Source organism: Parasteatoda tepidariorum, chromosome 4 (assembly GCF_982258835.1).
Source record: "Parasteatoda tepidariorum strain Cologne lab strain chromosome 4, Ptep-v5.0, whole genome shotgun sequence".
Lineage (NCBI taxonomy): Eukaryota > Metazoa > Arthropoda > Arachnida > Araneae > Theridiidae > Parasteatoda > Parasteatoda tepidariorum.
In genome coordinates this window covers 4,611,010-4,683,098 of record NC_141758.1, presented here as the reverse complement: position 1 = coordinate 4,683,098, position 72,089 = coordinate 4,611,010, and the positions used below count along the sequence as shown (strand labels likewise).

At 32.8% G+C, this 72,089-nt stretch overlaps 1 protein-coding gene across 3 annotated transcripts; it reads right to left on the bottom strand.

Annotated features, from left to right (window-relative positions):
- Positions 1-19,479: 19,479 nt before the first annotated feature.
- On the bottom strand, positions 19,480-50,173 carry LOC107440517 (sialin). 3 transcript variants are annotated; one of them, XM_071181926.2, is made up of 11 exons: positions 49,911-50,173; positions 41,771-41,834; positions 40,704-40,912; positions 38,629-38,862; positions 33,711-33,894; positions 32,829-32,959; positions 30,850-30,999; positions 29,260-29,392; positions 28,158-28,313; positions 26,252-26,337; positions 19,480-19,691 (listed from the first exon to the last, which is right to left on the bottom strand). In XM_071181926.2, the coding sequence occupies exons 2-11, from the start codon at positions 41,793-41,795 to the stop codon at positions 19,500-19,502; spliced, it is 1,500 nt and encodes a 499-aa protein (XP_071038027.2). In that variant the 5' UTR covers positions 41,796-41,834; positions 49,911-50,173; the 3' UTR covers positions 19,480-19,499. The 3 variants fall into 3 exon arrangements, with proteins under 3 accessions (XP_071038027.2, XP_042904071.2, XP_042904072.2); XM_043048137.3 differs by lacking the exon at positions 49,911-50,173 and adding an exon at positions 49,016-49,137; XM_043048138.3 differs by lacking the exon at positions 49,911-50,173 and adding an exon at positions 45,085-45,285.
- Positions 50,174-72,089: the final 21,916 nt, after the last annotated feature.

The following is a 72,089-nucleotide window of genomic DNA, read 5'->3' as shown; positions in this document are numbered from 1 at the left end:
GAGATTAAAAATGACATCGCCTAGCCCCTTCCAGTATAGTGGTACCACGAAAGACGAATCCTCTTCCATCTGTGTGAATAAATGATGATTTTTGTTCAGCAACAAAACATGCTGGATAAGTCTTTCAATTAACTTTTTAAAACTGCGACGGACAGTACTTGGATCAGATGCCAGGACATCTAATGTCTCTTCGTCCACTTCAAAATGACACTCAGCCATTGATAAAATATTGCTCAAATATTAAATTAAAGCATATATGTGCTAATAAAAAATTTTAAAACATGAAATCTTTGCTGTAGAAAGTGTGAAGATCTCTAAGCTGTACGCTTGCACCTTTCTTTACTGTATAGTATAAGAAACATGGTGAGGTTACCTTAGGCCTAAGATTTACTCTTTACCATAGAGGAAGCGAGTTCGAATCCCACTGTAACCCAAGACTTCGTGATGTGCTTCAGAGTCTGAAGTCGTACATTATAATGATCAAAATCCTGAATATTTTATTAATTTCATTGTTGCACATACATATGCTGACTTGTGTGCACATTATAAAAAATGGCGTCCGGCAGGTGACTGAGTGTTAAGACATGGTTCCCAGTAAATTAGAAGAATTCTAATCCAGAAGTCAAACATCACTGGTTTCGGTCAGTGTGCGGGTGGGTGACCACTTGAATCAGTTTGCGTGGGGACCGAGGGTGTGTGGTATTGGTCCTCGTTAAACTGTTCTACCGTAAAGAAGTGCTTGACTTCGCACAGGTCATCCGGCCACCGAAGTAGGAGTGCCATCTCCTCTACAGAGGCCTTAACCTATATATATATATATATATATATATATATATATATATATATATATATATATATATATATATATATATATATATATATATATATATATATATATATATATATATAGGTTCAGGTTTATGACTCAATTTACTTATTTATTTTTATATATTTTTGCAACATACATTTACAGACTTGTCTGCTCAGATAAGGCTTATAAGCTTTTGTGAAGCAGAGGGACATCACAAAGAATACATGCAGGGGTACGGTGGGATTCGATCCCGTCTCCTTTAAACTTAACAGATAGCTCAGTGGGTGACACCGCTCGGCCCTGCAAAATTTGGACCACTACTTGTATGATATTACTATTTATCGCTATACATACGCAGGTTTTTATGTGGGTTATAAGTTCCTGTCAAGCTTATAACTCAAATTAGCGATGATCATAAAAAATCCAGATTTGTGGAGGGATTTGAACTTGTACCTCAAGAGCACTTTGTGGCTCAGGGATACATTCGACAAGATCATCAATTAAATTTAAAAAAAAAGCTTTTGGTAATGTCAAATCTAAGTTCTTGAGCATGCGTGAAAGTTAATTTGTAGTTCGAGCTATTTCGTTTAACTGTCTTATTTGAATCCGCAATAACTAGTTATCATTCAAGACTATAAACTATGTGATTTTGCACATGTAATTTTATAACTTGGTTCTTTTTTAATTATTAATTTCTTTATATTAGCAAAGTTATAAAAATTCGCGAATATGGCCAGTTCAGATGCACCCAAAAAGCGTTTAGAAGCCGTTGATATGTGTTTGGAATTCATGACAAAAACATTAAAAGCGGAAAAAGACAATTTAGAAACCACGGAAAAAGTCATGGAGGACAAGAAAACTGAAATAGAAGACACTAAATTATGTCTAGAATCGAATAAAAGAACGGTAGAAGCTCTGAAAGGAACTCTTGAAGCGGTAAAAAAATCTGCAGATGGTGATTTCGAAATTTTGGATGGAGTAGAAAATTCATTAGAGATATTGAAAACAACTGTAGAAGGTGGAAAAAAATCTGTCCCAAATGGCATAGAAACTGTGAAAGGCGAAACAAACTCTGAGGACGTACAAGCGAAAACCGCAGTAACCATTGGGTACGTTGACCGAACTGTATGCTTACGGGGCATTGAAATTACTACACGAGTAAAAGAAGATGTTGGACAAACTGTAGTAACTGATATTTTTAAAAAACCTCTATGTGCTGTGATTAAAAATGTTAAAACGAAAGGAGATACACTGAAAGCCAAGGAAGCTACTGATAAAAATGAACAAAACTGCATAAAGGACTGCAATGCTAGTGAAATATTGAAAACAAAAGAAAATATTTCTTGCTCTTCATCATCTTCTATTATTGTTTCATTGGCTTCAGAAAGAAATAAAGAACAATCTGATTTGGCCAAGGAAAAATCTGTGCGACCTAAAGAAAAGTCAAAAATATCTAACGAAGAATTTGAGTTTGCTAAGGAAAAATCTGTACGACCTAAAGAACATGAACTGGCAATTGGAAAAACATTAATTTCCAAAGAAAAGTCTAAAATACATTTTGGATCGAAGCGAGCTGTGGATAAGTCAGTGCCGCCCAAAGGAAAGTCTAGAAACACCAATGAAGTAGTTAATCAGGTTTGGGAAAAATATGTGCAATCCAATGAAAAGTCTGATTTAATTAACGGAAAATTAACGAAGAATCCATCTGAGAAAAATTCCGTGCAACCCAAAGAAAATTTTTTGGGTGCTAATGAAAATCGTGCTGCTCACGGTGAAACCATCCCTCGTATCAATCATCCAGGCATGGATAATCCATTCAACGCAATGCTATTTAGTGAGCAGCTCATTGAGTATGTTTTGAACCAGCTGGGTCATGTTTGGCCTTGTCAGGAAGGTGCCAGGAATCTTCCGATTGGAAGTGTTACACCGAGATTCTCAAAGGTGATTGGAGAAACCATGATTGCAATTATTGACAGCAACATTGGAAATATAGCTGAATCATACAAACAGCTGGTTGAAAAAGATGTGCGCAAAATTGATACATTCAGGAAAGAAGTTTGTATTACAGCAACATTTTTCTTTTGCAATGGTTACAGCCATCGTAACTTTTTAATTTATGCAGCTCAGCTTGCAGGTCTTTCAACTTTTTATTTTGCAAGTGGAATTAAAAAAATTGCAGATGCTTCGGCTCAAGTACTGGCTTATATTCTGAATTACTATATTCACCAGCTCTGGTTTTATCCGGGTAGCGATTGGTTTAATCTTCACTTGGCAGCTCAAGAACTGAGAAATGAAATTCAAGATCGCAAAATTAGATTTGTTTTGCCAGTTGAATCATCTAAGTCTGCGAAATCAGGTACAGAAAACCCACTTTGATGTACTAGAATATGGCTTAATCTATCATTGATAAAATCTAGTCTTATATAATCTATCATTGATAAAATCTAGTCTTTTATAATCTATCATTGATATAATCTAATTTTATATGATCTATCATTGATGTAATCTTGTCTTATATAATCTATCATTGATACAATTTAGCCAAAATCTATCATTCTTCTAATCTATCATTGATATAATTTAGTCTAATTTAAATAATCAGTGATAGTGTGTTCCTAAAAAATCTATCATTGATATAGTCAAATCATAAGCTTTCATTGATAAAGTTGGTGTTTGTATGTGTAAGTTGGTAGATTATATATTCTCTGATAATTTATCATTTTTATAAGCAAATCTCATAAAAAGCAATTCGTTTTAGAAATTATCTATTTATATGAAATTTTAACGTTTCTATGCATAACTTTTTAAACTTAAAATAAATGCTAAACATTGTTTAATAAATCTTTTAACTTTTACCATTCATGTTTTGACAAATCTTTTAAAAAGTGCTTTTTGACTAAAGTTGGTTTAATTAGAGATTTATACCTTTTATTTTCTTACTAAAGGCTTACTTTATGTAAGTTTAAACCCATTAAATTGATATACCGGTCTCAATTTAACCAACAAATTTTAAATAATTGCTCGTTTTAAATTGTTTATGATAGAAACAATGTAACAAATAATTTTCTTATTTTTTAATAAATGTAATCTTCGATTTTACCTTGCTTATAAATATTTAAGTGTTTTTATACGAAGTTCTATCAACGTTTATTATACTCTATGCTATATTTAATTTTTTTTAGATTTGTTGATCTTCGATTAACAAGTGAATTGGTGGTGTGCCAATTTTTTAATCATGTTTATTATTTTTATAGTTATATTTGTTTGTTTATTTATTCTTAAGTGTGTTTATAAAAACCTAATGTGATACGAAGACGATGCAGAAAAGTTATTAGGTAGCAATTAACATTTTAATATCGATATATGTTATGTTTTGTAATTGTTGTTAAAGCTGAACTGTACAAATTTAATGGCATAATAATTACAGGCATAAATAAAAGTTTTAATATCCATGCAAACTGTATATTTTATATTCTGAAAACCCAATTTCTGCAAATCCAATCAAAAATGTGAAAGCGAAAAAGCTTTTTTGAAAGGTAACTTATATGTTTTACAAATTGCTTAAAGATCTTTATCAAGCATGTTGACATGCAATTACGAAATCTATCAATTTCGTAAATGCATATCATGAGCGAAATCTATCAGCCTGCAGCTTTTTAGGTTTACTGTTAACTGTTTTTAATTTAGTCCACTTAGTGTTAAAGTATCGTGATTGCTTTCAAATAATTTCTCGATAAATCAGAATTGAAAATTTAGTTGAATATTGATAGTCGTAAACAAAAACAATAAAATTAAAAATGGTTCGTTAGTTAAAAGCTGGTTGTAAAATACGAAATAAAAATTAGCCTACAAAAAGGTAAATTCAGAAAAATTAAAATCCAAATAAATGACTCATTAAAAAATGAAATTTTGAAAAAGATTGTTGTGTAAAAAAAATCTAGCATTTTCATCAATATGAAGGTTTATGGAAGATATGATCATTGGCCAATGGCTGGAGCTAAACCAGTAACTTTTGAAAACAGCTATAACTGGGATTCAGGCCGGAAGCTATAATTGCTATGGAAAAGGGTGTGACACATAACAAAGATTAAACTGATTCCTAAAGACGAATTTTATCTAAAATGTATGTGACACTGTTCCCAATAGGTCATTGTGCGGGTGGATGGCTACTTTTATCAGCTTGCAAAGGGACCGAGGGTGAATGGTATGGATGGCATCGCGTGGATGCCGTCTAAATGTGGCACTCTTAACTATCCTATTAATTAAAATAATCAATGGGATCAAAAATTGTAAGTATTCATGCAGTCCCCTTGTGAACTGATCATTCAGACATGGTTTCTTATAGAACACCGAAGACGGGTATCACTGGATGCTGTTAATAAGCAGGTGGGTGACGACTTTGATTAGCTTGCATAGGGACCGAGGGTGCGTGGTATCGGTCCTCGTCAAACTGTTCTACCGTAAAGCGCTCAACTTCTGTCGCAGATAATTAGGTTACCAAAGCGGGGGAGCAAAACCTTCCGCAGAGGATCAAAATTGTGATGACATATCTTCGAATCATCCTTGGAGATGTTTTCCAGACCGTCGTGTGTCTCTAGTGCGACTTAAATAAACTACATTACAAATTAAATATCCAAGCAAATAGATAAATAGATTTACTCTTGTAAGTCAGAGTTTTTTCAAAGAAAAATCATTCAGGTAAGAAATTTGATATAAATAAATTTTGAGAAAGTTTTATATCAGATTTACTCGTATATCATTATTAAGTCGAATCGGGGAATTTCGTATTATGACCAATTTAGAATTGTTTAAGTTTAAAAAGATGCGAAATGCATGCCTTACAGATTCTTATACTATCTTTTCTGTCTTACTAAGAAGGGCTCAATGGAAAAAGTGTTTTTCGATATTACAAATTGTTTTAAGAATTGAATTGTAATATTAAAATTTAAAGGAGATTATAAATGATATTATTATTGAATGGAATTTAAAAAAAAACTTTTATTGAATTTGACCGTGAAACTTCACCAGCGCTTTTCTGAATTATAGTTTTCTCACATTTACGAAAAAATAATCAAGATAAAGTTGATTTCTCCCTTTACATTTTTTTAGTAACCATTGCTCAATCCCCGCTCCATACAAAGACAAACATTGTAAGTGAACAAAATTTAGAGATTATTGTATGAAGGAAAATAAAATTCGTGAAAATGAAAGTTATGAATAAACTTAAGAACACAAAAGAAAACAAAAATCGATTCTTTTTTGCACTGCCCTAAGAATGCATAGTTATGACTCAAGAACTATGAGTCGTAAAATCGAACAAGCTGAAGACTACATGGCAAAAGTTTAAAAAAATCTTTTAGATTCATCCAATGATAATCCATACGGAGATTCGAACCTGCTACCTCTGTGCTATGGTAAGTCTAGCGGAACGGTGACGCTGCTCAGTCATAAAACCCCCCTATAAGCATATAGCATAGGGCACGTCCTTCCTTCAACTCAATCACTCGTGTATGCTCAAAATTATGACTTTAAGCAAATCGATGGTAAACTTAAAAATTGTGAGATTAAAATCCATATAAATTTCCCAATATCAGATTATAATTAATCAGTTGGTAGGTAGATACTTTATTTACGTCACACTTGAGCTACACAGTGGGTTATTGGCGACGGTCTGGGAAACATCCCTAAAGATGCGACAACACCATCGAATACATAACACCACACGTTTGATCCTCTGCAGAGGGGATAGCTCCCCTGGATTGGTAGCCCGATGACGTTGTTGTTGTAGTTCATTTACGTCGCTCTAGAGCTGCACAATGGGCTATTGGCGACGGTCTGGGAAACATCCCTGAGGATGATCCGAAGACATGCCATCACAATTTTGATCCTCTGCAGAGGGGATGGCATCCCCGCTTCGGTAGCCCGACGACCTGCACGTGAAGTCGAGCACTTTACAGTAGAACAGTTTAACGAGGACCCATTCCGCACACCCTCGGTCCCTACGCAGACTAATCCAAGTGGTCACCCACCCGCACACTGACGGCAGCCAGTGATGCTTGACTTCGGTGATCTGATGGGAACCGTGTTTTAATGATCAGTCCACTGCGGGACGGTTGACCGATGACACCTGTTGAAGTTGAACACTTTGCAGTAGAACAGTCTTACGAGACCGATACCTTGCAATTTTGGTTCCTATGCAGGCAGTTCAAAAATGGTCACCCACCCGCTTACTATATCCGCTGCCAGTAATGCTTAACTTCGGTGCTCAACTGGAAACCGTGTCTCAACGCTCAGTCGATCGCGGATCAATACTACTTGCGACTATGAAATGGGGATTGTATTGTGAAATAATCTATTTTCATTTTGGTGTTTTAGAAACGTTTGTACGGCACTTGAAACTTCACGGTTTTCTCTATGCTCACCTGTAATCACTTTTACCTAAGATTAAAATTTTAAAATACCAATTGAGGAAAAACCTAATTTGCCATGAAAAGTTTCTTCGGTAGTAGAGCGTCCTCTTAAGTTTGATATAAAAACGCTATATAAACTCTTGTTACACTGAAGATTAGATTGAACAAAATTACGAAAAATCTAGCATGTTACGAATAAAGAGATAAAGAATACAAGTTACATCCAGATTAGAAAAATCGAACCCGCTACTTTTATAGGAATTGCATACATTTGCAGACTTGTGTGCTCTATGTAGGCTTATAAACCTTTGTCAAATAGAAGAACAGATAGCGCAATACAAAGAACGATAGCACGAAGATACTTCCAGGGTAACAGTGGAATTTGAACCCGCTACCTCCAAGCTTTGCACAGTGTTTAGCGGGCGATAACGCTCGGCTCGTTTCAGGCTTTTTAAGGAAATGACAGTACATCTCAACTCAGGGTTTTAAACGTTTTGGAATATTGATATTTACAACTTCTATCGTGACGTGTAACCGTGATATTGTGTTGAATTTGAGCAAATCAAACGTGTTAGAAGTGTGTAACATGAAATTCAAACGCATTAAGTTTACTGAATTTTATATATAGTTGAAACTGTAGCAAAGCCTGATTTTAATGTTTTATAATTTGCGATAAGCATAACTCCTTTTAAAATCGAATCTCCTCTACGTTTCAATAGTACTGATTAGTTCTGCAACAAGACTCGAAAGGCATGTCCCGAGATTACATTAAAGTAGGACTATTTGCCTATGAATTAGTGAAGTCTGTCTCCCAGTCGATTCGCAACCGTCCATGGCATGCTCCACAACTGAATCACTATAAGAGTGTGATTGGTGATTCTGGTTTTCACAAAAAGATTGGTGACGCTATATTTCAGATTATAAATCATAACTACGTACTTACAATAGAAATCTTTGAGGATCTGGATGAATCTAGCCATATACCTAAGTCAGATTTCACATCCATGGCTCTCGATGCTTTGCCTGACTATTTTCCCGAAGGTTACACCCCGAAGCATTTTTTGGGTTTTTGTTCTGTGCTGATAGGTGTAGTCTTGATTTTTCTGGAAGCTTATGGTTGCGACGGGGTTCTGAAAGCTGCTGCTGACGTGATACAGATTGTTCTCATTTATTTCATGCTGATCTCCGATTTTGATCTGGTTAGAGATTTGCCTGAGTTGATTAAAGTTTCGGAACATTGTTATCATAAATTAAGAGTCATCAAGAAAAAGTAGTGCAGTACCCTGCACAGAATTTTCGACGAGTAAAGACCTAAAGTGTCAATCTGAAAACAATGAATTGCATTACTGAACTAGATCAAAAGTGATTTTAGAACATAATGTTATTTAATGTACTATATCTTTAATATTTATACTGTTATAGCTCGTTTAATATGCAATATTGCTAGTGGTTTTTTAGCACAATTTTTATTTTCTTAGTTTGAAGTATTTTTAGTTTTATTTCGATTTGTTTATTTATTGAACAAATTAGCGTATGACTAAATTCGTATAAATTGTATATTGGCAGTGAAAGTTGGTTTGTATAATGCTCTTATATTTACAATGTTTCCTCTAGTTTGAAATTAAATAGTGCCTGTATTGTTATCAGCACAAACTTTATTGTTTTAGGGTGAAGCATGTTTGTTAATCTCTTAATTGTTTATTCTCTTAAACAATTCAGTGTATGACTTAACTTACACAAATTGGATATTGATAGTTAACGTTGCATATTTCGAGTAAGGCTTTTAATGTTTCTCATAGCTTAAAATTAAATATTACTTGTGGTTGTTAGCAAAAATTTTATTGTTTTAGTGTGAAACACGCATTTTTTTTATAGAAATTGTTAATGTAATAAACAAGTGACTTTGCCTAAATCTATATAAATAAGATATTGGCAGGTATTGTTACTTATTTTGAGTAAGGCTTTTAATGTTTACAATGTTTTTGATAGCTTAAAATTAAATACAACTAGCGGCTGTTAGTAAAAATGTTACTGTTTTAGTTTGAAACATGAATTGTTTTAAAGAAATTATTTATTTTATAAATAAGTGACTGTATTACTAAATTTATGTGAGTTACATATACGGAGTTAACGTTACTTATTTTGTATAATGCTCTTAATATTTACAAAGATTTTGCGAGTTTAAAATTTAATACTGCTTGTTTTTAATGTTAAGACAACTTTTATTGCTTTAATGTGAAATATGCTAGTTTTTTATTAAGTTTCAAATCTAATGATTGTATGACTAAATTCACACGAGTTGGACACTATGAGTTAAGAAATGTTTTTGCTTGTTTGAAACTAAATACTGCTTCCGGATATTCTTCGAATTGATTGTATTATTTTACTGTAAAAAATGCTTTTTAAAAATTAAATATTTAAATGTTTATTGAATTTTTTTGTGAAGTATCGTTTTTTAAAACTGTATTTATTGATACAAGTCTAGTATTTTACTGTGAATCTCAGCCAATAAATGTAAGGATCTATTAGAAGTTTTTAAATCGATACCTATTCAGAAATAGTTTGAATATTTTCATTAAATAAATAAAGCAATAATTCTTGATCTCTTGGAAGAATATAAAATTACAAATTAATTTTCTAAAAAATATAATTTTTTAGTTCGCATAGTTTCCGGAAATGAAACAGTTTTGCTGCTCTTCAAAAAAAAAGCGCAAAAATAATATTTTTGGTTTCTTGAAATCGCAAATGTAGGTAACACGCACCCAAAACGTTTATTAAATTCTTTATTCAATATATAATTTAGACATTAAGTTGGTATCGAGCACCAATGAATTATTATCGAAGTCGGAGTTTAAAAAGAATTTAAATAAATGGTAAAATGTAAGTTAGTTAAGATAATGAAGGCCGGGATAGCCTGGTTGGTAGGGGGTTTGGGCTCATGTCCAAGAGACCGTGAGTTCAATCTACACCTGCCAAAGACCCCCAATGAAGTAAATGGTGATTGGTGCACACTAAATTTGTCGAGTCACAAAGTCCTTCCCATAGTTCCCGTAATAAATCATACTCTGAAGGTACTGAATTAGAGATTGATCGTCCTCTGCTTCATGTCAAAAATTAGGATCTGTGAATGGATAAAATGTAGCCACCCTATAAACGGGCTGTGACGTGTGTGGTTAGTCTTATTTCTTGGCCATAGATGTCGCCACTGAAAATCAAGAAACACACCCGCTGACTTAAATTCACTTGGTTTCTCGTAGCAGGCTTACTAGTATTGGCAATTGCACTAAAAACAACGAACCCCAAAACGCTTCTTAAATACTTTCTTCAATGTATAATTTAGACATTAAATTGGTATCAAGAGCCAAATAAATTATAATCGAGGTCTGAGTTTAACAAGAATTTAAATAAATAGTAAATTAGTGAACAATATAATGAAGCGGGAGGGCGAACTTTAAAAAAAAATTAGTTTGTCAAATAAACTTTATTTCTGATCGACCTTAATTATCATTCGAAAAAAAATATTGTTTTAACTTGTAAGCTAATTTTTGATCTATTATTAAAAAAAATGAATTTTTTTACATTGTCAGTTTTTTTATTTCAAACTAATTTATATAAAAAGCTATGAAGAAGAATGGTTCTAAGTGAAAATTTTGAAGAAATGAAATTTCTCCAGTTAGTCTTATCACTGCTCACCTGTTGTTCTTCATAATAGCATAAATTCTTAGTTTTTCCTTTGTTAAAACAGATTATAAGAATATGTCAATTTGAAGAGAATAAGCCATAAGTTATAGATTTAATTTAGTTAACTTCACACTTTTAGCTGACTTATTTAGTTATCAAGGCTTGGACAAGTTGTACCATCATTTGAAGCAGATTCTACCAGAGTGGACAACACAACACCGGTAATCAATGAAAAGCTTCATTTGAAACAAATGCATTATAAGATTCTACGTAAATTTTTAATTATCAGGTGAAATTATACGGCGTTACTGTTCTTGCGAGGCTGAAACCGGTTTGCACTTGTTAACGTCCGTGTATCAATTGGTTAACATTGAAATACAATATGTTAAAAATAAATACAAATAGGAAGTATTTAAAAAATATCCTGTAAAAAAAACTCATTACATGTATGTTTAAATATAAAAGTATTGCCTATAAAATCGTGCAAAACATGTAATTATTAAAAAAATCTACGGGGTGTCTAATAATTCTGTCTAATTATTATAATATACAAATATAATACCTGACATAATAAATAATCTATATTTATATAATATACCGTCTAATTTATATTATGTATGTCCCGCAGTGGACTGATCGTTAAGACACGGTTCCCAGCAGATCACCGAAGTCAAGCATCACTGACTGCGGTCAGTGTGCAGGTGGGTGACCACTTGGATCAGTCTGCGTAGGGACCGAGGGTGTGCGGTATGGGTCCTCGTTCAACTGTGCTACCGTAAAGTGCTCGACTTCGCGTACAGGTCGTCGGGCTACCGAAGCAGGGGTGCCATCCCCTCTGCAGAGGATCAAAATTGTGATGGCATGTCTTCGGATCATCCTCCGGGATGTTTCCCAGACCGTCGCCAATAGCCCATTGTGCAGCTCTAGTGCGACGTAAATGAACAAATCAATCAATCAATCAATTATATTATGTATCGTCTAATTTAACCAATTGATACTCAAACGTAAACAAGTGAAACCGGTTTCAGTCACTTAAAAGCAATAAAGCTCTATAGTATTACATGATAATTAAGATTTTACATAGAATCTTATAGTGCGTCTTTTAATTTGCCCAGGGACTGTATGCCCATCAAAATATGGTGAGGAGAAACATTATTAAAAATTGAAAAAAAATTAAAGATATATCCATAGTTGCTGTGAAAATCGAACTTATAACACCTCTGGAAAAAAAGAATATTTTTCTGCCTCGGAGTAACTGACCACTCTGTATGTTCGCAAAGAATCGATACATTGCTTAAAACAGAAATGGAGAGCAGGTTGTTGTTAATTTACGTCGCACTAGAGCTGCACAATGGGCTAGTGGCGACGGTCTGGGAAACATCCCGGAGGATGATCCGAGGACATGCCATCGCAATTTTGATCCTCTGCGGAGGGGATGGCACCCCCGCTTCGGTAGCCCGACGACCTGCGCGCGAAGTCGAGCACTTTACGGTAGCACAGTTTAACGAGGACCCATACCGCACACCCTCGGTCCCTACGCAGACTGATCCAAGTGGTCACCCACCCGCACACTGACCGCAGCCAGTGATGCTTGACTTCGGTGATCTGCTGGGAACCGTGTCTTAACGATCAGTCCACTGCGGGACGAAATGGATAGCAGGTTGCATCAGTAATATAAAAGATACCGCCTCCATTTCCGAGTGGTATCTCTCACCAACCGCTCTACTGCTGAGAGGTAGCGGGTTCGAATCCCACTGTAATACTGCATGTATCTTCGTGCTGTCTTTCTCTAAATTTTGTTCATCGGATTGACGAAGTCTTAGAAGCCATACTAATGTAATTTAGTACACTAGCCTGCATATGTATGTGTATCAATACAAAATATATTAAACAACAGTGTAAGAGGCAGGGATCACCTGGCCCCGAAAGCGTTGGACCCATGTCTGAGGTGTCATGAGATTCCAACGGTCTGAGACTCCTTAAGTACAAAATAGGTACTGGTGCACGTTAATCTGTCTGGGTAACAGTTCCCATAACTCATCAATAGCTGGGGGTGCTGGATTGGAGATTGATCATTCTCTGGTTCAGGTCAAAATTAAGATCTGTGGTGTAAATGCGTCCTTCCTGTAAAACGGGCTTTCTCGTATGTGATCGGAAAATTTAGTATTCCTGGCTCTAGATGGCTCCACAGAATGGCCTTAACCAATACCTCGTTCAGAAAATGCAGAGCTATAAGCTTGTGCAAAGAGCTCGTTACTTTATTCTATAACCTACACTCTATAATGTAAAATTCTTAGTCACTTATTTTGTTTCGCATAAGAAAAAATTGAAGTAAGCGTTGTATTAGTTTTTCTGCTAAAATCCACTATAAAAACTCAATAGATATGTCGAGAGAAACATTTAAAATTGGTTTATTTGCTCACGAATTAGTACAACATATTGCAGAGTTCGAATGTCTCTATAATAATAAAACGTTGAACCATTACAAGAAAGTGACAAGTGATTCTGGTTTCGATAAGTGCATCGGTGAAGCTGTTTATCTTATTCTGGGTCAAAATGGCAATGTTATTTATAATTGCTATGAAGAAATGGACGAAACGATCCTGGAACTTGAGACAGAGTTTGCATTCAGAGCTCTTGACGCTGTACCTGCATATTTTCCCGAAGGATATACACCTGGACATTGTTTGGGATATTGTGCTATGTTGATAGGAGTATCATTATTGTTTTTAGAAGTATATGAAACGGACACTGTGTTGGTCGTGGCTGCAGACATAATACAAAGTGTCCTTACTTATTTTACACTGATCTCTGATTTTGATATGCGTAAAGACTTGCCTGAATTGATAAGAGTCTCGAGGCATTTTTGTCGAAAATTAAAACCCCGAAAAAAGAAATAAAGTAGTTTGAAAAACAATTTTTTTTATTGACAAGTAAAAGCGCAAATGTTATATAATTGTAAGACAAAGGATAAATCCAATATATCTGATTGTTTTAATTTATTGTAAACTATACTATTTAAATTTTTTTCCAGTTTTTTTTTATTGAAATCTAAATATTGTTTTCTAGCATTCTTATCAGATATTTTACGCTTTGAATTTGAATTACATATTGTTTTTATTATTAAATATTCAAACTTACATCTTTTATTTCTTTTCTTATGTCTTGTTTTGTCTTAAGCCTAAAACTTAGATGTTCCATAGAGTTGGTAAAAATTCGATTGCAAGAAATCTATTATTTGTACTCAAAATTACGTGTACTCGTAATCACATCATAACATGCAATTTAGGCAAGTTTAAATCAAAATTATATGTAATTGTTGATGTTTATTTTTCATTATGGATTAATCTCAACTGTTTAATTGTTGTTCCGATTACAAGTAACTGATTACTTGTAATCCAAAATTACAAGTAACTGAAATTTTCGGAAATTACAAGTGATTACAAGTAACTGATTACTTGTAATGTGTAACATTTTGCCAAATTTCAATATATCAAAACCAAAACCTCAGCTACAGAGTAGATTTGAGTAAATTTTGATAGCTAATAACCCATTATAGGTTACCATAATTATATCTTAAGATGAAATTGAGCTAAATTTTATTATTAGTCATATGTGTAATCTTTGATAATGTTTAATTCTTATCCTAATTTAACCTGATATGGCAGATAATTTAATTGTTATCATGATTGTAAGTACATGATTAATTGCAGTATGTAATATTTTTCCAAACTCTGCAGTTTCTAAATATCGGCCATACAATAGATTTTGTAAACTCTGCAATATCTAAACATCAGCCATACAATAGAGTAGGGTAAAATTCATTTACAAACTACCAATTATATGTATTTATAATTACATAATAACATGTAGATAAGTTTTATTCAAAATTATACATAATCATTAAATAATGATTATTTCTAAGCTAGGTTTAGCCTGTAATCCTTGATTGTTTAATTGCATTCCTGATTACTTGTAATGCAATAAATATTGCAAAACTTTTCAATATCTAAACCTCAGCAAGAAAGTAGGCACGAGTAAACTTAAAAGACAAGTATTCAGAATTACATAAATCAATTATTAATCATAAAATGCAATTAAGATCAGTTTTATTCAAAAATGTGTATAATCACAGATAATGGTTATTTCTCATCATAGTGTATGCTGTAATGATGATTACAAGTATCTACAGGCAATAAATTACATTTTGTGAAACACTGCAATATTTGTGCGTAACCTTTACTTGAGCCACATATCGTCGCTTTGAAACTAAACCGTAGTAACTCAAAAAAGTTGAAAAATGAGATATTTGGATCATTTTGTGTAAAAAACCATACAAAAAATTTTCCAAACTCTGCAGTTTCTAAACATCGGCCATACAATAGATTTTGTAAACTCTGCAATATCTAAACATCAGCCATACAATAGAGTAGGGTAAAATTCATTTACAAACTACCAATTATATGTATTTATGATTACATAATAACATGTAGATAAGTTTTATTCAAAATTATACATAATCATTCAATAATGATTATTTCTAAGCTAGGTTTAGCCTGTAATCCTTGATTGTTTAATTGCATTCCTGATTACTTGTAATGCAATAAATATTGCAAAACTTTTCAATATCTAAACCTCAGCAAGAAAGTAGGCACGAGTAAACTTAAAAGACAAGTATTCAGAATTACATAAATCAATTATTAATCATAAAATGCAATTAAGATCAGTTTTATTCAAAAATGTGTATAATCACAGATAATGGTTATTTCTCATCATAGTGTATGCTGTAATGATGATTACAAGTATCTACAGGCAATAAATTACATTTTGTGAAACACTGCAATATTTGTGCGTAACCTTTACTTGAGCCACATATCGTCGCTTTGAAACTAAACCGTAGTAACTCAAAAAAGTTGAAAAATGAGATATTTGGATCATTTTGTGTAAAAAACCATACAAAAAATTTTCCAAACTCTGCGGTTTCTAAACATCGGCCATACAATAGATTTTGTAAACTCTGCAATATCTAAACATCAGCCATACAATAGAGTAGGGTAAAATTCATTTACAAACTACCAATTATATGTATTTATGATTACATAATAACATGTAGATAAGTTTTATTCAAAATTATACATAATCATTCAATAATGATTATTTCTAAGCTAGGTTTAGCCTGTAATCCTTGATTGTTTAATTGCATTCCTGATTACTTGTAATGCAATAAATATTGCAAAACTTTTCAATATCTAAACCTCAGCAAGAAAGTAGGCACGAGTAAACTTAAAAGACAAGTATTCAGAATTACATAAATCAATTATTAATCATAAAATGCAATTAAGATCAGTTTTATTCAAAAATGTGTATAATCACAGATAATGATTATTTCTCATCATAGTGTATCCTGTAATGACGATTACAAGTGACTACAGGCAATAAATTACATTTTGTGAAACACTGCAATATTTGTGTGTAACCTTTACTTGAGCCATATATGCAAGAAATGAGTCAAGCGTTTTTTTTAAATAGATACTGTCAGAACTAGTTTGGAATAATTCTAACTTTTTAAGTCTATATAAATATTGCAGGATAATGCTTTTTGCGAACTACAAGTAAGTTTACTCAAAATATTATCGAAAATAGTTTGCACACCGGGAATTTTTTTTTAAAATTGCGTGAAAACAATTACGGATCTGCTTTAATCTCGTATACTAAATTTAGCCCAACAAATGCATGAATATGAAAATCTGAAATACTTTAGTCCTTACTATTCCATTTATATACGAAACTAGATGCTAACAAGATGTTATAATACGATTATTATAAAATATATAATACAATTATTATGAATTATAAAATATTATAATACAATGATTGAAATTTACAAGTTAAAGTATAAATGCTGCAACATGTAAGAAAATAACTTGTTTCTGAGAAGGTAATTACGCTTTGAATTATTTTTTTCTTCCGTTTAGCTATAAGGGGTAAAACCAGGATTGAAAGTGCATACTGTTTGTCTAAGATAGGTACTCAGACAGTCTGCGGCAGTCTGGTGCTATGGAAACAAGAAGAGGGCATTTTAGGGAGGTAGCTTCGATGAAGAGGTTCCCTTTTCTCTCGCTGAAACCAGTCCCAGAGAGGGATCCCACACCGCTACTTAAAATAATCATACCTCGTTACCATAGTCACCGCCGCAGCTCCAGACGAATGTCTGGCAGAGTACATATTTTAGGCAAACAGTAGATGTTATCGTGAATAACCGAAATGCGTAATCACATAGTTGCTTTGGTAAGTGTCCGAAATATATACTAGGTCCAGTTAAGTGCCACTGCCTGTGATACTTTTGCCCGGTATGCCCTACATCAATGTTTTTTAAGGTCTAGCGCCACTGTCTAGTATGCATTAAACAGGGACTCCGAACACTGATGTTTCTCCTAATCTATCTTCAGCAGATATTAAAATATTTGATAAATATCACCGATTAAATTAATACCTAATCGGATCTAACAAATATTTCATACATTCACCAAAGCGACTATGTAATTGTTGACATTCACTGGTGAAAGTCGACATTCTCCTAATTTCGGTCATTCACTGTAACATATAATTGTCAAACCGAAAAGGAGAAAAAAATGGTAAGTAAACAATTTAATTTAATCTTGAATGTGGGAAAATAAGAGCATTTTATGAACTATATCGGTAGGACTGTTTTTTAACCCAAGAAAAATAAATAATGATAAATACATTATAGTTAAGAATAGTAAAAGCTTATAAACCCCTTCCTTCTCGCTTCCCGTGAAAATGACGTGGTGAGGTTTTGCCCTCTATTTCTCGCTCCCGTCATATTTCCGGGTTGAAGTGTTCAGTATAGTAACGTGCCAATAAGAATAAAACTAATTCATTTCTTTTGCCTGGAGAACATTTAATTTCTGATTTTACACAAAAGATGGCAGTACCAGATAATTTTTAAGGTAATTGTAGATTGTCAGTTTATTTTGAACTTGATATCAGCACAAGATGTTTGGATGTCAGAAAAAAAATCGGCACTTTTATGACCGTTTTCTTCAGAATTAACCAATCGTTAAAGGGTTAAACTTTTCACATTAAGCATTTATAAAGCAAATAATTTAACTACCAGTCTATTCTTTTTTTCAGTCTTACTTTTCATCTTCTCATTGTTTCCGGAAAAATGAGTTACGTGGCTGTTTTTAGTTAAGGGCCGTTTTGTTGTGTACACTTATAGGTGAAGAGTGCGTCGCAACGAGTACTTGCGTCATGTCTTGGCATTCCTTGGCAACTGTGCTCATTTACTGCTGTGTATGTAATTTATGCTGTCAGTTCTGCGTCTTTAAAATGTTCAAGTTTAACAAATCACCCCCCCCTCCCCGTATGAGGTACGGTCAGTGATGTGTGATGTGTTTTTAGTTGCCGAAAACCTCGTCTGCTGTCTACATTCACCGGCAGATTTCTGAAGTTTACGAACCTTCCTACTGGCATGTAGTCAGGAAATTTCGCTACTCCATGACAACGACTCTTCTCTCCACAGCTCAGTCCCGAGCTTTATTGGACTCTTTTGGCTGGGAAGTTTTGGCCCAACCCTCAAAACTGCCCAGACCTATCAACACCTCCTAGAAGTAGAAAGGCCTCAGCACTAATCAATTTAGTAGTCCGATGTGACGAAGTTGACTGCGCAGTAGACGAAAAATAAAAAAGATGTCATTACTTTAGGGGTACTAAGCTGCGCAGTGGTTGAAAATACAAAATATGTCACTACGTTTGGACTACTAAGGGATATTTATAGTAACTCGTGCTGAGGCCTGCTCTTTCTAGAAGGTGTTGGACCTATCCCTAAGTGATTTCCATCCTTTCCTATGTTCCAAACATCATTTTGGCGGTTATCGGAGTTATTTGGCTGTTATTTTTGACAGTTTCTCTTGGTTATCGGATCAGGCTACAATTTACTTTGAAGAGGGTATTCTAAATCTAGTTGTAAAGTATGATAAGTGTTTAAGCAAACTTGGCAACTATTTTATTTTATTTTATAACCGTCGTTGAACAGACGACCCAATTTTATGGCTTTACGACTACTAATGTTCAACTTCGTAGCCTTGTAATTTTGAACCAAATCCAGAAGACAAGGGAAATCCTGGATCGAGTATTGGAAGAAATTTGCCTTCGTAGAGGACTTTTTGATGGAGCTAACCCGCATTTGCGTTACATGGAGAGGAAGACCACGAGACCTCCCACGGTTAGCCTGACGGCAAGGGGACTCTAACCCATGATTCATCTAAAACTGAGGATATTTCACGTCAGTACTGTGGTCGGTGAAAGCCGGATGCGGAATTCGTATAGACTGGGAATCGAGCCCGGTTCTGGAAGGCGAACTCTCTATCCCCTGAGCCATCGCGGCTCTTGGCAACTATTTTGTAAAAAAGAGAAAGGTCTGTAGAATCAAGAAATACATTTGCTTCAAGTAAATTTTCTTTAATTTGGTTATTATTTTCAAAAGGCTCTTACTTAAAAAACAGCCCTCGCATTACTTTAAAAATTAAATTTTCAAACAAGAAAGAGGCAATGTTCCGTTGTAATACTGCCTTTTATTTATGTTTCAACGATTCGTAGTTGTCCTGATGCGATAAGCGAATAGATTCTTGCAAAATTGGCATGTCGTCTTCTCTCAAAGCCCAGTCTTGTTTCTCTGTGGTGGCAAATAATATGAATATTGTGGTTGAGATGACTAATATGATAACTGTTATTCCAAAAACGATGTACCACTGTGCCAGAGTTTGCTGAAATGATATTGATAATGTTATTGGAAAACAATTAATCGAAAAAAGCACAAATTAAGATAGTGTTGAAAATTAATATACATTGAAACGGAAAAAAAGCAAGAACTGGGAAGAACATAAATTAAAGTTAGCTTATTTTGAGGAAAAGTAAAATATCTATGACAGTCAAGATTTTACAAAAGCTTTACATATACATAGATGCCAACTTGCTCAGGTCAGCGGATAAATATTTTCGTGTGGTAGTCTTTCAATATGTGATTCTTGTTTTAGTAAATTTGATTTATAGGACTTTTACTCACGACTACTTCTAAATAATTCAAAGGCTGATATAAAACACCACTTTGTGTCAGCTGAGACGTGTTGAGCATTTTAAAAAAGTTGGCAGAATTTACCGAAAATATGCTCATTTTAGTTTCTAGTTTTCTGCCGTTTTTTAAAACATTTTGTCCAATCCGGAGCTGTAGGCATCTCTGCATATATATGTCACGGGCAATGTAAATAATTGGGCATTGTTTATAATTCCCGGGCAATTTAAAAAGTGCCCAAAAGGATATGACAAAATGATAATTTATGTTGCAATTATTACATTGCCCGGTCATTACGTATAATGCTAAAAGTCAAGTGGGCAATTTGTGTCACACACAGCCACAGGGTGTCTTGGGATATTCATCCACTTTTAGATGTACCTGGATAATTTTTTTTTTAATTTTTTCCCGCACACGCGCTGTATAAAGCAACTACTTCAATTACTCTTATCTGGCGCAGTTGTTATTATTTTTTTTAAATTTTAAAGCAATAATTTCGGTATCAGTTTAAAATTGATTCAAACGATTTGTTTAATTTTTTTTAAATATTTAAGCTATAGCAAAAGTGGCACTAGACCTATTATATATTTCGGACATTTACCAAAGGTCTAGTCATACTAGGTCTGGTTAAGTGCCATTGCCCGGTATATCCTACGCTGATGTTTTTTTAAGGTCAAGTGCCACTGCCCGGTATATATTTGCCCGGTATACCCTACACTGATGTTTTTTTAAGATTCAGTGCCACTGCCCGGTATACATTTGCCCGGTATACCCTACACTGATGTTTTTTTAAGGTCAAGTGCCACTGCCCGGTATACATTTGCCCAGTATTCCCTACACTGATGTTTTTTTGAGGTCAAGTGCCACTGCCCGGTATACCCTACACTGATATTTTTTTAAAGTCAAGTGCCATTGCCCGGGATATATTTGCCCGATACTCCAAACACTGATGTTTGTTCTAATCAATCGTCAGTAAGTATTAAAATATCGAATAAATGTAATTATATCCACGAATAAATGAGTATCAAATTGGATGTAATAAATATTTCGGACATTCACCAAAGCGACTCATTTGATTGTCAACATTCACCGGTGAACATTGGCCAGCCAGAATCACACCACACGCACGTGGTTGTCCCATTGCTGTCAATTAATCACAGTGCCCATATAAATAATAGCGGTATTTATAATGACCGGGCAATGTGAGAAATTATCGTAAAGTAATTCAAATTTATCAAATTGCCCAATTTTAATGGTCATTATTCATAAAAACTAAGCATTATGAATACGGACCTAAATAATTAAACTGCTGTTTGTAGAAAATGCAACACCATGAAAGAATCATCAGAATCAAATGAAATTTAATGCAGAAACGACTTGTACTGATACAAATAAATGATGAAATTTTCAAAACAAAAGAAACAAATTAAGCGTCCGAAATCAGTATTTGGTGCAGCCACCACGCGCTGCAATAAGTGCTGCTATACGACGTGGCATGGAGTCAAACAGATGTTGAATATCTGCTTGAGGAAGAGGATTCCATATCGCTTGTATGCGCAACCAAAGTTCGTCTTTGGAAACTGCAGGACGCGGATCACGAGTGAGACGCCGACCAACCATATCCCACACGTGCTCAATAGGCGACATATCCGGCGAATAAGCAGGCCAAGGAAGAAGTTGCATGCGTTGTGCTGAACAGAAGTCTCTAACAGTCCGCGCAACATGTGGGCGTGCATTATCCTGCTGAAAGATAGCTCCAGGGATGCCTTGAAGGAAAGGAACGACTTCGGGCTGTAGCACTTCACGGACGTATCTGTTGCTATTGAGATTACCCTCAATTCGTATCAAATTGGATCGTCCATGATACGAAATCGCACTCCAGACCATAACTCCGGGTGTTCGACCACTATGTCGTTCAATAATACACTCAGGAAGGCAGCGTTGACCGGCATAACGTCTAACACGAACACGGCCATCATGGGTCCACAAATTGAAGCGTGATTCATCTGAAAAGACAACTTGGTGCCAATCAGCTCGCCAGTCTCTGTGCTCAAGAGCCCACTGCCGACGCAGCCGTCGATGATCCGCCGTGAGGGGAATCCTGTATAATGGCACCCTTGCACGCAATCCACGGCGCAGCAGACGACGACGAATTGACGAAGCCGACAATTGTACACCTGTAGCAGTAGACCAATGTGCTGCCAGCTGCCTGGAGGAAGCTGTGCGATCATTCACCGCCATGCGGAGCAGGTGTCGATCATCGCGCTCTGACGTCACCTTCTGTCGTCCAGTGCCTGTTTTTCGAGTTGTTCGGTGCTCGTCGGTCCACTGCTTCCAAACTCGCATCACTGTGGAACTGTTCCGCTGCATACGAGCTGCTATTGCGCGATAGGAAAATCCTCCTTCTCGAAGGCCGATTATCCTCCCTCGTTCAAACTCCGTAAGTTGCTTGAATTTCTTATTCTTCCGTCGTGGAGGCATACTCAGGTCTCACTAAACGTTTGCCACTAACAAATAATCATAGACTATTTTCAACGTCCCGCTACAGCACTTTATTTATACGCTTTCAGCATCAATTCAGAGGGCGCTGCGCGCGCCACGCACGCGCGATGGCTCTGAAACTTTATTAATTTGCATAATATCCTATAATTGACATTTGCTGCGAATTTCATTTGATTCTGATGATTCCTTCATGGTGTTGCATTTTATACAAACAGCAGTTTATATTGCCCGTAACATATACATGTACAATATTGTTTCTATTCCAAGAGTAGGAATGCCGCAGGCTACTAAAATTGTTAAAAGCGGTAACTAATAAAAAGCAATAATTAGCTAAGAGACATTAAAATTCGCAATTTTTAATTGTATTTTTCTGTCAGTTTATATTGAAAGTGAATAACTAGTATGTTTTCTTTTTGAAAATGAATCATTTTCAGTTTAAGTTATGATTGAATAATTTAATGGATTAAAAAAAGTTTTTACCTCTTTTCACATTTTAAGGCACCCGTGGCCTCCATGCCCAAGTGGAAGTAAATAGTGATGTTTAATTGATAATTAAGAATAGTAAGGACATATTTTGCGTCTTCCAAAAACCAAGTATAAATGAAATGGTTTTTCTACCAGTTTTTTTTACTTATTCCTCTCATTATCAGTTCTGGATGCATGCTAAGTTTCTCCACTTAGTAAGTAAATATTTAGTATTGGTAGAAATATTTTTAATTATATAAGCATGATTTTCCATTTAATAAAATTTTGTTGTATTTGATATTTTGTACAAATGCTTAAAAGTACATCACAAACGGAACGAGTTCGATTAGAATCAAATACTTTCCAAAGTAAGAAATGCAGTCGTCAAGCGTTAAAAATATCGTAGAGCACCCATTGTTAAAAAAACTAATTTTTTATATTTAACTATTAGGTATACCCTTTAACTCAGTGTTTCCCAACGTGGGGCCCACGCCCCACCGGGGGGCAATTTGATTGTAATGGGGGGCAATTCAAAAATGGACTCGACATGAGTTTAAACCTTTTGCTCTGGACCATTTAGCGACAATGCGAGATTTCGGTGACAAAATCGAAAGAAAAAAGCAAATTCTTAAATAATTGCGGTCAATAAATATTATGTGACTTAGGGATTTTTTAAACGACAAACCTGAAATGAAGTATCTGTTTACAGTCGATGGTAAGGCATTTGTGAATTATTTAGCCAATATCTTTGAAAAAAACTGAATATATTAAATAAGAAACTTCAAGGAACAAATAAAACTCTTGTTGATGCAAAAGCGAAGGTATTTGGCATCATTACCCTTATTGAGTTACGTCAGAAATATATTAACAACAAAAACTTTGAACAGTTTCATTGGCTCCAAAAATGTGAAGTAAATGATAACGCTTTACTTGTTATTGTCTATCATCTGAAAATTCTATCGGCTGATTTAAAAGAAAGATATTCTGATTTAAAACAAATTTATTTTCCAACATGGATGTTGCAGTCCATGTTAGTGGATTTGTCTGATATATCAAATATATCAAGAAGAACTTGCAGAAATGCAAAATGATGAATCAGTTAAAACTTTATTTAATATGAAATGAGTGATGGCATGGCTTCGTGAGGAAACAGAAAACAAATACCCAAATTCAATCAAATGTGCAAGAAAAATATTGTTATCGATTCCATCTTCATATTTAGCTGAATGTGGATTTAGTGCTGTAAATGATTTTATAGGTAAAAAAAAGAAATCGTGTGGATATAACACAACGGGGAGACTTGAGACTGAACCTAACCAAATTGGAACCTAAGAACGTGCAGCAAGCATCAAGGGCAAGAATCTCACTAAATTAAAATATTGAATTATTATAGAAAAATCTTTATTAAAATTATTTCGAATTCGAATTTTAGTTTTTCATTATATGTTCTGAGAACTTACTTACTTTGTTTCTCTAACAATTTCCTAAGTTTCTTAAGTGAACAATTCGATTTTTAATATTAAAAATTATGTATATGTTACATAGGGGGGCATAAGAATTTTAGAAAGGCTCAGGTGGTGCATGGTACAAAAAAGGTTGGGAAACACTGCGTCTAACGACTTCGGAATCCCTGAAGCTCAGAATTTTTTTTTCTAGAGGTAAAAAAGCAATGTATTGATATTTTAATAAATTAGAAAAAAAAATTAACTCCAAAACTACTTGTAAGGAATTTAAACCTAGATATTAAAGGTCATAGGGATAGAATCATGGAGTGGCCTCTCTGACCGAGTGGATTATGTTTAAGTACTCGTATAACAAAAGGTTAAAGTACTAAATATATGCACAGTTATGGTAATTTATGCGTGCGGTATTAAATTGATTTACTATATTGTTACCAACTCAGTAAGCTACCTTCTGCGGAGTTTCAGAATATATTTCTCCAAGTGGTAGCAAATATGATGTATTAACATTTAAATAAATTACAATTAAAAAAATATGCATAACCCGACATATAAATAAATTGAATAGATATACAAAAGGGGAACTAGATAAGGTGGTCATAAGTTAAAATTCTGACAAAAGTTTTCGAAAAACACTTTTTGCTTTAAATTTTCTGTTTTAGTTCACTACCACTGGAAAAAATATTTAATGAGAAACCTTAAATGTTGGAGGGTATGTCCTATTCATAAAACGTCAAAAAATGGAACTAATCCGCATTTGCGTTACATGGAGAGGAAGACCCCTAAAACCTCCTATGTTTAGCCTAGCAGCAGTGTTCTAACCCATGTTCCGTCTACCACTGAGGATATTTTACATGAGCATTTTATTTTATTTTATAACCATCGTTGAACAGCCGACCCAATTTTTGGATTTACGTCTACTAATGTTCAACTACGTAGCCTTGTAATCTTGAACTCAATCCAGACGACAAGGGAACTCCTGGATCAAGTATTGGGAGAAATTTGCCTTCGTGGAGGACTTTTTGATGGAACTGACCCCCATTTGCGTTACATGAAGAGGAAGACTACGAAAACTTCCCACGGTTAGCCTGACAGCAAGGGGAGTCTAACCCATGATCCGTCTACCACTGAGGATATTTCACGTCAGCACTGTGGTCGGTGCAAGCCGGATGCGGAATTCGTATCGCCCAGCCATCTCCGGGCCTGAGTCACTACGGCTCCAATAAAGGAATTGATTTATTATAGGATATTGGAGGACTTTGTGACCCCATCAGATTTAAAGTGCACTAGTCGTCATTTAATACATAGGGATTCTTCCACTGGCGGAATTCAAACTCCTGCTCTCGCGAACACAGGCACAACTTCAAATTTAAACCGATTTCCGCTTTGATACATTTAAAATTTGTGTCACTCGTAAACTCTAGATATGCTAAGATATCATTTTTTGAACAGTCGGCGTCCTTGATCTATATTTCCTTTAATTCTACTTACCAGTCGAAACAGTTTACAAAATAAGTAGCCCTTTAATGACGCTGTTGTAATTCATATTTAAATTCTCAATTTTTTAGTTAATTTAATTTTAGCATTTTCTAGTTCATGAAGATTACAATTTGATATTTGAATTCTTCCTCTTATTATTTAAATCCTATTCATTAATACAACGTGACGCTAACTGACTTTTTTAATAGTTAATTGATTATAATAAGAGAATATATTATTATAAACTTCTAAAATTAAGATTAAGTATCAGAGAATTTTCAATAATTTCAGAATTTTCTTAAAATTCGCAGATCTTAATTATATTTGCAACATGCAAATGAAATCTTACTTTGTTTTCCGTTAAAGCTCCAACTACAATGGGTGTTATGAAGCCTGTAACACTGGATATCCCATTAGTCAGTCCCATCAAAGTACCTATAAAATTTAAACAAAAGAAGAAACAAATGATTATAAGTAGCAATTCCTAATGTGAAGAATTTCTTTTAATTGTTGTAACTATATTAAAATCATCACCATCTTATTTGAAGTAGTTAAAACAAATATAGTTACTGAAATGTGAAAAAAAGGAATTCATAAATAAAATATTTTGTTCTGTGTATTATTTTACTGTAATCAAACGAGATTAAAAACAAGTCGATAAAACTAGAAGAAGTAAGAGTAACAGTAAGTGTTAAGTGTTGCTGTAAGTATTAAAAGTATATATATTTTAAGTTAGATACATTTACACATATTACAATTACACTATTGAAACTATTAGTTCTATCTACGTCGCTTGTTGTTTTTTGACTCAGCGGGAAAAAAAAAGGAATTAATATCTCACTTGTCTAGAGAGAAATGCCGGATGAGCAAATTTGATATAAGTGCTACACTGTATTAAACTTTACTTAGTATTAACTCTATCAACCTTCTTTCAATTTATTTAATTCAGCGTAAAAATAATCTTTCACTTAATAACACAGTTTGACGAGTATATAAATATATGTCAAACAATTTAATTTTTATATAGTATATTCACTAAATAGCTTATAACTAATCCTGAAGTCTCAGTTTTGGCTTCATACGATAGAACTTAAATAATTTCCCTATACCTCACTTGTATAGGTATTCTCTTTGTAGTAAAATATAACGTTCCCATCTGACATTCACTCCCTCACTAAACAAATTAAAGATGGCGGCTAACGCTTACGTTGGAGGCAAACTTCGTAAATATATTAGTCGTTAACGGAACACTTTCTTTTAAAACATATTTTCCAAACTTTTTCCTATTTCCTTAGGAATTGGTTACTACTAAGCAAAATATTAAATTAAATGCTAAGGAATAGACTTATTTAGGTCCAATTATGTTTTCACTTCTAATTTTAAGAAATAAATATGAAAAATAAGCTTATTTTTATCTTTCTAGAGACTTTATTGACGAATTTTTTTCAAAAAATATTTAGAAATTGGTTGATGGTAAAGTACTGTACATAACGCATAACGGGCAAGACGCATAACGAACTAGAGCTGCATAACGGGCTATTAGCGATGGTTTGGGAGTCATCTCTGAGGATAATCCAGAGAAAATATACATACATCACATCCCGTTTTACAAAGAGGACTCATTCACACACCGTCCATCCTTCCGTTTCGTAATTTTTACCTGAAACACAGCACGATCAATCTCTGATTCAGTATCCTAGTTATTTGTCATGGGAACGTAGTGGACTTTGTGACCCTGACAGATGTAGTATGCACTTGTTGCCATTTTATATACGGGGAGTCTTCGGCTCGCCGGGGCTTATCTATCAGACATGTTCCCAATGCTCCTGTGAACCAGCCAGGCTATCGCAGCCGTATTGTTGACGGAAAATGGTATCAAATTAAGATACTTTATGTTTTTGCAATTACTATAATACCTTATTTTGTCAAAAACATAATGCACATATTTGTTGCAACTTCTTTCAATGCTTTAAGTTTTAAAGTGATAAGAAAATAACTTGAAATAGCATTTTGAAAATATTCGACCACCAATGAAAATTTTTAAGGACGAGAGTTCTCTTGGCTTATGGGTCAAAGAACTGCATTTCATATGCATAGTTACTTAACAAAAGATTGATTTATAATATGGACTTTATCTATCACCCACAGAAGAAAGGATTGAGAAGATACGAACATTGTTAAACTTAAGCATCTTTACCATACTGAACGGTTTATTAACCACGAAACCAATTGAGTGCTCATTTAATGAATCTTACCTGCGTATTCAGGAGACATGTCCAGGTGTGTAAGCATGTATCCACAACTGCAGAAACTTCCAAATATGACTGCCAGCATCAAGAAAGCAACGCACAGAGTGACGTTGCAGCCAGCTAAGCCAACTCCCACAAATAAAAGAGCAGGAACAAATCCGGCTGGAAAAAATAATCACTGTTAACGCATTCAAAGCAACTCTAACTACAGGGTGTCTCACAGCTTGGAGCATAGGTAGGGTATTTCCTAAGGATTGTCTATTGCCGGAAATCTCTTCGAAATCTTAATGAGTAAATTAGATTATAACAGCTACTTTCAGTCCTATTTAAATGCAGTTTTTCATAAGAAGTATTAGAAAGCATAAAATTAACATAAATATAAGATATTTAAATCAATAAATATATCTTTTCAAAGCGCAGAAATATACAGTCTATAAATGGCAGTGTTCCTAGAGGCATATGAGAACAGTTCCGGCCATGGCTTACTAGCATTTCACAATCCTTAAGATGTGTGCCCCTTCCCATTAATAGTATGTACGCGAAGTTTCTGCACGCTTTATATATCGCATAACTTTCTACAAATGGCATACGTTCAGTTATTGGATATGATTTCTAACGCTTTTGACATACAAAGTGTCTTAAAGGTGTTGCGTCAAAGCTTTGGGGAAAATATTCTATATCATAAAGCTATTGACCGGGATTGCATAGCAATTCCTCATAGAAGGATTATCGAGAACTGAATTCATCCTATTATTGAGAACTAAAAGCAGAAATTCAGACGTCACCAGTCTGAAAAAAAAAATTACATTTCTAAAGCCCCGCCCTGAAAGAATACACAAATAATCGCCTGACAAAATAAGCCAATCGTCTAGGGCCTGAATTCTGACATGACAGGGATTTGTCTTCCCTCGACGATGATTCTTGAAATCAGGCAAAAACGATCGTTGAGAAAAAAAATCAGTCATTTCATTCTTCTTGTGAGTCAAGCGTTGCGCAAACGGTAGTTTTTATGTGCTTCACATCCCTTTAAAGTTTGTCGCTTCATTTTTTAGACAATTTGTTACAATAAGGTACAATTTATAACAATAATAATATTCTTTCTACTTACCCAGCCCAGCACAAAATTTTCGTGTGAAGTTAAGGGTCGCATATCCTTTTCTGACCACTAAATCACACACAAAACCGAGGACAAGGACAAAACCGGTCTCTAGAAAATATGGCATCGATGACAAGTAGCCATTCTGTGAAGTAAAAACATTTGAATGGTGAGTTATAGATTTTCATATAACTCACTGTATACACTATCGTAATTCTATAATACGCATTTTTACTACCATAATAATTTTCGCATTTAAACATATTTTAAAATTTAATTAATCAATGTAATTAAAATTAATAAAAAGGTGACAGAGTCGTTATGACCCATTCGCAGTTGAGAGAACTTCGGTTCCCTCCCAGCATACTAAGGTGAAACGTAATTGAGCGCGTACATCAGAATCATTTTAGTCCTGTCCTCAGAAGAAAGAGGAATATTTTCTTCCTAGCATATCTCCTTGTTATTTTAATGGAAGAAAATGGATGCGAGTACCTTAAAGTCAAAAATCATAAAGATATTCCAGACCATGACTTTAGATGCTCATACAGAATCTGACAGATCCAGTGCTTTTAATTGCTCGAAATAAAATATTGCTCCATATTTCTTTATTCAAATGCAAAAAATTCACAAATTGAAAAAAATTTGAAAGAAAAATTTTGTACATTACTAATGTTTTGCATTATTAAATGCTTAAAATAAGTTTTTTTATCAATTTGTTTAATAGTTGTGTTATAATGATGAATTATTTTGTGATTTGAGAGGAAGTTATTCAGTGATTTAAGAGGAAATATCGAAGTGTAATATTATGGCAAAAATATCGACAAAATAGTCGCGTTATGATAACCAATAACTTAGTTATGATAGATGCAACTTAGTTATTCAATATTGAAATGCGAAATTTTGGCAAAAAATGTCAGCAAAATAGTTGTGATAATTACACAGTGATGAGAAATGAAACTTACTTTTTCAGTATCAAAGTGCCATATTGGGATCAGAAAATATCGACAGAATAGTTGTGTTATAATAAACAATTACTCAGTGATTAGATATGAAAATAACTTTTTTATTATCGAAATGTGGCAGAAAATATCTGCAGAATAATTGGGTTATAGTAACCCATTGTTCAGTGATGTGAGATTAAACTTACTTTTTCAATATCGAAGTGTGACATTGTGGCAAAATAGTTGCGTCATGGTAACTCATTATTCAGTGATGAGAGAGGAAATTTGCTTTTTCAATGTCGTAATCTACTATTGTGGCAAAAAATGTCGTCGAAATATTTGTGTTATAGCAGAATACTCGATGAAGAGAGGTGAGACTTACCTTTTCAATGTCGTAATCTAATATTGTGGCAAAAAATGTCGTCGAAATATTTGTTTTATAGCAGAATACTCGATGAAGAGAGGTGAGACTTACCTTTTCAATGTCGTAATCTAATATTGTGGCAAAAAATGTCGTCGAAATATTTGTGTTATAGCAGAATACTCGATGAAGAGAGGTGAGACTTACCTTTTCAATGTCGTAATCTAATATTGTGGCAAAAAATGTCGTCGAAATATTTGTTTTATAGCAGAATACTCGATGAAGAGAGGTGAGACTTACCTTTTCAATATCAAAGTGCAATATTGTGGCAAAAAATGTCGGCAAGTCATTGAGAAGAGTATAGAAACTCCAATCCATCCCAATCTGGTTGATCGTAAGAGCCCAGAATGGAATTGAAGTCAGGACTTTACTCCATGGGAATGGAGGTAACTGCAGAACAATAAAGACGATTAATCCATTTTGCCACAAAACAATTATTCCTTTTTAATGCCGCGAAGAATATCAATATTTTACTTTTAAATAAGATAATTCACAAAATTGATTTTCATAAGAAGAGTGAAAAAAAAATTCTTTTTTCTATGAAAGTACAATTTAGAATAATATTTCTACAGCTTGACAAATTTTTAGAGCGTCAAATAATTTTCTGGTACGATTTGTTGGTTATGGTGGTTACTTACTTATCCTCTTCGTGCCAATCTGGCCAACGCCTCCTACAACTGAAAGCTTCCACACGGGTTTTTTATAGGTAGTCCGATCAGACCACTATGAAGGTAAACCGTTTTACGAAAAAGCTCTTTAATACAAAATCTAGCAAACATAAGAAAGTGGTAGCAAATATATGTCAAAAAATTTGTTTAATTTACGAATACGATAGATTTGTCTTATTTACTTGTATACCACTACAGATTCAGTTCTCAAATATGTATGATAGATTTCTCTCAAGTGCTTTTAAAATAAAATTTGGGCTCATGCGCACAACCGGTTCACTTTTTAAATAGTCTGCGCGAACTATTTATGAAAAACCGTGTGGAAGCTATCTTAGGAGGTGATGATCTGGCACATAAGAACTCGAGTCTTTTTCTCCACACACTCCTGTTTCTCGCCAGGCAACGCGTTTCTTCCCATCCAGTTAATCCTGCTCTTCTAGGATCTTCCTTGATGCTTCTTTGCCATGTAAGTCTCGGTTTCCCTCTTTTTCACGTTCCATCAGGAGCCCATGAGCTTGCAACATTTGCAGGATTATTTCTATCTGTTCTTAGTATATGGCAGATCCCACTCCACCTTAGTTTAAAAATTTCTTCATTAACAGATGGGACATTAGCTTTCGCTAAAAGGTGTTTATTTGGTATACTATTGGGCTAGAAGATTTTTAGTATTATTTTCAAGCATCTATTGTGAAAATTTTAAGTTTTTTTCTTTTTCTGATTACCGGGGACTCCAGCATTCGGCACCATACCGAAGGATGGAACGCACGGTAGCGTTATGGACACTCATTTTTGTTTTTTATTTTATATTTGAGGCTTGCCAAATGCCGCGAAGAATATCAATATCTTACTTTAAAATAAGTTAATTCAATAAATTGATTCTCTTAAAACAAATAAAAGAAAATTTTCCTCCTGAAACCACAATTTAGAATAATATTTCCATAGTTTGGCAACTTTTTAGAGCATTCTGGAAAAAGAAATTTCTTTGTTAAACATTATAGACACATGATAAAGTTCAAAAGAATATCATTAAAAGAGTAAAATAATATTTTCTTCTTTTAACAAATTTTCTTTTCAATTTACACAAATTTCCATTTTAATTAGTACAAATTATTTTCATGTACGATTTGTTGGTTATGGTGGTTAAGTTGTACTAAATTAAAGCCCACGAATTGAACAAAGAATTAACTATTTAAACATACATTTATTATTCCATCCTGGAAAATGACATTATCCGAGGATTGAGATACGATTCTGATTCGAATTCTGTGTTTTTCGACTGGGCTCTTAGATTTATCTTAACCGGCAGCATGTGAATCTTTAATCATAATTAACATTAACGTAATAAGACTTTATTGAAGAGTATTACTAAAAGTATTGAATACAGTACAGCAAACTGAGAATATTATGTTTTAAATTGCAAACAAATTAAACAACGAAAAGCATAATGCCTACGCGTATTTGATACCAATACTGAACATAATATGTTCACTTTGAGATAATTTGATTAAATACATGGTTAACATAATAGATTTTATAAATTTTATAGAGTACCTTTACATTTTGTGAAATTTTTTGATTTGATGCGATGTATTCTGACTCCTTACTTGTAATGCACGGATGTGTATGAGGAGTATCGGTGACTAAGGCCGACCACAGAATGAACCAAAGACAAGCAGCCAGACCTGAAAGAAGAATGTATTATTTTCAAATTTCGAACAGCAATTTATGAATTTCAAGTAAGTATTTCTCAATTCTGCAATATTATATGCTTTTATTTTTTAAAAGTATCATCGTGTAGAATGTTTTCGATTTTTTTAACCATCTTTCTTTAGACTATGAGTCCTGTAGCATAAGGGTTTGAAATTTCATAACGACAAGTATTCAAAGCATTGATTGCCAGGCAAATGACCCTGCGTCAGTCTTTATTTATTCTGTATAATAAATAATAGAAATGAAAGAGATGTATATAGAAAAAAATACAAACTCGCAAGTTTGAAAAACCTTTAAAATGCTTGGAAAAATCAGCAGCCTGAAGGTAAATTTAGCGTATAAATTATGCAGGGCGAAAAAAAAATTATTGATTATTTGAATTATCAAATGAAAGAAAAACGGAAGTAGACAGAAATATGCTGCTGTTGTGCTTTGCTTAGGAAACAAGTTACTTTTTCTCGGCAAGTTTCAAAATTTGTTTTAAATTTCACCAACAGATGGCCCTTTAAACTTAGAAAACTAAATGATTTGTTGCGCAATATAAATTACTTCGCTTTTTTTTGTATGACACAAAACATTTGCGAATAAAATTATGGGAGGAAAGTATTGTAAAGAAAAATGAAAAAAAAAGTATTTAGGTGAATAAGAAATGAAATTTTTTTATTTTTTGCGTTATTTTTAACAAAACTAAAATATAATTCGGTAGAGAAAGAATTTCGTTACCAGTTACGTAAAATGATGATGGCCAGCCCCCGAGGAAGTCAGATTTGCATAAAACACCCGCAGTAGCCATTCCTGCAACGCTGCCCAGATTGATGCCACAGTAAATGGCGGATGACAGGAAGCTCTTTTCTGTGTCCGGCAACCAACGTCCAAGCATGGAATGAATGGAGGGGAACACCACTCCCTGAATATATTCAAAAATTATTAACAAATTAGATTTTTAATATAGTATTTGTAATAGAATTGCCATTCATTTAACCCCTTGGGGACGGATGATTCAGAAAAGCATTCGTACAAAATCAGAATCAGGATGTAATTAAATAAAAAACGGTAACTAAATGTAGTCGCTGCTAATTTGACAGACTTACTTTGCTTTTACTTTAATTATTGTTAGTTTAATCATATATATAATCAATGTTAATTCAAAGTATAACTAAATAGTTTTATTTTGAACAAAGTAAGGGTGAATTAAATAAATCAAACAATTATAACTCCGCCCACAAATAAACTGCTAAAGAATTACTTTGATTACCAGTTTTATCTTTTTACCCTGGTTGATACGGTTTTATGCTGGCACGTATTTGTGACAGTCGGCGAGAAAGGGTTAAAAGGTGTTCTTTGAAAATTATTTAAAAAAAATGGAGAAAACAAGAGTCACAGTTTGAATTACCTGACCCATTAATGATCGTCCATCCTTATTCTGATCTTTCCAACAGGTACCAGGGGCCTTATCCGGTCACAGAAATTTATTTTTATACATTCGCTGTTACTCATACAGGTTTGTGTGTTCATTTTAAGGCTCAACCAAAAAGTTCTTGCCAAATTGTAGAACAGATTAAGTAAGAGAATTAAATTCCAAATATATATCTAAGATTACGATCAGACTCAGATCCGCTACCTCCACGCTAAGGCGCCTCTAGCGGAGAGGCGACATCGCTTGGACAGGGAGTCCCACTCTCTAATTGTTTGATTGGTCACCTGGGGCTACTTGTGGGGAATGCTTTATCTTGATTAAAGGGCCGTTGTCTTGACTTGATACTAATTCCTGAGTTCCTTGGGCCGCTTGCGGCTCTCTTCCTCTCACTTAAATTTGTTTCCCTTGTCTGGTACGATGCATAAGAGAATGCAAATGTGATGAAAGACAACCCCCCATCAAGAAGTTTTAAGATCAAAGTATAAGACATATCTATGTACAGTTGAGATGATGAAGCGATGGAACTGTGAAATAAAAGCAAAATTGAAGTAAGTTGATTACATACATGTTTACAGAATTATTCACAGGGGCTAAGCATTTTGAAGGCTTGCGAAGGAAGCGTCATCAAAGTGAAATGAAGCAATTGACCTTATTGAGATATCTTCTCTCAGATTCCCAAATGTAAAAAAAGAATTAAAATTGGCATCATCACATTTTGACAAAAAAAGATCGTGCAATAAGTGGGCCAGAATGGCTTCATCAAGCTGAGCACCGTAAGGAAAAGGTTAGCTTCACAATGTGTTCGTCAAGTGGATCTATCTTGAGATCTCTAGGCAGGTCTCTATTTCTGATGAACCATTGAGCCAAGCTTATTATTTGTTTGGGCAGGTGCTGAGTTTGTCAACTAAAGATGGCGAAATTTTAACCCAAGCATGAGTTAATTTCGGTCTTATTTTGGGCAGGTACAATAATCTTTTTAGTTTAATCTCCATGTTGGAATGGTAGAGGATAGCTTGTTATTTTTTACTTGTCGCATGCATTATGACGTTTTGTACATGGTCTTTTCACATAAATTTTTTAATTCATGTAAGTCCAAGATATTTGGCCATGATGACGATGGGGATGGTCTCATCGAAGAATACAAGATGATTTTGAATAAGCAGCTGTTGGATTTCAGATACAAATATAAATACAAATATAATATGTATTTGTTCCATTGATGTATTATGGTAGACAGAACTATGATGTTTCCACAATCTAAATATTGTTAAATAATCACTTGTGTTATATTCTGTGGCTGGTTAAGAAAAAAACTATTATCCCTACATAGAGAGACTGTTTGCATCCAAGTAAGCGCCAAATGAATGCCAAGATCGCAGTATATCAGTTCTTGAAGGAACGACGTTGCACAGCCTTCTTTTTGCTTGCCTTTTTAAATCGTGTGAAATGAAAATGAATAAAAAGAAACTTATTGAATAAGAATGATTTTTTTGTTTCTTTTCCTTTAAATTAGAAAATTGCATTTTATTTAAATAATAGAAACTGATAAAAGAATAATAAATATTGTTTCTTGCAGACGATTTTCTAAATAAATTAAATAAAATTAAAAATTCTTTAACTCCTATTTGATGTGTTAAGGGCGTGTCAACATAAGACGCGCCATTTCTTACTGGTCCAATCAAATCCAATGCTCTTAGGCCGGGGTAGCCTGGTTGGTAAGGCACTGGGCCCATGTCGAAGTGATCGTGGGTTCGATCCCCCCGACCGAAGACTCCCCGTGTAGCAAATGGTGACAGATACACGTTAAATCTGTCTGGTCACGAAGTCCTCCGTGTTTACATAACAAATCTATACCTCTGGTGGTACTGGTAAAGGAGATCCCTTGTCTTCTGGATTGGGATCAACCTTACAAGGATACGGAGTTGAACATTGGGAGTCGTAAATCCAGAATTGGATCTGCAGTTCAACGACGGTATATATATATAATAAAATAATGTAATAAAAAGTAATAAAATAAAATCCAATGCTCTTGCAACTTCATGAAGTTGTTTCTTTTTCAAGAACGAATGTTCTCCTTATTTATCGAAATATGCCGTCAAGTCTTGGATTCCAGTTAAACTACAAAAATATAACTTTTTTTTTAATAATTCTGTGACATATAGTAAGAGATAGAAAGAATAAAACTTATGTCTGATGTGTTTAATTTTTAAAAGCTGTTATAGTGTTTTGAAAGCATATTTGCATAATTTGAAAACTAAATGAAAGGGAATTATATGCTGTCTCGGATTATTAACTAAATCTTATATTGGAATGGCCTATTTTTAATTTGTGACTGAGTATTACACCTTTTTCAGTTATAATAAGAAGGACGATCGAATAGTCTTTTGAAAAAAAACGCTAGGCTCAAATAATATAAACTTGAAGTAATCTTGCATTTAAAATTTTATCAGGGTTGTCTCGACCGGGAAAAAATAAATAAATGGTGATTTTTAGTGACAGTGTCATTTATCCAGAGCTCCTTAAAATATGTATGAAAAGATTCTCGACTTATGGTTCATCATTAGTACAGCTGATGTTACCATATTACTGTTGGCCTTATGAACCCAATACTATTAGATCCCGATTTAATTTCATTTAAATAATCTCAGGCCACCAAATCTAAAATTTAACAACGATCATTAAATTGATATGATATCTCATCGTCATTTTAAACCAAAAGATGATATTGTATCATTATTTTAAATAAATGAATAAAATATAAGTTTTAAACAAGTATTTCTTTAAACTTTATTATTTTATAACCGTCGTTGAACAGCCGATCTAATGTTCGAGTTCACGACTACTAATATTCAACTCCACAGCCTTGTAATTTTCAAGCCAATCCAGACGACAAGGGAACTCCTGGATAAAGTATTGTAAGAAATTTGCCTTCGTGAAGGAATTTTTGAGGGAGAACTAACCCATATTTGCTTTATACCAGGGATGGGGAAACTACGTCCCGCGGGCCAACTGTGGCCCACTGGAAGATTTTATCCGGCCCGCGGATAGAATTTTTATTTGCCGATCAGCGGCAAATATAAACAATATACATCCATTTTATTGTCGACTATGTTTAAAATTATTTCTGTTTTTACTTTTTTAACAAAGTACTGATGACATTTTTACTTTCTCTATTTTTGTTCCACAAAACATAAATTAATGGAAATAGTTAGTACAGACAGCTTCAATTGGTAAAATGTTGAAAGCAGAAGTTCTTTATAAAATAGCCGTTGATTGGCTCCAACTAGCGTTTGTCTTTCTCGAGGAGCTGACTTATGGAATCTAATATAGGTAAATTGTGCTTCACATTTGGCAGACTGCGCATTTTACGCTCCAAAGAGCGGACAATCTAACAATCATCTGAAGCAGTTGTTTCTAAATATGCCTAAGTTTGACAAATCATTACCAAAAGCTAGTTTCCAATATTTAAAATTTCACGCCCAGAAAATCAGTGCTATGTTTGCTTAATCTTATATACGTGAACAAGAGTTTTCAATTATGAACCTTAGAAAATATTATTTCAGAAGTAGACTAACAGAAAAGGATTTAGCCTTGTTCCTTAAAATAAGCACATCTCACTTCGAACCTTAATATAAGGAACTTTTAGAAATGAAATCGCAATTTCCTTCATTCCACTAAATATTTAAATTAAAACTTGTATATCACTTTTTTTTTCTTTCTTAAATTTTGAAGATCTTACTTGGCCCACCAAATATTTTTTTTCTTGATTTTTGGCCCTCGATCAAAAAAGTTTGCCCATCCCTGCTTTATACGGTGAGGAAAACTACTGAAACCTCCCATAGTTAGCTTAATGGCAAAGGGAGTTTAACCCATAATCAGTCTACCACTGAGGATATTTTACGTCTGCACTATGGTCGGTGCGAGCCGGATTTTGAATTCGAATCCCAGCCATCACTGGGATCGATTCCGGGTCGACCTCGTTGGGAGGTGAACGCTCTATCACCAGAGGCTTGACTCATAGTTTAATTTTTATTCTGCTTCAGAATGATCCCTCACCAATTTGGCGATTATGATTTTCTGATATGGCCTTAGTTACGTGGATGTAGGATTGTCAGGGTTCTTCTGTTATACGTTTACGGTAATAGCTCGGTATTTAAGTATATATATATAAGCAATACAGTTTAAATTCATAAGTAATAAGAGAAATTTTAAAACTTTGCTTACCTGTGCCACTCCCTGCAGGGCTCTGATAGCGATAAGAGCAATTACATCAAAACGAGCGACTACTGGGGTCAAGAGGGACAACAGGGCTGATGCTATAGTTCCTAAGCCGAAAACCCATTTAGCACTGTAAATCTCTGACAGTCTTCCAGCTGGAACTTGCATGACACTGTAACCGTAATAGAAAGCACCTAACACATGTCCTTGTATTTGAGGCGTCCAAGCAAATTCTCCTTCCTGCAACAATTATTTTTTTCCATACATTTCAAAGAACAAAAAATGAATAATATTATAATATATTATATACAATAATTTGATTATATACCTACTCCATGCATAAGCGAATGTGAAATAAAATAATTTAACGGAAAATGGAAGGACATTATACTTAGGAAACAGAAAAAAATATTTATCAACATTAGCTGCGCATTTCATCAACAGATGGTGCTGATGACTAGAAAATCTATAGGACACTATTTTTTACCGCATGTCGGACTTTTCCAACTGAAATATTTGCATGGGCGATTCTCAGTTCCATGCAACGCTGTTGGTGCAAATTGTGATTATTTTGAAAAGATTGTAACTTTTCTCAGTCTTATCTTGAACAGGACTTAATGTTCATGTATTCGTTGAATGGAATAAATGGGCATTTTATAGAATGAGGTTGGCTTTCTGGCCAGTATGAAACATGATAGTTGTTATTATATGCTGTTCATTGTATATAGTGCTTTTCATAATTAATTCTATAGGATTCCTAACAAAGTGAGAAAAAAATAACATTTCGGTTGATTTTATGTATTCAGCACAATGACAATGAATCCAGAATACTTCATATATTGATGATTAACGTATATGTTCAGAGATGATGACTACGCCGCTATATGCAAAATATTTTTTTTCAAAAGTGGTAGACAATTAAAAATAAAAATTTACGTTATTTCAGTTAATTCCGCTATTGTTTTAGAAAGCTCATCACAACATAATTTGATCCAAGGGGAGTTTTGGATCAATTATTCTAATTGTATCCTTAGTGGTGGGCAAAATATTTTTAAAATAAATTATACTAAACTATGAATCGTACATCAAAGCATACATTTTGCTACCACTTGCATACCTGCCAACTTTTATGCATTTGGAGTAAAATTTTATTTTCATATTTAAAGTGGTAGTAAATACAATTTTTTTCTTTTTTAAACTTAATTGTTGAATGATTTTGATCACCACTATTCTTGAAAAAATTAAGCAAATATATTAATATGTGTTACTATCATGGCTGTCAGCTTAAGCTTTTTCAAGTAAAACGTATTTTTTTGCTTAAAGTAGAAATTTTAATTCCATGTTACTACCACTGGGAAAAATCATAATGGAAGGGATTAAAAGTTGGCAGGTATGCATTAGGAACATTTTGCCCACTGAGTGGATCGAGTTGGTCTTCCGTTTGTCTTTAACTTATTTGAATAATATAATTTCTAAAATCAATTTAAATGAAATGTTTATCGTTAAAATTTACTGCCATTTGAAATATTGGAGAAAAATTCCAAAAAAGGAAGGAAAAAAAACGGAAAAGCTGTAATACATTTTTTTTCTCAATTAAAGATATATAAAGACCGCGGGAGAAAATTGGTTTATCTCTATAAACACTGATTAGGAGAAAAAAAGTAATGTGACGTGCAGGAAGAGTTTTTTCACAATACTACCGTCCATTTTCACTGTGTAATAACTCTCGAGGAGAACCGATTTTACACGTTTTTAATTTAGTAATTTAGTAAAATACAACGGATAGTATAGGATTTAGTAAAATTCAAAATTTAGTAATTAGTAAAATACAACGGATCGCGATATACTAGTCATTTCTTTGAAAAATAAACATAAACTTTTCTTCTTCTTTGGTGTTTAGATTTCATCTTTAATCGGTACTCGAAATACAAAAAATCTCTCCTGCAACTGGTAAAAAACACATAAATTTTAGTAATATTGCAATAAAACTATACAAACATTTTAAATTTTTGATTTACAAATTTTTGTGGATGCAAAAAGTACTAAAAATTTAAAAAGTATGAAAATGTACGTCTATATACCCTTGGCTGAATCTTTAAGAAACTGCTGTTACTAAAAAACTCAGGATGTTCACTGCATTCATGTGACGTAACGTTCTCGTGAGTGCTATAAACAGCAGAGTTGTTCACCATGGCAACTATGGCGACATTGATGTTTACTCTCAGGGATAAGTTGACAAAACAACCTAAGAATGCGACTAAGGAGAACACATAACGCATTCCTGGCATACCTGGAACAGGAAAAGCAAATTACAGTTACAAGAGATCATCACAGCCTGTACTCAAGATGTGGCTGTCAGCCACCATCGGCATCTATTAAATACATACCCAGTCTACGTGTTAAAATTTCATATCTTAATGTTTTTATAACCTTTGTTGAACAGCCGACTCAATTTAGAGTTCACGGCTACTAATGTTCAACTCCATAGCCTTGTCATTTTGAACCGAATCCAGAAGACAAGAGAACTCCTGGATCAAGTATTTTGAGAAATTTGCCTTCGTGGTAGACTTTTTGATGCAACTAGGCCGCATTTGCGTTACATGGAGAGGAAAACCTTCCACAGTTAGCCTGACGGCAAGGGGACTCTAACCCATGATCCGTCTACCCCTGAGGATATTTTACGTCAGCACTGATATTTATAAAATACCAACAATACTGAAAGCTTTAGTTTTAATATTTTTACCACTCCATAAAATATTTTTAAAAATTCAATATTTGTCCGCCGTACAGGGATGAAAGCGAGACGGAAAAGAGGAAAGGCTGGTAGTAAAACCATTTCAGTTATAGCTAGTTTTGGGGAGGAGTTTACTTATTCTTTTTTTACATTTTTCAACAATATCTACTTTATCTTAGAAAAGAAGCAGTTTTATTCACAGAAGCATTTACACATTGTACTTGTATCAGGTAATGCTACTGTTCGTGGGAATTTGACCAACAATAAAAAATGACTTAACTTATTAATTATTCACAGAGCAATTTAAGATTGATATATTTATTCGAACATAAACTTATCATTGTCTTCGAAATGGAATGCTACTCGATTTCAAAGTTAATTTATAAAATAACTTTTAAAATTCGAATAACTTACCATACTTTTTAGAGTTCATTTTCATGAATAAAAGTCGATAAACATGGAGAGCATATCTCTTGGGCTAAAAAATAAGAAAATATTCAGAATAAGGTTTCAAAATTCTTTCAAAATTTTTTATTTCTTTCGGAAGGAATTTTTAAAAAACATTAAATTTCATGCCGACCAAATCTTCCTGCTTTTCCAAAAGATTTAAATTTTATACATTAACTCTTTTCATTTTATTAGATTTAATATAATTTAAAATGATTTTATGTACCACTACTTTTAAATAATTAAGAAATAAACTATAATTTGCCTGCAAGAATAGTTAAGAGTCAGCTAAGTTTTAGCGAAACACAATTTCCCTATCACAAGCACAAACTTTTTTGAAAAGTGCGAAAAATATCAGAATTAACAATACGTTTTATGTCAAACATTTATATACCACTATAAAAATTTTGAGGAATCACTAGACGCCCTATAGTATTATGAACAAAATTTGATTAGAATGGTGCAGTTGGTAGCCCTATAGCAATCGGGCAGTTGTAGGATCAGAGGTTAGAGTGGCTTTCCAAAATATTTATTGTGGTGGCAAATTATGTATCGTAAAATATGCTTCTTATTTTTAAATACTTATCATCAACCCTTTCTGATTATCATAAAAATTTGCTTGGGCCTTGAAAATTTTAAAAAGTGGTAAAGAAAATGAAACAAATGTCAATATTTCAACTTATGTGTAACCACCACTAAAAATTGCTTTCTAAAGAAAGTATATATTCATGCAACACCCAATTTATAATGTGATACCATACCTGCCAACTCTTCCGGATTTTCCGGAAGATTTTATTTTCATAATTAAAGTGGTAGTAAATATATACTATTTTTTCGTTTATGAATTTAATATTTAAATGATTTTGATCACCACTATTCTTACAAAAATTAAGCACATATATCAACAATACAACGTATTTGTTTGCTTATAATTGAAGTTTTAATTCCATTTTAATACCACTGGGAAAAATTATAATGGAAAGGATTAAAAGTTGGCAGGTATGTGATATATAAAGATAAGAAACATCGTCTATCATTATCTTAATTTTACTACCACTACTGAAACTTTTCAATAACCGCGGGAAACCTATGTGCAGTTAGACATCTGACACTACGATGCCAATCTTAGTTAAAAATATTTTCTAGTGGTAGCAAAATTTAATTTATTTTTAGTTCAGTATTTATCATTTTAAGTAATTTTTCCACCACGAAGTATCAAAACTATAATGTAACTATGCAAATGTAACTATATTGCAGTTATCTCGAAGTGATACTTTTAAAAAGTAGGCGTAATTATCCTTATTCTACAAGTTTTAATATTTAATTCACTTATAATTTTTTAAAGCTTTCACGGAAAGCGGAGCAGTTAGTATCCCTGCTGAAATAATCTTGGCAGTGATCGGAAAAAAATTAAAATTCCTTTTGCTTTGTTAACACTGGGGAAGGGGGACACGATTTATTTTTAGTTTTCCGTTGCACGAATTGTGCACGAATCTTAGATATTTTCTTGCCATAGATTACAAATTCAGAAATCTATTTCTCTGTACAAGTTTTTATAAAATTTTATTATATATACCTAACTACGATTTTATTAAATTCACTTGACTGAATACTAAGTGTCCTTACTTCTCTGCTACATAGGGAGTGGTACGAAGAAGACAATAATACATTTAATTTATGATGCTATAAAATAAGATCATATGTTTCTTTGTCTCAAGTGATATTTTTAAAGGAGCAGTTAAGTGCATTCTTCATAAGCTTGTACATTCAGACAGAAAATAAATTACACTAGAAAAAAAAATCCGTAGCTTTCGGAACAAAACTAATTTCAGATTTGAAATTTCTAGACTCGACTATTTTTGATTAAGTACTTGTATAAATACAGCAAAAATTTGTTTCCCAGAAGAATTTGTTTACGCGGTATCCGAGACATTTGAACCAATTTGAATTTAAATTGGGCTCTGAGATGCTGCAAGCGGCCCTTATCCGGACAAAAGTTGTATTCATACTAGTAAAGAGCAACTACCTTCGAGTAAACATTAAATATTCCAGTAAAATAAAACCTCTCAATCTAAGATTTGTTTCATAGAAAGCTTTTATAAATGATAACTGAAAATTTCACTACTTCCCCCTGTACGCTTGCCCCTTTTTTGAAAGAAATTAGAGCAATTGCAATTTATGCCAGCTGGTGTAACAATGGGGATGATTTCCGAACTACAGAACGATAATACAAAGCCACAAAGATTATCTTCAGCAACGAACAATTCAGCACATGGAGTGACCAGCTAGATCACTGGACTTGAATCCTATCGAGACGCGTATCTGCTGCCATTCCTCCTCTCCAGATACTTGCCACGCTTGCAACTGCTTTGCAAGAACAATGACTCGCACTTCCAACGAAACTAGCAGACTGCATAATTGAAAGCATTACACGTCACTGTATATGCTGCTAGATGTGGAACGATACAGCGCTGTCTCCATACTGCAAGTATTTCTTTTATTCCAAACTAACACATTTGGTTTATATTCATTTCTTTCATATGCTAATTCCTGTAACATCACAAATGTCTGGTTACTATTTACTTAATTTTTGTACTAATTATACTATCATTAATACATTCATTGAAATGTATGTATAATTTATGTACCATAATTAAAATTTCCATTTAATATTTAATTTGAAAGTCTACTGCAAAACTTAGTCGAAATAATACGTCAATGCAAGCAAACAAATTTTACGAAAAAAAATTCCAGTTGTTTTTAAAAACATCCCATTTCTTCATTATTACAAACATCACATTTCTTGTAAACACATAATTTCTGTATAGAACGTAAATGTGTGAATCTCTACCTAAATTACTATTTTAACTTATAAAATATCAACTTTTTCATAATATTTTTCAAATAGGCAATGGTTGTTCACTCAATGCTTTCATTCTTGTAATTTAATTTTGAAAAATCGTAGACTCAAATTATTCAATAATATAATATTAAAATCCAAATTTTTTTAAAACTTAAGTGATTCCAGCTCTAATAAAAATTAAATTTTGTAACAATGAGTGTAACATTTATCTCAAACACAGAGTCACCAAATACATTACAAAACGTTACGTTTTCGTAACAGTAGTCAGATGGGAAAAAAATTCTTTCGCTATTAATCGAAATTTAGTACAGAATCAGCAGCTACTTGTCATTTAATAATGATGATGAATAGATAAACAAAGGAATAACGAAAATAACAAAATCAAACTACTATACCAGAGAAAAAGTGTAATATTTACCTAGAGCACGAAATCGTCGAACTAAGGAACGTTCTGACACTTACGTAAACAAAAACGAAAAACAAGACAAATATAAGGAAAAAAAAGCATAGGATTGTTTATGATTACTGAGATTACATAAGATTAATCTACGTTAAAAATAAATTCTTATCGGGAAAACCATCAAGTCCAGATTTCCGCAGAGTTCAACTCAAAATGAAGAACATAATGAGGGTTAAAAATTGAGATAACCATCTCAAATGCTACACAGTTGTAGATAGTGTCGTAATAACAATGAGAATGTTAATTAGAAATTCTTATCATATATCTATTTCACGCTTATCAATTTTTTTTTTTTTTTGGTTACATCTTATTAAATATCAGATACAGTGAAAACTCACGGGAGCGACCTCTCTCTGATATCCACTCCCCGTTGAAGGAGGTTGGTTGTTCTTAGGAGTTACCTTCATCGACTTCGAAATGTTATCGAAGGTTTATTTATTTTCACGAGCAAATTTAATTTTATTCAGTGAAGAATTAGTTGTAATTCTTGGTTTAATAAATTCAATTTAGTAGATGTTTATCTATCACTATTTCTAAAGAATTCTAATATAATTCTCCACATTTTTCAGGTAAGCGCAGCCCAAGTGCCCAATTTTTTTATAAATAAAGAAGAAAAGAAAGAAGAAGACCGATATATTATGCAAAACCCTTTAAAAAACTATCAAAATTTGTCTATTATTTGCAAATTTAGTTTGTAGTTAATTACAGTTGGGCCAGACGGGCAAAGCCATGCATAATTAGCGAGGCATTCAAGGTGTTAATTGAAAAATAACAGATTTTAAGTCACTTTTGTTATGAAATTTTCTAATGTTTATGCTGTTAAAAAATTTCTAGCTCATTTTTATTATGGGAAATAAATTTTAGCTACTTTCCTTATATCGTTCTGGCGAAGAATCGAGAGATGAACAAGTATAATTCTCATATACTGGGATTGTTTGAGAAAAAAGTTATGTTCTTGGATTTGATTGGAGAAATATATATTTTTCATCCTTTGGATTGAACAATTATTTAATTATTTTGTTTTAAATTTTGCTTTACGCGTAGTACGTTTCTTTAAATTTTAAAGTAGCCTTTATACTCAATTTCTTACTTTACATTTACACATTGTACTTTGTATTCTAATTTTCAATTTTTACTTCACATTATTTATTACTTTTTTTACTTTTATTTACATACTTTAGATGTTAGCAATACTTTACTTTATGTTCTACGCTTTACATATTTATTTTTTACTTTAACGCTTTACTTCGTAACTTACTTTACATTTTACTTCATGCTTTACTTTGCTGGATATTTTTATGCTCTACTTTATATTTCACACTTAACTTTATACTTTACGATTTTCTTTAAGCTTTACTTTATTTTGCTTTTTACTTGACATTTATTTACCTTATAATTTATGCATTACTGTATTTATAACTGATCAGGGCCTTACAATAAATAAAAATCTTAACTTAAATGATCATAGTAAGAAAATAATAGTTAAAACCTTTAGAATATACACTAATTAAAAATGTCTACTAGCTCCCTTCTTCAAAATGTCACTTAAAAACAACGATAAATATATGTCACATATAACAAACCTATAATTACTTATGCATCCCCTGCCTGGTGCAATTACAACAATGTAAATGCTGAAAAACTTAATGTTTTCCAAAATAAATTACTAAGAAAAATGTTTGGAGACCCATATTTTATTCAAAACAAATATAGACATAGAGATTTTAAATTAAAGACCTTAATTGAAACTTCAATGACACTTAATGCACAAATTGTATAAGAAATTCTCAGCCGCAAACTACAACACTATTTTTAAAGCAGATATGCTATTTGAAGATTCCAAAATTAGATTCCTAGTTCACTAGCGATACTTCTTTATCAGATAAATTAAATAAATTCTTTACTATTTTTAATCTTTTATTGATACTTACAATTTAATTTATAAATTTAAATTATAAGACTGATAGCGTTTGGCGCTGTAGTGATTCCTCTAACTGTTCATAACTCTGATTTCTTATTGGTGCTGCGCAGGGGTGAAAGCGAGACGGAAAAGAGGAAAGGCTGGTAGTAAAACCATTTCAGTTATAGCTAGTTTTGGGGAGGAGTTTACTTATTCTTTTTTTAAATTTTTCAACAATATCTACTTTATCTTAGAAAAGAAGTAGTTTTATATATATGCCAGAATTATAAAAGAAATCTTGATAGTTACAGATATTTCATTTTTTTCGAAAAAATTGCTGGAATGAAATATTTTACGTACCAGGTTTTTCTCTTTTCCGTCTTGCTATATAAGGGCTTTCACCCATGGTGCTGCGATTCAGCCAATGGCGTTGCAAATGCAGCAAATATTTCAAAATTATTTTTACTTTGTCTATATCATGATTATTTTTCCTTTTATTTTCCTTTCTATTTTCAAAACACATGATGAAAATTACTTCACACATCAGGATAAAAAGGTGAGAGGCTCATTCGGGACCTTAAGGACTTGAGCAATAATATGATTAGGCAGTTTTTTCGTGATGACATTTAGAAAAAATAGATGTAATTATTCTACTTCTAGAAGTTCTACTATTTAATTCGCTACCAACCTATTACAACTTTTGCAGTAGGTAGAGCAGTTGGCATCTCTGTTTATGTTGTGATACGATGCGGATTCACAGTCCGAAACAAGCTGTTTTCACTTCCAAACTATTCATCACTGTTTAATTTTTTATTACCGTCGTTTAACAGCCTACCCGATTTTGGGTTTACGACTACTAAAGTTCAGCTGCGTAGCCTTGTAAGTTTGAACCCAATCCAGAAAACAGGAGAGTTACTGGATCAGAAAGAAGATTGAGTTATAGAAGATACTGGTGAGAAATTGGCCTTCCTGGAGGATTATTTTGATGAAACTAATCTGTATTTGCGTTACATTGAGAGGAAAAACCACGAAACCTTCCCATGGTTAGCCTGACGTCACAGGGTCACTGTTTGATTTATCATTGGTAAAAAAAAGCAGTCCTATATATATGTTATAACCTTTAAAGAAAACTTGGTAGTAAGTTTTATTTTTAATTTACCTTCTGCCCTGCGTTCTATGTGTCAACGATATTACTTGATTTTATAATCTCACCTAGTTGAAGTTTTCCGAAATTAATGTCCGCTCTCTACAGTGGTTAAGTCCAGAAAAGTCTACTTACAAAATATTTTAATTTAATATAACTTTGAAGACTTTGAGCAACTGAAGTAAAGGAGTAAATATCTACATAACGTGCTTTTAAGTGTACTTTTAATATCTATGTTTTACCTAAAAAACACATGTATATGTTACTGTGAATGACCGAAATTCGTGATTGTTGACAATCACATAGTCGGTAAATGTCCGAAATATATACCAGGTCTAGTTCCGCTGCCTGGCATACATTTGCCCGGTATGCCCTACATCAATATTATTTAAGATCAAGTACCATTGCCTAGCATGCATTTCACCGGCACTTCAAACAGTGATGTTTCTCCTAATCTATCCTCAGAAGATATTAAAATATTGAATAAATACAATAATATCAACGAATAATGTAATAATATCAACGAATATAAATTAACATCAGATCGGATATAACAAATGTTTCGGACATCCACAAAAGTGATTATGTGATTGTTGACATTCGCCGGTTGACATTCTCGTGATTTCGGTCAGTCACGGTAAGATAAACACGCCTAAATACAGCCTCCCATAAAATGTATTTGAGTACATCTGCGCGACGCTCGAACTACGCCGCTCATTTAAAATTTTGTGCGAATACCAATAACTCTGAAAAATGAAATAGAATAATTTACAGAACGTTTTCGCATGTAAAAACTGCACGAATCTTTCATTTAAATAAAATAACACATTGGAAGTTCATCTTACTTTACTGCACATCATTTTGTTTTAATCATCACTTTAACTAGTAAAAAAACGGTCAGTTGACAATCTTATTCAGTCAAGTTTAACTCTTTCGCCGTAAAGGTTCGAGATGATAAAATTGTTACTCTTGTTTAAACAGTGATTGAAATAAACAGCTGCGATAAAGTAAAGAAAGAAACCGCTGACTTTGTTCCTAACATCTCTGAGAGTTATTAAAAATATGATGCAGCAACAAATTAAATTTTCGTGATGAGCACGTTAGTATCTAACAGAGCTCTTCTTTTCGGAAAAAGATAAAATATTTGTATTTAAAAGTGACTCATTTCTCGTTTCTAAAAGTAAAGTAACAATGACAACAGCTACATATTTATTGCATATACAGGGCTGTAAACTTTCTAGGCGTTTTGGGATAATTTCTACTAGTGGTAGCTAAGTTTATGATTTAATGTGTTATTCTTTGTCTTGTAAATTTCTTCGGAATTTTCTTTTCGAATTTACGATCCAAAAAAATATTGCTGAGAATTAGTATATGTTCTATCCTAAATTCGAATATCCAAAATATTTTTGTCAGCAGACAGATTTTTGCTTGACCAATTGGTGGTTAAATTTGTGTTGTTCCGTCCACTAATCTCTTGTTCCCTGCAAAACACCCAAGTTTTGTCTTAAAAAATACACTGTGATAATATATTTATTAATTCTATTGCTTTAAGGTGTTTAAGATAAATTACTGCATAAAATAATTGTTGAAATTAGGTAAAAAATATTTTGAAAATTACCTACCAGTCTTGGGGATCAGAGCGTAAAAATCACATTTATCACAAAACTATTATAACTGTTTTGACAAGCAACGATAACACTAATGAAAGCGAAATTACAGAAAACATAAAACTTTACTTACTTTATTTGCAAAAATTGGGCACCTGGGGCAGCTCAGAGGCCCTTTCGCAAGTGATACGAGTCTATGTGCTAATTTAGCTGGTGTGGAAGTACTTTGGAGGTGTGAGTCTATCCTTTCGACACTCGATTATCCCCGAATTTCACGCATCTGGGAGGTGCATCGCATATTCGTTGAGCGTGGCAGTATTCCCGGCAATTAAAACACTGCAGCGGTCCCCGACCGCCACGAAAACGTTCTACTCTGACCGGAATCCGCTGAATGTCTGTGATTGTGAATATTTGCCGGTGATTCTCCGTTTCTCTAAGGATTGGGAGGAAAAGTGGGAGGAGCCTATATGCCCCGTACACTCTTCATTAAACTGGATTACACTGTGGGTTTCAGTGTCCAATTTCCCTAATTTAAGGGAAATGTCCTCTGTTTCGAAGTCAGCGGGTAGTTCACGGATTAAAACTTTTGTAAACTTGATATGCAGCACTTCCTCTGGTGTTGTGGGAGGATTTGGAGCTTTGTTGGAATTCTCTTTGGATTCTGATGTTGCTAAGGTAGTGGCGGTCTCTAGCTGTGAAGAAGAGCAGCTTTTTATAGTCGTGGATGTGTTGATTATCTTCAGTGTTTTGACATCAGCTAGCTTTGACTTTTTTTTCCTTTTCTTTGCAAGAGGTTTTGTGTTGTTTTTATTGATATTTTCCGAGTCTGAGGTTGAAATTTCTATACTTTGTTCCAGATGCTGGTTTCCGTCTCTGATTTCCATAATTGGGTCGTTAGCTGATGAAGTAGGCGTTTCAGGCATGATTTGTTCAGGTACCGGTATAGAATTGGCAGAATAATAAGGTCTTGCAGCTCCTTCGGGCTGCATTAAATCGCGGAGCTTGCAAAATCTTCCTTTTTTGGAATAACAATGGAAGTGTCCATATTCATCTTCAAAAATTTCACCTGGCTTAGTGTCTGGCTTTATGTAGTTGGGATATATCACAGGTATTTCAATTCTCTTGATGGGCATGTGTGAATAATCTTGCCGTCACGTCCGCAGCGTCGAGATAACATTTTTGCAGTAATCAAAATGAAATGGTCAAATCTAAACTTTACCTCCTTTGCCACGTTCAAGCATAATTGCAAGAGAATGAAATAGGTACTACTCACTCAAAAGACACGAGTAAAATCCTGATTTTCAATTGGTCAAAATCCAATTCCGACGTCAAGTGGTTGAGTCCCGTTTTCTACATCATTGTTCTGTCACCTAGTCACACTTCGGCATGACATCGTGCTTCGGACCAAGTGGTCACAGTATTCAGAAAATATAAAAAAGATTTTGATTTCGAATCAAGGAGGGAAATCTCACTTCAAAAATTGTGACGAAAGTGTTGCTGATTAGCTTCGCCATCTCTTAGCAGTATTTATAAATACTTATTTAATCTCGGGATTTAAGGAGAAGTGTAAGTAGTCACGAATTCAATTTCAGTTATGCAATTTCTGCAAACCATACGGGCTGAAAAACGCCGAACGTATCAGATGTCTAAGTAATACAACAAATGTTAAACAAGCTCATGATGGATCGGACAGTGGTCACTTTGAGGCCCAGGTGCCCAGTTCTAGAGCACTACTATGCTTACATCATGTCTGCCAAATTTTGAGATTTTTTATGAAAGACATTTTCTAGTGGTAGCGATGTTTATGCATTAATACATTACTCTGGGTTTGAAAAATTTAATATAAAATTATATTAACCAAAAGAGAGAATATAAAGAATTAAAAAGAACATATAATGACCTTGAAATCTGTACATAGTGTACATAGTGCATCTTATAAGAAACATAGTGCAGGGTTGCCACTGGCGACTAAAAATATAAAAAGTGGTGGCTAAAAAACTTCTAATTAAAAATATTAAGTAGTTACTTCTTACAGCATATTTTTTTCAGTTTAATATTGAAAGCGAATGCATAGAATGTTTTTGTTTTAAATATGAATAATTTAAAATATAAGTCATAGTAGTGTTACGATTGGATAATTGAAGCGATAATAATAAAAAAAAATAATAATAACTCGAGATTCTACCACTTTTTACATTTTTAGTCGCTTATGGCATCCTTGATAGTGCAAAAATTCAAAAACACGGTATATTTACGTCATCTGTTTTGGTGGGTGCATCACGCGATTTGAGTTTATTATTTATGTTTCCTGATTACTAAATAGCAACAATGTAAATATCATCCTACAATAAGTGTTTTTTCAGTGATTGGACAATAATTACAAACTATTACTGTGAATATTTTCAAACTGTGAAACATCTGGTCCATTTAATTCTGTGAAGCAACAGTGTAATGTGCTTGTTACTTCCGAACATAAAGCTCAATAGTGACAAAATCAGTTTCTTTGCCGATACACAATTGGGTTACATCTTAGTTATAGACCACATAGTGCAAGCTGCAATACAACTATTTTGAATTAATTATTATCAGATAGATACTAAAAGTTATTATTTTATTTATTGCAAAAACATTAATTTTATGTCTTCGTGCAGTGGTTACTTCATTCTGCAAGATACGAATAAATTAACTATCTTAAATACTTGCAGTTTAATTTTGCAAAAACTTTATGTAAATATATACCATATTGCTAGAACTACAAAAAAACGATGAAAGTATTGTACCCCCCAGCTGGGTAACAGTTACAGTTTAAGACAACAATTAAAATAACAAATAGTTGTTAAAAAAAACTTTATCTCAGCAATTCGAAGATAGCAAAACAATGTTCGAAACAAAGATGGATTATCTGAAACAGACTGTCACCACATTACAAGCTGATAATGAAATGTTAAGAAATGAAAACAGACAGAATAAAGAAACAAAATACCGAACCGACGATCTCAGCTCATAATATTCCTATAGCTCCAATATAATTATCACCAAAGAAAAATAAAAGCCGTAATATTCGAATAGATATAACATCAGATGAACTTCACCAAAACTTAATAAATTACGGATTCACCCCTAGAAATGTAACTCAGATGTAAAAATGCACAGAGCAAAGCAGAATCAATCTTCCGCTGCACATAGTCACCCCGGATAAAACTGAAAACAACAAAGATATATTTTACTTACCCAGATTCGTGGACCTCAATGTCTGAGTGGTTTTACACAGTGCCACAGAGGACAATAATTCAACCATGTGCAAGCATCTTGTCGACACACTCCAAAATGCCTAAAATGCGGTCAAGAGCACCTGACCCATCTATGTCAAAAAACAAAGAATACACTTAACACCTGTGCAAATCATGGTGGACCACACCCAGCCAACTTCAAACAATGCACCAGATACCCAACTACCAAAATCACTAACAACAATAGAACCAGCAACCTAAACAACAGAAAAGCTCCTGGCAGCACGAATACATATGCAGATATCTTAAAATCCACAAACAAACAAAACAGCAACAATAGTCTACAACTGGTTACAACTACAATTAAAGAAGCAAGATCTCTCCTCTCAGATTTAAAGCTCTTTGTAGACTTTATACAAGACATCGAGGGCGTCAACATGTTCAAAAAGATTCAACAGGCCATGTACTCAAACCAACAAACAGTCGAAGAAGATGATTAAAACGATACAAAGACCAATACTCAATATATATTTCTGGAATGTTAACGGAGTACTCGAAAACAACACGAATTAAGAAACTTCATCTTAGAACATAACCCAGATATTTTAATAATTACAGAATCTCACCTGAATCGAACCCAAAGTTTTAAAACAGCCAACTACGGAACATACAGACGTGATATACGGTACAGAGGTGGCGGCGTTGCACTACTATCTAAAAACAGCTTAACTACTACAGAATACAACTCCAAAGATGACAGAGGTTATGCACAAATATCTATCCTGGTAAATCATCATAATCAGAATATCAAAATTACAGGCATATATGACTCAGCAAAAAACAAACTGACAGAAGAAGACATAAAACTAATATTCCCAGCCATCCTGACAACAATAGTAGCAGGCGATGCCAATGCTAATCATACAACATGGTGCTGCAACAACTCCAACAATACAGGAACACAGCTTAAAAACCTCATCTCAAAACATCAACTCATAGTCACAGCTCCAAATTCTCCTACCTATATACAGAACCTACAGAATCTTAGATCAGATATTCTAGACTTTGCCATAACAAATATGAAAGTCCCCATGGTCGCCTGCTCAGTAAACCATCTGTCATCTGATCACCCACCTGTTCAATTGCTGGTTGGGCTGACAACCGAACACTCTGAAAAATCAAAATTTGAAGCAGACTGGAACCTCTACAGAAATATACTCATTATTAGCAATAGAAGCCTGCCAACCCTAGAAGATGAAACAACAATAGATAACCATATCCAGTAGTTACAATCTACAAAATGCCTCAATAGAAACATAACATACTGCACATCATTACCGACGACCTCCAGAGATTAAAAATATCATCAGACTAAGAAATTATTATAGAAAGTGGCATCAAAGAAGCTCCGATCCAGCTTACCTTAATGAAATGAAACAACTCAATAAACCGGTAGGAAAAGAAAGCAAAAAATACAAACAGCAAATTTGGAAAATCGCCTCTCTCTGTGTGAATAAAAAATAATACATTAAAACATAAACTTAGATATCACTAGAATGAGTTTTTACAGAAAGAGTAGAAAGTTGGCAGCCTTATCTTATCCCATGAGCCAGAACGTCGCTATGATTACAGAATTTTGCATCACGCGCATCACATTTTGCATTAGTGATGCAGAATGGTTTTTTTTCATGCATGTGAGCCCGAAAATCTATGGCACCTCACAAATTTGAAAGTAGTAGTGTAATAACAATAGAACGTACTCTAATTTGTTTAATTCTGCCAGCACTAAACAATTTCTTTGTACGACTATCAGATATTATATATTTATTTAAGGCCAACTGCTCCGGACAATATTATAGAGGATCAGATATTATAGAGGCCAACTGCTCCGGACAAATCATTAAAGAAAAAATAACAGTAGAAAACTATAAATTAAAATTTGCAGAATTTTGGTTAATTTTACTTATTTTTCGCAAAGACAACCTTTTTCCATTGGAGAATTCTTTCCTTTTTCAAATCATACCAGACAGAGAAAAAAATGCTTTGCTTTACGCCACCTCAGAAGTTTACTTTTCTCAAAGACAATATTTTTCCTTTAGAGAATTCTTTCCCTTTTCAATTCCTACAAGTGTAAGCAAAAAATGCTTTGCGTTACACACCTTAAAAGTTAAATGATACAACTCAGATTGAATGTTCAATCGTGTTTCGTGTGCTTATTTCCTGTTTCCTCTCATTACCTCTCATTCCATTCTAAACCCTGCCAGAGAGATAACACATGCCTTGCATTACACATCAAAGTAATATTATATAACATAGATAGAAAAATGCAAGTGATATAAATAAATTTTATATTACCTAAAAAGAAATTTCGCTTCAATCTGAGAATACTCTTCTCTTCTTTTCCTTTGATGTTGGTTCTCTTATCTTACATTCTCTGTTAGTTCGAGTTTCCTCTCATTACCCCAGATTCCATTCTACCTCTCATTCCATTCTAATCCCTGCCAGAGAGAAAATGCGTACTTTGCATTACGCAAAGTTAAATGATATGAAATAGATTGAAGAAAGTAATATAAATTTTATATTACATAAAAGAAAATTCTGCTGAAATCTGAGAGAACTCTTCTTTTCCCGTCCTTTGATGGTGGCTCTCCTGTCTTACATTCTACTTTATTTCGTGTTTTCTCTCATTACCTCTGATTCCATTCTTACTCTCATTCCGTTCTAAGCCCTCCTTGAGATAAAACACATGCCTTGAATTACACATCAAATTTAAATGATATAAAAATAGATTGAAGGAAGTTACATAAATTTTATATACCTAGAAAGAAATTTCACTGAAATCTGAGAATATTCTTCTTTTCTTTTCCTTTGATGTTGGTTCTCTTATCATACAGCCTCTCTTATTTCGTGTTTCCTCTCTTTACCTCTCATTGCATTCTACCTCTCATTCCATTCTAAACCCTGCCAGAGAGAAAACACATGCTTTGCATTACACATCAAAGTTAAATGATATAAAATAGATTGAAGGAAGTAATATAAATTTCATAAAAGAAGAGTAATCTGAGAATACTCTTCTTTTCCCGTCCTTTGCTGTTGGCTCACCTGTCTCGTATCCTCCTTTATTTCGTGTTTCCTCTCGTTACCTCTGATTCCATTCTACCTCTCATTCCATTCTAAGCCCTACCTGAGATAGAACACACGCCATGGTTTACATATCAAAGTAATATTATATAGTATAGATAGAAAAATGCTAGTGATATAAAAAAAAATTATATTACCTAAAAAGAAATTTCGCTTAAATCTGAGAATAGTCTTCTTTTCTTTTCATTTAATGGTCGTTCTCTAATAATAGTCTCTCTTATTTCCTGTTTCCTCTAATTACCTTCGATTCCATTTTACCTCTCCTTCCACTTTAATTCCTGCCAGACAGAAAACGCATGCCTTGCATTACACAAAATTAAAAATATATAAAATAAACTCATGTTTGTGAAAATTGCAACACCATGAAGAACCTACGCGAGTGAGCTGAAATTTTCAGGAAATGCAAAGTAGAGCATGATATGCAAATAATTAGAATTTCAGACCCGTAGCGCATGCGTATGCTGACTCAGCGCCCTCTGTACGGCGGATGGATCCGAATAAATAGACGGCTGTAGCCAAGCGAATATGGTAATCGGTGGTTATCTGCTAGTGGTAAACGTTAGCATAGTCATTACTTATGTCTATTCGACGAAAGCGAGCGAGATTTCAACAACGTACGGAGTTTAAACGGGGGAGAATCATCGGCCTTCGTGAAGCTGGATTATCTTATCTTGCAGTAGCCGCTCGTGTGTAGCGTAACAGCAGCACAGTGATGCGTGTTTGAAAGCAGTGGATGGACGAGTGTCGGACTACTCGGAAATCCAGGAGTGGACCCCGAAATGTCACGTCAGCTTACGATGATAGACACCTGTTCGGCGTTGCGCTAACTGACCGTACGGCTCCTTCTAGACAACTGGCAGCACAGTGGTCAATAGCTACAGGTGTTTCATTGTGTAGACGTTTGCTTCAGCGGGGACTGCGCGCAAGGACTCCTTTATACAGGATCCCCCTCACGCTGAACCTTCGCCGCCTGCGGCTGCAATGGGCCAACCAGTATAGGGACAGGCGTGCTGATTGGCAGCGTGTCGTGTTTTCTGACGAATCTCGTGACGACAGTATGGAATTCTCTTCCTCAGACACACATTCAAAGTTTGCTTGACTCCATGCCACGTCGCGTGGCAGCACTTATTGCGGATCGTGGTGGCTACACAAAATACTGATTTCGATCTCTTGTTATTGTTTCTTTGCTTTTAAAGTTTAATCATTTATTTGTACCGCTACCACTCAACTGTGTATTAAATTTCATTCAATTATGACGAATCCTTCATGGTGTTGCAATTTTCACAAACAGGAGTTTAGATTGAAGGAAGTAATAAAAATTTTATATTACCTAAAAGGAAATTCTGCTGAAATCTGAGAATACTCTTCTTTTCCCGTCCTTTAATGGTGACTCTCCAGTCTTACATCCTCTTTTATTTCGTGTTTCCTCTCATTACCTCTGTTTCCATTCTACTTCTCACTCCATTCTAAACCCTCCCTGAAATAAAATACATGCCTTGAATTACACATCAAAGTTAAATGATATAAAATAGATGGAGGGAAGTAAAATAAATTTTATATTACCTAAAAAGAAATTTCGCTGAAATCTGAAAATACTCCTCTTTTCTTTTCCTTTGATTATGGTTCTCTTATCATACAGTCTCTCTTATTTCCTCTTTCCTCTCACTACCTCTGATTCCATTCTTCCTCCCTTTCCATTCTAAACCCTGCCAGAGAGAAAGCACATGCCTTGCATTACACATCAAAGTAATATTATATAATATAGATAGAAAAATGCAAGTGATATAAATAAATTTTATATTACCTGAAAAGAAATTTCGCTTATATTTGAGAATACTCTTCTTCTCTTTTCCTTTGATGTTGGTTCTCTTATCATACAGCCTCTCTTATTTCCTGTTTCCTCTCATTACCTTGATTCCATTCTACCTCTCATTCCTTTCTAATCCCTGCCAGAGAGAAAACACATGCCTTGAATTACACATCAAAGTAATATTATATAACATAGATAGAAAAATGCAAGTGATATAAATAAATTTTATATTACCTAAAAAGAAATTTCGCTTAAATTTGTGAATACTTTTCTTTTCTTTTCCTTTGATGTTGGTTCTCTTATCATACAGACTCTCTTATTTCCTGTTTCCTCCCATTACCTTTGATTCCATTCTACCTTTCATTCCATCTAATCCCTGCCAGAGAGAAAACACATGCCTTGCATTACACATCAAAGTAATATTATATAATATAGATAGAAAAATGCAAGTGATATAAATAAATTTTATTATACCTAAAAAGAAATTTCGCTTAATTCTGAGAATACTCTTCTTTTCTTTTCCTTTGATGTTGGTTCTCTTATTATACAGCCTCTCTTATTTCCTGTTTCCTCTCATTACCTTTGATTCCATTCTACCTCTCATTCCTTTCTAATCCCTGCCAGAGAGAAAACACATGCCTTGCATTACACATCAAAGTAATATTATATAACATAGATAGAAAAATGCAAGTGATATAAATAAATTTTATATTACCTAAAAAGAAATTTCGCTTAATTCTGAGAATACTCTTCTTTTCTTTTCCTTTGATGTTGGTTCTCTTATTATACAGCCTCTCTTATTTCCTGTTTCCTCTCATTACCTTTGATTCCATTCTACCTTTCATTCCATCTAATCCCTGCCAGAGAGAAAACACATGCCTTGCATTACACATCAAAGTAATATTAGTATATAATATAGATAGAAAAATGCAAGAGATATAAATAAATTTTATTACATCTAAAAAGAAATTTCGCTTAATTCTGAGAATACTCTTCTTTTCTTTTCCTTTGATGTTGGTTCTCCTATCATACAGCCTCTCTTATTTCGTGATTCCTCTCATTAACTCTGATTCCATTCTACTTCTCATTCCATTCTAAACCCTCCCTGAAATAAAACACATGCCTTGCATTACACATCAAAGTTAAATGATATGAAATAGATTGAAGAAAGTAATATAAATGTTATATTACCTAAAAAGAAATTTCTCTGAAATCTGAAAATACTCTTCTTTTCTTTTCCTTTGATTATGGTTCTCGTATCATACAGCCTCTCTTATTTCCTGCTTCCTCTCATTACCTTTGATTCCATTCGACCTCTCATTCCATTCTAATCCCTGGCAGAGAAAAAACACATGCCTTGCATTACACATCAAAGTAATATTATATAATATAGATAGAAAAATGCAAGTGATATAAATAAATTTTATGTTACCTAAAAAGAAATTTCGCTTAAATTTGAGAATACTCTTCTTTTCTTTTCCTTTGATGTTGGTTCTCTTATCATACAGCCTCTCTTATTTCCCGTTTCCTCTCATTACCTTTGATTCCATTCTACCTCTCATTCCTTTCTAATTCCTGCCAGAGAGAAAACACATGCCTTGCATTACACATCAAAGTAATATTATATAACATAGATAGAAAAATGCAAGTGATATAAATAAATTTTATATTACCTAAAAAGAAATTGCGCTTAAATTTGTGAATACTTTTCTTTTCTTTTCCTTTGATGTTGGTTCTCTTATCATACAGACTCTCTTATTTCCTGTTTCCTCCCATTACCTTTGATTCCATTCTACCTTTCATTCCATCTAATCCCTGCCAGAGAGAAAACACATGCCTTGCATTACACATCAAAGTAATATTATATAATATAAATAGAAAAATGCAAGTGATATAAATAAATTTTATTATACCTAAAAAGAAATTTCGCTTAATTCTGAGAATACTCTTCTTTTCTTTTCCTTTGAGGTTGGTTCTCTTATTATACAGCCTCTCTTATTTCCTGTTTCCTCTCATTACCTTTGATTCCATTCTACCTTTCATTCCATCTAATCCCTGCCAGAGAGAAAACACATGCCTTGCATTACACATCAAAGTAATATTAGTATATAATATAGATAGAAAAATGCAAGATATATAAATAAATTTTATTACATCTAAAAAGAAATTTCGCTTAATTCTGAGAATACTCTTCTTTTCTTTTCCTTTGATGTTGGTTCTCCTATCATACAGCCTCTCTTATTTCGTGATTCCTCTCATTAACTCTGATTCCATTCTACTTCTCATTCCATTCTAAACCCTCCCTGAAATAAAACACATGCCTTGCATTACACATCAAAGTTAAATGATATAAAATAGATTGAAGGAAGTAATATAAATGTTGTATTATCTAAAAAGAAATTTCTCTGAAATCTGAAAATACTCTTCTTTTCTTTTCCTTTGATTATGGTTCTCGTATCATACAGCCTCTCTTATTTCCTGTTTCCTCTCATTACCTTTGATCCCATTCGACCTCTCATTCCATTCTAATCCCTGCCAGAGAAAAAACACATGCCTTGCATTACACATCAAAGTAATATTATATAATATAGATAGAAAAATACAAGTGATATAAGTAAATTTTATATTACCTAAAAAGAAATTTCGCTTAAATTTGTGAGTACTCTTCTTTTCTTTTCCCTTGATGTTGGTTCTCTTATCATAGAGCCTCTCTTATTTCCTGTTTCCTCTAATTACCTTTGATTCCATTCTACCTCTCATTCCATTCTAATCCCTGCCTGAGAGAAAACACATGCCTTGCATTACATATCAAAGTAATATTATATATAGATAGAAAAATACAAGTGACATAAATAAATTTTATAGTACCTAAAAAGAAAGTTCTCAGAAATCTGAGAATACTCTTCTTTTCTTTTCCTTTGATTGTGGTTCTCCTATCATACAGTCTGTCTTATATCGTGTTTCCCCTCACTACCTCTGATTCCATTCTACCTCTCATTCCATTCTAAGCCCTCCCTGAGATAAAACGCATGTCTTGCATTACACAAAGTTAAATGATATAAAATAGATTGAAGGAAGAAGTACAAATTTTATATTACATAAAAGGAAATTCTGGTGAAATCTGAGAATACTCTTCTTTTCCCGTCCTTTGATGGTGGCTCTCATGTCTTGCATTCTACTTTATTTCGTGTTTTCTCTCATTACCTCTGTTTCCATTCTTACTCTCATTCCGTTCTAAGCCCTCCCTGAGATAAAACACATGCCTTGAATTACACATCAAATTTAAATGATATCAAATAGTATGTAATATAAATTTTATATTACCTAAAAAGAAATTTCGCAGAAATCTGAAAATACTCTTCGTTTCTTTTCCTTTGATTATGGTTCTCTTATCATACAGTGTCTCTTATTTCCTCTTTTCTCTCACTACCTTTGATTCCATTCTACCTCTTATTCCATTCTAAACCCCGCCAGAGAGAAAACACATGCCTTGCATTACATATCAAAGCAATATTATATAATATGGATAGAAAAATGCAAGTGATATAAATAAATTTTATATTACCTAAAAAGAAATTTCTCTGAAATCTAAGAATACTCATCTTTTCCTTTGATTGTGGTTCTCTTATCATACAGTCTGTCTTATTTCGTGTTTCGTTTCACTACCTCTGATTCCATTCTACCTCTCATTCCTTTCTAATAACTGCCGGAGAGAAAACACATGCCTTGCATTACATATCAAAGTAATATTATATAATATAGATAGAAAAATGCAAGTGATATAAATAAATTTTATATTACCTAAAAAGAAATTTCGCTTAAATTTGTGACTACTCTTCTTTTCTTCTCCTTTGATGTTGGTTCTCTTATCATACAGCCTCTCTTATTTCCTGTTTCCTCTAATTACCTTCGATTCCATTCTACCTCTCATTCCATTCTAATAACTGCCGGAGAAAAAACACAAGTCTTGCATTACACAAAGTTAAATGATATGAAATAGATTGAAGAAAGTAATACAATTTTTATATTACATAAAAGGAAATTCTGCTGAAATCTGAGAATACTCTTCTTTTCCCGTCCTTTGATGGTGGCTCTCCTGTCTTACATCCTCCTTTATATCGTGTTTTCTCTCATTACCTCTGATTCCATTCCTACTTTCATTCCGTTCTAAGTCCTCCCTGAGATAAAACACATGCCTTGAATTACACATCAAAGTTAAATGATATCAAATAGATTGAAGGAAGTAATATAAATTTTATATTGCCTAAAAAGAAATTTCGCTGAAATCTGAAAATACTCTTCTTTTCTTTTCCTCTGATTATGCTTCTCTTATCATACAGTCTCTCTTATTTCCTCTTTCCTCTCACTACCTCTGATTCCATTCTACCTGTCATTCCATTCTAAACCCTTCCAGAAAGAGAACACATGCCTTGCATTACACATCAAAGTAATATTATATAATAAAGATAGAAAAATGCAAGGTTTATGAATAAATTTTGTATTACCTAAAAAGAAATTTCGCTTAAATTTGGGAAAACTCTTCTTTTCTTTTCCTTTGATGTTGGTTCTCTTATCATACAGTCTCTCCTATTTCCTGTTTCCTCTAATTACCTTTGATTCCGTTCTACCTCTCATTCCATTCTAAACCCTGCCAGAGAGAAAACACATGCCTTGAATTACACTTCAAAGTAATATTATATAATATAGATAGAAAAATGCAAGTGATATAAATAAATTTGATATTACCTAAAAAGAAATTTCGCTTAAATCTGAGAATACTCTTCTTTTCTTTTCATTTTATGGTGGCTTTCTTATCATAGTCTTTCTGATTTCGTTTCTCCTTTCATTACCTCTAATTCCATTTTGAATCTCCTTCCATTCTAATCCCAGCCGGAGAGAAAACGCTTGCCTTGCATTACACAAAGTTAAATGATACAAAATAGATTGAGCACAAGTAACATAAATGTATTTTATATTACCTAAAAAGAAATCCTGCTGAAATTTGAGATTTCTTTTTTTTCTTCCCCTTTCTTAGTTGGAAGTCTTCTATTTAGCTTACCTGTTTCTTTATTTCGCTTTGAAATTCATTCCGTCCGAAGATAAAAATCCCAAAAGCAATTTGTTTTTATTTTGGAATTTACTTTTCTTTTTAATCCCTGCCAGAAAAAGAAAAATATGTGCTTTGCGTTTCAAACACTTAAAATTAAATCGTATAATTTAGATTTAATGCAGGTAATATAAATAAAATTTATATTATACTCCCTCCCCCCAAGAAAAATACTGCAATTGGAGAATTCTACCTTTATTGCTTGGAAGTTTTCTTTTTAGCTTGCTTCTTCTTATTTTCGCCTTTAAATTTATTTCCTCCGAAGATTAAATTCCTGAAAATCCATAGGTTTCCCATAGAGAATTTTCTTTACTCTCTAATCCCTCTTAGAGAGAAAAAAACGTGCATTGAGTTACGCATCATCAATGCAAAAAGGTTTAACTCAGATTTTATGCAACTGAAATAAATAAATTTTTTATTCCTAAATTAAATTTGCCGCAATCTGAGAAATCTTTCTTTTTCCCTATTTTTCCCATGGTAATTTTATATTCAGCTTGCTTCTTTTATTTTTCCTTTAAATTCTTTTCCCTCCGTTGATTAAAATCCTGAAAGTCAATCTATTTCCACTGAAGAATTTTTACATTCTAAACTATGCCAGATAGAAAACACACGCCTTGTACTACACATCTAAGTTAAATGATATAACATAGATTGAATGCAAGTAACAGAAATGAACTTTATATTAATTGAAATGAAATTTTGCTTCGATATGAGAGCACTTTTCACCCTCCTTCTTTCTATGATTGTTAATTTTTTTTTTATATTACCCCCTCTTTTATTTCGCTCTTCCTCTTATTTCCTTACGAAAATTAAAAACAGAAAGTCAATCTTTTTTCATTTGAGAAATATTTATCTTCTTAGAGTTCTGCTTGAAAGAAAAAAACCCATAGAGTTGAAATACTGGGTAGAGAGAGTAGAATAACCCCCGACTCGTGGACAAGATAAAGTCACGTGACTGTAGCCCAAACTTGCCGTTCACTGAGACCGCTTCGATTCCCGTCCATTCGTTTAGCATTGCGATCATCTGATGCAATTAACTGTCTGTCTTTTTAATTCAGAAATAAGAATGGTACAAAAGTCCTGAGCATTTTGCTGCACGGAGAAGTTTTCTAGGGAATGTCCGATAACTTTTTACAAGAAAGGGCGACATTTTTTTTCACTTTTTCTATTTTAAAATTGATTTTAAAATTTTTCCGATACTCAGTCATGCTCTGATAATCATGTTTTATTTGCTTTAATAATCAATTACGCTCGTTTTTGCTCACTTTTTTTGCATTTAACATAAGTTTTTATTGTTTCTTAAACTTTAAACTTATAATGTTTAAGTATATTTCAATATATACTCTATTTTTAGCTGAAATAGTTGCAAAGCTTTGTTGGCTTCCTTGGCGAGATACTTTAGCGCCAAGGAACAGTTGAGTAAACTTTCGGTTTTGTTTTAGTTCTCTTTAAATGTCGATATCATTTCTGTATATTCTGAAGATTTTGTATATCTTTACCTCTTGATTACTAAAACCCAATATTTATCTTGTTCTAAAATGTTTCCTTTAAATATATATATTTAAATAAAAAATATGGTACATAAGAAGTTGTATTTTTTAAATTACATAGGAATGCTTAAAAACCAAATTATTTGTATATTCTTATATGTTTGATGAATAATTAAATTCTATGAAATATTTTTAGTATTTAAATATAAAATAGTGTATAGTAGTTTTAGTGTTAATTTTTAATAAAATTATATAATTCTGTTACTATACATAAAATGAATATAAATTATGTAGATACTATTTAGAAAATAAATTAAGGTATATTTAATATAATCATTAAGTACTTGTTTATCTTCTTTTTATTTAAAAATAGTTGCTATATTGGAAATACTTTATTTTACTAGTATATTAAAGCGTAGAATTAGTTTGATTTAGTGCAACAAATTTAGAAAACGTAACATAGAAGTGGCTAAGTTGTATAGGAGTAAATTAGTGCAGTAAATTAGCGCATGTTATGCATTGGTATGGAATAAACTGCTCAGACGGCCAAGGCTAACAGCTGGCTGTGGTGCAAAGATTTAACATCGTGAACCTTTCTTGTAAAATTTCAACTCTTTTTACCTTTATATAGATTGCATATATTTAATTTGCAGCTGGCTAAAAGATATAGTTTTAAATGCACTTACTATTTTTAAGAAAATTACATTTTTTATGGATGGGCATTGTAATTTTCTTAATGTCCATAAAATGATTATGGTTCTTTTATTTGTAAAATAAAATATTTTTAACTGTTACTTTTTAAGTTACTGGTTTTCTGTATAAAAATTATTAAATATACATTGACCTATAATAGTTGCATAAATTTACCTGATAAAAAGTTGCATAAATTGCAATTTCTATCACAAATAAAAGTAAGATATTTTAATTATAAGTTCGTCATTAGTTTCAATCTACATTTAGTACAAAGTAAAAATTCTAATTGCTTTCTCTTTTATTTAAGTATTTTTTGTTTAAATTTCGAAAGCTTTTCTACTAGTCTCTTTGTGTGTACAATTCAAACTTCCTAGTAATTTATAGAATTAGATTGTACATGAAATACAAAGTAAAATTTCTAATTAAACTCTTTTATTATTTTCTTTGATTAGTTTAATGCTTTTAATCTTATATTTTTCTCTATTCGGAGCTGAAAACTTTTATATTAGAATAAATATTTTATTTCATATTTAGACAAATTGTTGAGTATTAAGTTAAAATGCAACAGCAGTTTATTTTTGAAAATATCCATTTTAAGTATCAGGAAAAAAAGAAGTCAAAATTCTAAATTAATAATGTAAATAATCTTTATTGCATAAATAATTTAATGTATTCAATATGTAAATAAAATTCTAAACGTAATTAAATTTAATCAAAAATATGTTTTCTAACTAATCTATTCTACTAAAAACGGGTTTTATTTTCCCCGAAGCTATTTTTCCCGAAATTTGATATTACCTCTCGAGCAGTCTCTTGGTGAGCATAAATAAAAATGATAAAAGTGTTGCAATATTAACGTTATTTCTGAGCATCGAACTTTTTTCAGACAATCTGTTTAATTTTACAATTTGTTTTATCTAACAGTGATAAAACTTTTAAAACGTAAAGATTAAATTTATTGTTTAAACGAACTTAAGTTTCATTAAAAAAGAAAGGCAACATTTTAAGCCCTGGTGGATTTAAAAAAAATCCTGATTTTTGTATCGAAGTTATTATTTTTTTTTAATAAAATAACAATAGTTAAATGTAATAATAGTTTTTCAATATATATTGTTAATTTTTTTTTAAAAATAGGTCTTTGCAATAAAAACATTAAAAAAAAAATTTTTCGGAATATAGTAATAAATATAAGTGATGCAGAATATCGTTTTTTATTTTTATATAATGAACAAATTTTAAGGAATAGTGTTAAGGGTACAGACGAGAACTACTGAATTTTTTTGAAATAAAGGCAGTACTTTAATTAAAAATTATTTGTTAAGAAAAAAAAAAACTCCTCATGTTTTAAAAACCCATTTAATAATATTAAAGAAATGTGATTAACGAAAATATTTTTTTTCTCTCTTTCAAATGCTCCGATTATTTGTGCATCGGTAATATCGAAATAAGGCTGTTTAAAAACTTAGTGCGCCAACATTTGTGATACTGCGCCAAGTATTGCACTCTTTCCATCACGTGATTGTAACTCTTTGCTTGCTATCTGTGCGTGTCTTTTCGGAAGGAATAAAGCGAACTTGGTTCCTCTAAAAAACCCACTTTGTGTTACACATCTTCAAAGTTAATGATATAATTTAGATTGAATGCAAGTTATGTAAATAAAATTTACGTTAAAATATAATATATATAAAATTGATATTATTTTGAAAAACTTGCTCCAATCTGAAGAGCATTTTGACTCAGTTTTTGCATCTTCTTATCCAGCAAACAGCTTCTTTAATTTCATCTTATTATATAACAAGCTTTACTCACCTTCAAAACACAACCTTCTGTCAAGAATTCAGAACACAAAACAAATTCCATAAAGATTTTTACTTATTGTTTAAATTATTCTGTAACAATGAGTTTTTTTATAGCTAATAATTGTTACTTTTGACTTAAATTGTTAAACTACATCTATTAGCTTTGTTAAAACAATTGTGTACACATAAAAGTGAATATTAAAATTTAACTCAATAGTCATTGTTAGAGCGTAAATTTCTTTAACTGTTAGAAAAACGAGAAACATAATGAAACATGATTTTCATATATTTGATATCTACCGCTACACAATTCGTACTTAATCAGAGTGTTCTACTATTTTTATTATTACCACGTTTATATAAACTTGCCTTCGTGTATGTCTGTCCGGGTGGAATTTTGTAATCGATTTTAAACTAACTTCCCGACTAGCTACAAACTTCAAATTTGGCACATAGTTCAGAATTGGATGACAATGCACGAAAATGAAGAGAAAAAAGACATGCAAAGCAAAATAAAATTAAAATTTAAAAAAAAAAATATTTTTGAGATTGTTTTTTGTTGTCGATTCCATTATTTCAAATTAGTATTACATGTCAGGCGAAAAATGTTTTATTGCCGGAGTATTTTTATTGGCTGAAAAATCACGTGGTAGGATCCAGTTTTTCCTCATTCATTTCCAGATTGCTTCGGTTTTCATCAGCATAAAACTAATGAAAGTCGTAAAGGTATTGTTTTTCTATTCGCGATCGCAACGCTCGAATACGCCGTCTAGCGGGAGCCTATAAATATCAGACATTAATTTATCACGTTTTCATTTAGTTCCATCGAAATCATTGACAGAATCAGACGCCATTTTTTAGCAGCAAATAAGAAACAAAATTTCCCTAAGGAAAAGGCCGAAGAACTTGAAAAAAATCTCCAGAATATTAGTAAAACAAAGGCAAAACAAAGGCATATACAAAGACATCGCAAAAATCATCCAGTGTCACGACGGGATTCGATTTAGTTAACTCCACGCTGAAACTGTTTAACCCTAACAGAGTAGCATAGAATCGAATTTAGTACGACAAAAATCTTGCATTTGAAGACTACCACTCGAACATATTCATCCGCTGTCCGGAGCAAGTTGGTATCTCTGTATTTAGTGTTGATCAAAATCATCAGAAAATTATTCTATTAAATCAAAAATAAAATACAAATTGATAAATAAGAAATTACGAAGATCATCAGTATGGTAATAGTAATTCCAAAAACGATTGAGGAAGATTTGGTTGCAACACAATTGATAAAAATAATTATTGAACAATTTATTTTTTGCAATAAAATAAAATTGGCTCAAGTCAAATAAGTAATAAATTAATAACAATTTAGGTAAGTATAAAGAACTTAAATTAGCCAGTATTAAAGCACATAATTTCTTGTTTTTAAATCTGCATGCTCTTTTACTTCGTAAATTGATTTACAAGAAAGAAAAAAAAATAATATTAAGTATGCAGATAAAAATATTTATTGAATTAATTTTTGGCAAACGGAAAAAAAATTATAAGGGCTACAATAAAATAAAAGGAACTCAAGAAAAAAAGCACCGTTGACTTCAGATTTTATTGTTTTTGATGCATTTTTTCTATTTATAAGTCAGCTATCTCATACGAAAAATCTCATATAATTCTATTTTCCTCATTATTCTATTCAACAACGGTTATAGAATAAAATTATTTAACAATTTGGAATGAAGAAAATCAGCAAAAATGTGGTCATAAGTTTAAAAATAAACATTGCATCCAATGATGCAGCATCATTCAAAGTGTGTAGAAATCAATATTTTTAATTTTAACCTTGCTTGTTAACTAAACGCTTCGGTGAATGTACGAATGACAAACGCAAATTTCTTAATTTAACCCTTTAATGGGCCCTTTATTTCTAGTAAAGGTAAATTAAAGTATTTTTGGAATTGAAATTGTTTTAAGAACAGTAATTGATATAAAAAAAAACTCATTTAATTTATGAAAATGCCATTTTTTGGGTGGTAAATATATTTAACATGACCTATTAGGAACTTACTCACTTTTATTTTTCTTTATTTATAAAATAAATTCCTTAAATGCTACAAACTTCAAAAGGAATTATGTATTTTATAACTTTTATACGTTTTTTAAAAGTGACAAATGGTTACCAATTTTATTCAAACTCTCTTCAAGAAAGCTGAAGTTATTGAAAAATAGAAACCTAAATTAAAAGTGGTAAAACGTGGTGGTAAGTATACTTACCACTGCCTTCAAAAGGGTTAAATTTATGTGTCAATGAAATATGCACGACAAATATTTTACAATAAGTTTTTACCACGTTTATATAAACTTGCCTTCGTGTATGTCTGTCCGGGTGGAATTTTGTAATAGATTTTAAACTAACTTCCCGACTAGCTACAAACTTCAAATTTGGCACATAGTTCAGAATTGGATGACAATGCACGAAAATGAAGAGAAAAAAGACATGCAAAGCAAAATAAAATTAAAATTTAAAAAAAAATATATTTTTGAGATTGTTTTTTGCTGTCGATTCCATTATTTCAAATTAGTATTACATGTCAGGCGAAAAATTTTTTTATTGCCGGAGTATTTTTATTGGCTGAAAAATCACGTGGTAGGATCCAGTTTTTCCTCATTCATTTCCAGATTGCTTCGGTTTTCATCAGCATAAAACTAATGAAAGTCGTAAAGGTATTGTTTTTCTATTCGCGATCGCAACGAACTATAGGGGGCGTTGTTGTATGAGACGCTTACCTGCGATTTCTATATGAACCGTCATTCAGTTACTCTGGAGACGTCGTTAATGTAGCGTGTAGCATTGCAACGTTCCTTCTTTAATGTGGCTTATTAAATTTAAAAAAGAAAAATGCTTGATCTTCTTTCTTATACAACCGAAAACAAAATGGTATCTCTTTTTATTAGAGAAGGAACATCCAAAACACATCGGAAAAATATTTGTACATTAACAGAAAAAAATATGTATATTCTTATAAGAGTTAAAACCTAATGCCCGAGAAATAGTATTACTAAATTTAATGATATAACATGAAAGGCCCATTTAAACTTTACATTCTATAGTTTTAAGAATCATATTAGTTCAAAAATTAAAATGAACAAAAAGTATACATAAGCCTCATAATTTTATGAAATTTAATTTTGTAAGCAACGTTTTTTGACAACAATTTTTATCAAAAAATTTCAAGTTTCAATAAAAATCATTATTTAGAAACTAAGAAACGTAAAATAAAGAATGCTGACGAAACAAAAAAAAAAAAAAAAAGACAATTCTTTTTTGTCGCCATTTTTAGTGCTACGAATATTCGTCTTTGGGATTTGCCAAAAACAAAACAAGATGCAATTTTATTTTTTCAGGAGGGAAATATTTTACCGAAAAAACAAAAATGTACCAATTCCCACAACATAAAACTTTATCTTGGTAAACGTACGTTTTGGAAATGTTATTTCATTTGGAATCTTATTCATCAGAGTTCATATGGCGATATGATTGTTTTGAATCTATGCTAAACTCTATATCGGCTCATTTTCCACCGAAATCCGATTAACTATTTTGATTTTAAATAAAGTGTTTTATTTTATGAATTGTCGCAAAAATTTTAAGTGTAGATTAGCGGCTCTTAAAAACCGCCAAATCTGTAGCGGCGGTGGCGTTAATACGTTAGTACCGAATTTTTATTCCATACTTTTCTGAATCATATTACTTCAAACATTGGAATATACAAGAAGTATACATAAACACATAATGTTATACCATTTAATTTTTCAAAAAAAGTATTTTGAGAACAATTTTTATCAAAAAATTATAAACTAAAAAACGGAAAATAAAGAATTCTTAGGATAAAAAAACGATTTTAAGAATTCTTTACATTGAAATAAAGACTTTCATATTGTTTCTTTTTTTATTATTCTTATAGTTCTTAATCAGACGTAAAAACCCATTCTGTAGTGTAGAGAACCATCATCAAATGAAAAAAAAATATTTACAAGCAAATTTTTTATTGTAAAAATCATTGCACTTACCTGATTTATGATTCCCGGAGAATTCCAAAATGATAAGTTCCTTGTTTGAAAACTTTATTCTCAAATAATAGATACATAGTTTATACCTTCATTACTTTTAGATAACATACTACACAGCAAAATGTTTTAATTGATATGAATTTGAATATGTAGCTAAAAACAGAATAGCTGAATTCTAGTTGAACTTATTCTTTCAAAATTAAAAAAAACTTACCAAGAAAACGATTTAAATTAATTAAGAATCAGCAGAAATGGCACTATTTCAAGTAACTTGGATAATTTTTTATTGTTGTTTTCCGAATTATATGGATACAGAAATATATACTATTCTATAACTATTACAATTCTGTATGTTCTGAATTCATATTTATTCACTGGAATGACGAAAGCAATGTTGACTTCACTTTAATTCGTAATGAATTGAAGACAGAAGAAATGCATTTTACCTTAATACACACATCTGTAACAGTATCCGAAATCGGAAGTCATCAGTTGCAAGTTTGTTGATAATAGAAATTAAAAATTATTGAAGAATTTTTCTTCAAATGTTTGGCGTGTTCTGTTCCTGAAAGATTTACTAATATTCTGAAGATTTTTTTCAAGTTCTTCGGCCTTTTCCTTAGGGAATGGCCGATTCCTTAGGGAATTGCGATCGCGAATCGCAACGCTCGAGTACGCCGTCTAGCGGGAGCCTATAAATATCAGACATTAATTTATCACGTTTTCATTTAGTTCCATCGAAATCATTGACAGAATCAGACGCCATTTTTTAGCAGCAAATAAGAAACAAAATTTCCCTAAGGAAAAGGCCGAAGAACTTGAAAAAAATCTCCAGAATATTAGTAAAACAAAGGCAAAACAAAGGCATATACAAAGACATCGCAAAAATCATCCAGTGTCACGACGGGATTTGATTTAGTTAACTCCACGCTGAAACTGTTTAACCCTAACAGAGTAGCATAGAATCGAATTTAGTA

Coding starts and splice junctions, on each gene's coding strand:
- LOC107440517 (XM_043048137.3), bottom strand. Junction 29,393..30,849: donor TGCACTTTGATATTGAAAAG/GTAAGTCTCACC, acceptor TTTACTTCACAG/AATGGCTACTTGTCATCGAT. Junction 28,314..29,259: donor AAAATTTTGTGCTGGGCTGG/GTAAGTAGAAAG, acceptor TATTTTTTCCAG/CCGGATTTGTTCCTGCTCTT.